Raw genomic sequence first — 72,089 nt, 5'->3', positions numbered from 1 at the left:
CTTTGTGCTTACGATTTTCAGTTTATGTTTCAGGTACTACGGTTTTCAAATGGAAGAGCTCAGTATTATTGCAGAGCACACACCACCTCGTTCCACATTTTCTTAATTTACTCTGATATGATGTGATGATTGATACATATGTCTTAACTGGTTTTTATGATGATGTCTCTAGAATACTGGTTTTATCAATTTAAAAATGAAATTTTTGGGTCTTATTTCTTGGGACGTTACAAGTTGGTATCAGATCCTTGGTTTGAGGGATTCGGGCACACTCTCAAGTGTGAATGAAGTCAAACTGAGGATTTGGTAATTTTTCTTAAAAGGAAAACGGGTTTTAAAAAGATTTTTGAAAAAGGAAAGAAATTTCTAAAATGGATTTTGTAAAGATAAAAGTGGTGTGATGCGTGCAATCGGTCAAGCTCAAGTAAGTGATTCCCAAGAATACCCATACATGTTTGTTATGATTATATGCTATGGGAATTGCATGCTAGGATAAGGCTAGGGATACTTTTACGAATTGCATGATAGATTGGCCAGATATGTGATGCATTGTAGCCTAAGGAACATTGGATGCTATGCGAGATTGGGAATACGTATTGGTATAAGTAATTGCTAAGTGTATTCTTTGAAAATTATATACGGTTAGGACAAGGGCGGATGCAGAATTTCACAGTAGGGGTTGCACGGGAAAATCAGGGGTTGCACGATAGTAGAAAAAATAAAATTATCGAAAAATTTCGAAATTTTTTCCACTGCGGCCGGAAAAGTCAGGGGTTGCCGGTGCCACCCTGTACCCCCTAAATCCGCCCCTGGGTTAGGATCATATAGTCGTAGAATGATTGATTTGGCCTTATTTCATGTTCTGTGTATAATTTGCATGCATAAGGCAACCAACAAAGAGAGTGGGAGTTCCTAGCATGAGTTGTTGTATTTGGGATGGGATGTTCTTTGGTTATACTATGGCTACCGTATGAATGTTGCTTGCTTTGTGCTTTCTAGAACTCTTAGGTGATGGGAGTTAGCTACTAATTGAATATGTTAAGTCACATGTGACAAAGGTTGAATAATCTATGAGTGATGGATTTGACCCTATTGCGCAACTCTTGTCTGAGTCCAACCGTTGTAGGGATGAGTCTTTTACTTGAAGGATTATCTGAGCTATGTTTCATGTGATTGTGTACACAAAGTAACGAACTGACATTATGAGGAGTTCTTCAACAGCTGATAGCAGGGTGAGGTCGGGAACTTAGGAAAGTCTTGGAAGTGCTTCAGTAGGTCTTGTTGTGCTGTTTAGCGAGTGCTTGGAGTACTAGTTTGAGAAAGTGACTTAGAGGATCTCGGATGATTATTGAGGAAAGTATGGGTAGGTGTGGAAGGTAGTATTGGGACCATACTACTAAAAGCACAGGATCTATACTCGAATCGGGGAGAGTCTTGGAGAATCTAGGAATCCTATTGGATGAGGATTTTTGGGTATGTTATGATCTTTTGCATGTTGTTTTTCCATATGGTGTTGTGCACTCGGGAAGGAGGTTCGGGTTCAGAGTTAAGCTCAGGGGCAGGTATTGAGCTAATCGATGAGCACATGCGGGAGTTCATCTCCTTGGAGATTACCCGCGACATTTTGGAATGGTCTCCTGTGATCTTTGGTTCAGTCAAGGAAGGGATTTTAGATCTCTTGGATGGTCGCCTCAGGGCCTTTCAGACCGAGATTGTAGCAGGGCGGTTGGGGGCTCATATGGAGCCCAAGGCTTGTAGCAGGAAGGAGGATCCTATTGTTAGTTCTTTTCATTTGGGATCGGATGTGGGTTATGCACCATGTTTTTGTTGGATAAGGTGTCTAAGTCCATAACTATTTCTGGTATGTACTTGACCCGACCCGACATGGTCCATTTGGGTTGCATGGCACCATGCAATTGGATAAACTAAAATGAGAGAAATAACACTTATGGTTTATTAATATATTATAAGTTCTAATATATTAATAATATTATTTAATTAGTTTGATCAAGAATTAATTTAGAATTAATTAAGTGATCAAAAGATAACTAATTAAATATATGGGTAGATTATGTAAATCTTCCATATCTTATATAGTGGCCTAAGAGGCTCCATGGATTATCAAGTTGGGTTCCACCCATAGGATACTCCATGGATGCTCCATGGAGTTAACCCATGGATCATGAAATGAAGAGTCATGTTACATTAGGGTTTGCCTAATGCAACACACTATATAAACAAAGGTGTTCTCCCCAAAATCGGTGACACTAAGAAACAAGAGGGCTAGAGCCGATTTTGCAAGTGTAAGATTCTCTCAAAGTTTACTCCTTTGCATTTGGTGTTGTGTGAAGCATTTGAGGCATCACACTTGGGGTGCTAGGCTCACAAGGTTTCAAGGATCATAATCAACAACAAGGTATGTTATTCTATCTTCCATTCAAGTTAAAAATGTTCCCCATGTATGCTAGATAGGAATATAACCTTGGAATTCAACTTTGCATGATAATTAGACAAACATAGATCCAAGGTTATTAGGGTTGCATGTACACTTAGGAAGTGTTAGAATGCTCAAAACCCATCAGTGGTATCAGAGCCTAGGCTTGTTTGTTGATTTTTTGTGCAAACTGCTTGAAAAAAAAAAATCGATTTTCTATTTTCTGCTCGTATGAACTCGCCGAGTCCATGGGGGGACGCGACGAGTCCATGAACAAATGCAAGCTACTCGTCGAATCTGTTCTTGCACTCGACGAGTAGAGGCTGCAGTTTTCAGAATTTCGACATTTGTTGCTGGAAATGGACTAGAAACATTACCCTAAACTGTTTTGGTGTTTTAAAACTTGTTTTAGATGGTGTAATGTTTATGCTAATCCATTTACAATGGCAATTATCAAAATTACAAGTTTTTAAGTGTAATTTTTGATTCTTGAAAGTGTTCATATTCATGTTCTTGAACTTATGAAGATTAGATGATCATAGGAATTGTTTGTAACCTTCATGGTAGTTTAATTCATGATCATAATGTGTTTTAATGGAGTCCATAACTTGTCCTCATGTTATGGAAAACCAAAAGTCTCACTTTTATTAAAGCCATTAAAAGAACACAAGAGTTATAAAATGAAGAGTCTTCATTTTTATTACTCAATTAATTCATAAGTTATAAGAAATGAAAAGTTTTGGAAGTTTACAAAAACTTGCCCTCAAGTTTTGGAACAAGTAAAGTCTTGATTAAAACTTTAGTTCCAACCCTTAGAATTTTAAAAGTTAAAATTCAACCCTTATACTTTATAATATTATAAGTTACTAATATATATATGTATAAGATCAAGTCGTCTTACCGCTAGTACGCCTCATTCACGAAGTCGGTCTATAAGGGGGGGTATAAGGTTGTTGCCTAAAAAATGGCAACTTAATGGGTGTCCACTCTCACCCACCGCTTCCTTGATCGGTGGAGGGTCGTTAGCCGAACGGGTAGGACAAGGACTTATAAATTCTCATTAAAAGTATGATGAATATTATAAAGTAACTAAATGCTTTTATTAAATTCCCAATCTTAGTTACTTTAGGAAAAATGTGAATAAGGTGCTAATCCATGAAATTACACTTTACACTTTGTTTAAGTCGTTGGTGGAGCGTGTGTGGTTAACCAGCACACTAACTTGGACTTAACAAGGTAGGTAAAGGGTGACTTAAAGTTTATTATAGGTCGGTGGAGCTTGTGTGGTTAACCGGCACATCGATTGAGTAATAAACATTGAGTGTACCAAGTGATTTGCATGGTTACTTCACACCTCGTTTTGTGATCCTCGGTATCCCAGTCAGAAAAGTTGGAGGGCATACTCGAGATTGAAACATGCCTTTGAAAAGTTCATTGAATCTCAAAAGAATCTAGGAATTTCTAAGAACCAATTAAAAACCTAATATCTATATTTCGTTTTTCATGGTGGAAATTGGTGAATCGTCATTCACCTACCTTTCAAATATGTTATAGCTTGGATTACGGCATACCTCTTCTAAGTTATAATATATTGTGATTGGATCCTAGCCTTAATATTACATTTGGGTGTTTTATTAAGGACAATCTTAATATCTAAACTAATCTTGTTCTCTTCTTTCAGATGTCTTCAAACAATGCTGCTTCTGGCTCTAATCCTAATGGCTCCTTTACCCTTATGAACTTGTGTGGAAAAGTCATTTTTGATGGATCCAACTTCAATGAATGGATCAGAAACATCAGGATGATTACCCGCTACGAGGACAAAGAATATGTCCTTGACAAGGAGCATAAGGAGATTGATGAGACCACTGCAACTCCCCAGGAGATCGCTGACTTCCGGGCACATGAAAGGGATGCTACAAAAGTGGCATGCATCATGTTGGCCACCATGACAGCGGAACTCCAAAAGTCCTATGAGGACTTCTACCCTTTTGAAATGCACCAAGATCTGATGGAAAGATATCATCAAAGTGCACGACAAGAGAGTTATGAAATCATATGCTCTATCATAACAACCATGATGAAGGACGGGGAATCCGTCACGAGCCACATGCAGAAAATGCAAAGGTATGTGGATCGGTTGCTGAAGCTTAATGTGAACTTCCCTGAGGAGCTTGCAATAGATATCATTTTGCACTCCTTACCATCGTGCTATGATCAATTTCGCATGACATATCACATGAATAAGGAAGAGGTCACACTCAGCAAACTTCAGGGACTCCTCAAGACCGCAGAAACAGGTCTTAAGGGTAAGTCGGTTGTTAACACTCCTACTCCAATCTCCGCCCCGGTTTTGGCAATCGGGAAAGGTCGAGGGAAGAAGAGGAGGAGCTCTTCGAAGGGTACCAATGCTAGGACCCTTGATGGCTCTTCTTCAAGTGGAACCAAGAAAGGTTTCGTCACTCCTTCTTCTGACCCAAAAGAGGTTGAATGCTTCTATTGCCATGAAAAGTCACATTGGAAGCGGAACTGCCCAAGGTACCAGCAAGATGTGAAGGATGGGAAAGTTAAACCCAACCATGCAGGTATTTACACTATCTTATCTAGTAACTCACCCCATTCTAACTCTTGGGTCCTTGATACTGGTTGTGGTATTCATATCTATTCTGATTTGCAGGGACTAAGAAGAAGTGAGAATGTGGAGCATGGAAGAATAAACTTAATCATGGGGAATAGGAAAGCTTTACCTGTCACCAAGATTGGAGTTTATACTTTATCGCTAAGTAGTGGGTTTAGTTTAGATTTGAATAAATGTTGTTATTCGCCAGAAATGGCAAGAAATATTATTTCCTTTCATGCATTGTATAAACAAGGTTTCACCTTTTCATTTGATAATGAAGTTGGTTCAATTAATGCTTTCTTTAATAATGTTCTTTATTTTAAAGCATTACCTTGTGATGGTGTGTATGAAACTGTATCTGTGGTTGATAACTTAGGAAATAATGTATTGTGTATTGATTCTGTTAATGATAATAACTTAGATAAAGCATCATTATGGCATTGTCGTCTTGGACATATAAGCAAGAAACGCATAGGCCAACTCCAAAAGGATGGAGTCTTGGAGTCATTTGACCTAAAGTCAGATGATAGTTGCGAATCATGCTTACTTGGAAAAATGACAAAGTCACCCTTCACAGGTTCTTGTGAGAGGGGTGAAGGTTTGTTGGATCTCATACACACGGATGTGTGTGGGCCCTTCAAACATGCCACAAGGGATGCTAATCGTTATTATTTGACTTTTACTGATGATTACAGTAGATATGGATATGTCTACTTAATCAAGCATAAGTCAGAGACTTTTGAGAGGTTTAAAGAGTTTAAACAGGAAGTCGAGAATCAATTGGGCAGGAACATTAAGATGCTTCGATCCGATCGAGGTGGTGAGTATCTTAGTTCAGAGTTCCTCGACTATCTTAGGGAATGTGGGATTGTCTCACAATTGACACCTCCCAGGACACCGCAGTTGAATGGTGTAGCTGAGAGGCGTAATTGAACCTTGTTGGATATGGTTCGTTCCATGATGAGTCGAGCTTCGCTACCAATCTCATTTTGGGGGTATGCCTTAGAGACTGCCGCCCATATCCTTAATCTAGTCCCCACAAAGAAAGTTGCCAAAACTCCTCATGAGATGTGGACTGGTAAAGTACCCAAACTAGACCACATTAAGATTTGGGGTTGCGAGGCTTTCGTGAGACGCGAGACTCATGATAAGCTCGAACCTCGAAGTGAGAGGTGTATTTGCATCGGCTACCCACAGATCTCCTTTGGTTACCTCTTCTACAGACCTGGTGAGATTGTGGTCTTTGTAGCTAGGAGGGCTTTCTTTCGAGAGAGAGAGTTCATAAGCCAAGGAGACAGTGGGAGGCAAGTTGACCTTGAAGAAATTCAAGAGTCAAGTGGTGAAGGAACTTCAAACCCTAGCACTCAACTTGAGGAGGAAACTCCTGTTGAGCCAATTGACAAGTCTGTACCTCTGAGGCGTTCCACAAGGGTTAGGAATGCACCTGAGCATTACTATGGATTCCATATTACTACGGAAGGTGATACACTTATCAGTGATGAGACACTGATAGGTCTGGATGAACCTAACAGTTACGCGGAAGCCATGGAAGGCCCTGAGTCAGCCAAGTGGAAAGAGTCAATGGACAGCGAGATACAGTCCATGTATGACAATCAAGTTTGGAACTTGGTTGAGAATGTACCAGGTCGTAAGACTATAGGGTGCAAATGGATCTTCAAGAAAAAGACCGACATGGATGGTAATGTACACACTTATAAGGCACGACTGGTTGCAAAGGGTTTCTCACAAACTCTGGGAGTTGATTATGATGAGACCTTTTCTCCAGTGGCCAAGATTAAGTCTATTAGGGTTCTGTTAGCCATAGCTGCATTTCATGACTATGAAATATGGCAAATGGATGTCAAAACCGCTTTCCTTAATGGAAAGTTGGCTGAGGATGTTTACATGAGTCAGCCAGAGGGTTTTGTCAATACAGAGTACCCTAATAGAGTGTGTAAGCTTGAGAAATCCATTTATGGGTTAAAGCAAGCACCTCGCAGATGGAATCTTTGCTTTGATGAGAAAGTCAAAGAATTTGGCTTTTCTAGGAGTGAAGATGAATCTTGTGTATATGTCAAGGCTAGTGGGAGTATAGTTAGCTTTTTGGTATTGTATGTGGATGACATACTAATCATAGGAAATGACATCCCAACTCTGCAGGAAGTTAAGTCCTGGCTTGGGAAGTGTTTCTCTATGAAGGACCTAGGAGAAGCTGCCTATATTCTAGGGATAAGGATCTTGAGAGACCGGAGTAAAAGACTAATTGGACTTAGTCAGAGTACCTACTTGGATAAGGTGCTGAAGAGATTCGGCATGCAGGACTCCAAGAAAGGAGAGTTACCCATCCAGAGTAACGCCAGATTGAGTAAGACACAAAGCCCTAGTACTGAGGCTGAGATAGCAGAAATGAGTCGAATACCTTATGATTCGGCTGTAGGATCGATCATGTATGTTATGACGTGTACTCGACCTGATGTAGCCTTTGCTTTGAGCATGGTTAGCAGGTATCAGGGGAACCCTGGCAAGGCACACTGGACTGCGGTAAAGAATATCATCAAGTACCTACGGAGGACTAAGGACTGGGTCCTTACCCTCGGTGGGAGTGAAGACTTGAGAGTTGTAGGGTATAGTGATGCTAGCTTTCAGACTAATAGGGATAATTTCCGCTCTCAGTCAGGCTGGGTCTTTACCTTAAACGGAGGAGCAATTTCTTGGAAGAGTTCCAAGCAAGAGACAGTGGCTGATTTAACTTGCGAATCAGAGTATATAGCAGCTAGCGAGGCAGCAAAGGAGGCGATATGGCTGAAGAACTTCATTGGAGACCTTGGAGTTGTACCAGCTATTAAAGAGCCAATGGAAATTTTCTGTGATAGTGAAAGTGCAGTTGCCTTAGCCAAGGAACCAAGGGATCACGGGAGATCCAGACACATCGACAGAAAATACCATTTCATCAGACATCGAATAGAAGAAGGACTCCTCGTGGAAAAGAGGGTATCATCGGATGAGAACCCATCAGATCCCCTCACGAAGGGACTGACTCGGGTTAAGCATCTCCAGCATGCTCGGAGCATAGGGCTGAAGGATGATATTAGATTTAGTAATTAGATAACCTTGAAATTTGTAAAGTGTAATTGACATTAGATGATGAATAAAAGGTGTTTTATTTATGAGTAAAGTGTTGCTATCTCTTGTCGATCGTTTACTATATTTCTTTTGCATGTTTTGACTTCCAGAATAATTATGTTTGGTATATCATATTATTCGAACCTCCACAGTCGGTCATATGTCGGAAGTAGGTATGAATCAAGACTGTCATGATTGGTTGCAGAGGTCTAAGTTGTTGGACATGACTACAACATTCATGAGTGCTCATAAGTTCTGAGCATTGGACTCAACCCACGCTCACTGGAATCACTTCATGGAATTTATCTCGAGTGATCGTGAGATGGTAATATCATATAAGTCTTCAAACCTAGATATATGATTTGTTACTTATGAGTTGGTTATGCATTGATTGTATGAAAACGCATTGGTTACTCGATGTTATAAAACGTGCTCTTGTGTATAATCCAATGAGTAGTAGAACAAACATATGAGTCGAAGTTTATCTATTCCTTCTTGGATTAGAAGCTGATATCTGGGCCCCTCGATGATTTTGTTTTGACCTACGTACCGGGCCCGGTCAGAACTAAGTTGATGTGTTCAATTAAGTTCTTTGTCAAACAAATCGGAAATCGGGAAACAAACTGCTGGACAATAAGTAAGACATTATTCCATGTATTTGTCCAGCTGATATCTAGAACAGAGGATTATATGATCACTTATCTTAAATGGCGTATCATCATCTTCTAAGTTCCGAGAGACCTTGAAAGAGCTACGATTGCCGATCGGTTCCTGAAGTATTGCAGTTATAGTTATTAGACTTATCCAAGTGGGAGACTGTTGGATAAGGTGTCTAAGTCCATAACTATTTCTGGTATGTACTTGAACCGACCCGACATGGTCCATTTGGGTTGCATGGCACCATGCAATTGGATAAACTAAAATGAGAGAAATAACACTTATGGTTTATTAATATATTATAAGTTCTAATATATTAATAATATTATTTAATTAGTTTGATCAAGAATTAATTTAGAATTAATTAAGTGATCAAAAGATAACTAATTAAATATATGGGTAGATTATGTAAATCTTCCATATCTTATATAGTGGGCTAAGAGGCTCCATGGATTATCAAGTTGGGTTCCACCCATAGGATGCTCCATGGAGTTAACCCATGGATCATGAAATGAAGAGTCATGTTACATTAGGGTTTGCCTAATGCAGCACACTATATAAACAAAGGTGTTCTCCCCAAAATCGGTGACACTAAGAAACAAAAGGGCTAGAGCCGATTTTGCAAGTGTAAGAATCTCTCAAAGTTTACTCCTTTACATTTGGTGTTGTGTGAAGCATTTGAGGCATCACACTTGGGGTGCTAGGCTCACAAGGTTTCAAGGATCATAATCAACAACAAGGTATGTTATTCTATCTTCCATTCAAGTTAAAAATGTTCCCCATGTATGCTAGATAGGAATATAACCTTGGAGTTCAACTTTTCATGATAATTAGACAAACATAGATCCAAGGTTATTAGGGTTGAATGTACACTTAGGAAGTGTTAGAATGCTCAAAACCCATCAGTTTTCAGGAGGGTCGATCCCACGATTGGATTGTGGCAGAGGTCTTGCGAGGAATTACCTGACATCATTAGGTGTGTCACTAATAGATTGGTCTCTAGGTTCGAGAGTCGAACATTGGTTGTTCAGGCGGTTGATGGGATGGTCGGGGTAACCCAGGAGCAGGAGATTGGTTTGGATACGAAACTGGGGAAGAGGAATCAGACTCATGGTCTGGCTCAACGATCTGAGCAGTTGGATGAAAGATGAAGGGTAACATGAGGATGAAGGGGCACATGAGGATGTGCGCATCAGGTTTAAGTGTGGCAGGTGCGGACGAAAGGGCCACTTCCTCTAATAATGCACAATGGAAGTAGAATTGTGCCATCGTTGTCATCAGTCGAGTCATATTAGGGAAAATTGCCCAAGGTTAGTGGTTGGGGTAGCTCAGGTTCCATCGCGGGTACGTCGAAATGAAAAGAAGGTCAGGATTCCAGTAGGTACTTTTGTGGGTATGTTATCTTTTGCTTTCTTATTGGTTATTTTCAGAACTACTTTAGAATTTTGCTTTGATTTGAGTAAGCATTATCTTTGGTTTGGTTCTCTGCTATCGTCTGGGTTGTATCTGTTGGATTAGTGTCTAAGCCCGTAACTATATTTGGTATGTACTTGACCCGGTTGTACATGGTCCTTTTGGGTTGCCTTCACCAAAGCAACTTGACAAGGTAATTTAAGGATAGAGAGAGGATATTATGGTTTATTAATATATTATAAGAATAATATATTAAAGGAGAAATCATATTTATTTAATTAGTATTAGTCATAATTTAATTAGGAATTAATTTGGTGACTAAAAGAGATTAATTAAATAAAGGGGCATAAACTGTCAAATGTGTGATAGTTGAGTTTTGGGCTGGGAAACCTAATGGACTAAGGGGGAACGAAACTATGATGAAGGATCATCATATTTTCGTCCAAGGCCTCATTCCAGAAGGTTCCTTGGGCTGCTTGGTGGCTAAGCTATCTATTAGGGTTTAGACTGAAACCCTAGCACTCTACAGTATAAATAAGACCCAAAGGCTTCAATTTTCGGCCACTTGTTCCCAAGAGAAATCCTAGGGCCTATTTTAGCATCATCTCTCCTCTCTCATAATTGCCTTCTTGCTTGTGTGGTGTTTGTGATCCATTAGAGGAATTACAATTGTGATTCTAAGCTCAAGAAAAGAAGATTCAAGCTACTATTGAAGAGGTAAACATCTAGATCTGATGTTATTTGTTATTTTGATATTATGTATGCTAGATTAGGGTTTGCAAGTCTTGGATTCAAAGCATGTACAATAGAGAAACCTAGATCCAAGCATTAGGGTTTGTATGAACACATAGGATTGTTCTTATGCATAAAACCCATCAGTGGTATCAGAGCCTTGATTGGTTTCTGTTGTATGTGATGCTTTAACTGTTTGCATGCTGAAAATCGATTTTTGGCTTCTGTTCGACTGGACTCGGCGAGTCACTTCATGCACTTGGCGAGTCGGCCCTACTCGGCGAGTCCATGAGTGGCTCGGCGAGTCGGATCGTCTGACAGAGGATATATCGGGATTTCTTGCTGTTTTTGCTATGGAATAGTTGCCTAATCTGTTTTTACTGATAAAATTCGAATTTTAATGATTTTGTGAGACTATCCTTGCCAAAAACAAAAGATGTTTACCAATTGATTAGATAATAAATTCCTTATTTGATTAAAATTGATTATTTGTATTAATTGGGTAACTTATCTTGCAAGAAATTGAATTAGGTCAAATATAGATAATCACTAAATTAATTGTTTGATTTATATTATTTGTTATTTGATCCCTTGTGTTTTGAAAAGTTCAAAACTTGTCCTCAAGTTTTGAAATTTAAATTTTGTGATTAAAAGTTTAATTTTGAATGATTTAAATTTCAAACCCTTAGAGTTTTACAAGTTTAAAATTCAACCCTATACTATTATATTATTACAAGATTAATTAATATATATGTATAAGAATAAGCTAGTCTTATCGCTAGTAGGCATCATTCACGAAGCCAGTCTATAAGGTGGGTATAAGGTTGCTACCTATAAAATGGCGCTTAATGGGTGTACACTCACACCTACCGCTTGCTTGACTGGTGGAGGGTCGTTAGCCGAACGGATAGGATAGGGCACTTAATTCCTCATTATAAGTATAATGGAAATATTAAAGTAACTACATTGTTTTATAAATTCCCAATCTTAGTTACTTTAGGATAAAATGTGAAAATGATGCTATTCCATGGAATTACACTTTGTACCCCTGTCAAACGTTAGTGGAGCGCGCGTGGCTAACCGGCACACTAATTTGGGATTGACATTGGTGACAATGGGTGGCTCGATGTTTATCATAGATCAATGGAGCGTGCGTGGCTAACCAGCACATTGATTAGGTGATAGAGACATTGGGTGCACCATGTTGATTCGCATGGTTATTCACAACTTGTTTGCGATCCTCGGCATCCCAGTCGCGAATTTGAAGTGCATATCGAGATTTAAACATGTCATTGAAATGTTCAATGAATCTCAAAGGAAATCTAGGAATTTTCAAATACATTTAAAACTTAATCTCTTTTCGTTTTTCATGGTGAAAATTAGTGAATCGTCATTCACTTACCTTCAAATTATTTACTTTTAGATTACAGCATCCCTTTTCTAAGTTGTAAATAATGTTGTTGGATCCTAGCCCTAATTTCTCATTTGGGTGTTTAATTAGGGATTCATTTCTAATCAAACTTTGTTTCTTTCTATTTCAGATGTCTAACGCAAACACAAACAACAACACTTCTGGGTCATTCTCGTTGATGAACCTGTGTCAAAAGGTGACATTTGATGGCTCGAACTTCAACGAGTGGATGAGATACATTCGCATGATAACTTGCTACGAGGACAAAGAATATGTCCTCGACGAGAAGCTAGAAAAGATCAACCCAGAAGAAGCTACTCCTGAAGAGATGGCCGCCTTTGAGGCCCACGAGCGTGATGCGACGAAAGTTCATTGCATCATGTTGGCCACCATGAACCTCGAACTCCAAAAGTCCTATGAGGACGTGTATCCATATGAGATGCATCAAGATTTGCTGGACAGGTACCACCAGAGCGCGAGGCAAGAGCGCTATGAGATCATCACTAACATGATCACCGCTAGGATGGGGAGTGGAGAATCCCTAACTGCTCATTTGCAAAGAATGCAAAGGTATGTTGATCGTCTTCTCAAACTTAATGTTAAGTTTGATGAGGATTTGGCTATCGACATCATCCTCCACTCCTTGCCTTCCTGCTACAACCAGTTCAGAATTACCTACCACATGAATAAGGAAGAGGTCACCCTGAGTAAAGTTCAAGGGCTCCTGAGGACAGCTGAGAGCAACCTCAAGGACAAATCTATTGCATCATCCTCTACTGTAGTTGCTCCTGTGTTGGCAATTGGCCAAGGAAAGGGAAAGAAGAGGAAGGCTCCTTCCAAGAGCCACCATAAGGTTAAGACCCAAGATGGTTCCTTTTCTAGTGGGACCAAAGCAGGTTCTGTTAAGCCCTCTTCTGACCCCAAGGAAGCAGAGTACTTGTATTGCCACAGAAGGGCCACTGGAAACGAAGCTGCCCTAAATATCTGCAGGATATTAAGGATGGGAAGATAAAGCCCACCTTTGCAGGTATGTATTTAATTAAATCTGATAACTCATCACTTGCTACTTCATGGGTCCTTGATACTGGATGTGGTTACCACATTTGTTCTGATTTGCAGGGGCTAAGAAAAAGTAGGGAAGTGGAGCATGGAAGGATAAACTTGATCATGGGAAACAAGAAGTCTTCACCAGTAACCAAGATCGGAGTTTATTCCTTAGTGTTGAGTAATGGGTTAGGGCTAGATTTAAATATTTGTTGCTATTCGCCAAATATGGCAAGGAACATCATTTCTTTTCATGGATTGTTTAGACAAGGTTTTAGATATTCGTTTGATAATAGTAATGGTTCTATTAATGCTTATTTGAATGGTGTCTTTTATTTCAATGCATTACCTTGTAATGGGATTTATGAATCTGTGTTAATTATAGATAATTTAGGAAATGATGTTTTGAATATTGATTCGTCCACAAGTTTGGACAAAGCATGCTTGTGGCATTGTCGCCTTGGCCATGTTAACAAGAAACGTATAGCCCAACTCCAAAAGGATGGAGTCTTGGAGTCATTCGACCTTAGGGACGATGACGTGTGTGAGTCTTGTTTACTTGGGAAGATGACCAAGTCACCCTTTACTGGCTCATGTGAAAGGGGTGAGGGTGTATTGGATCTCATACATACAGATGTATGTGGACCCTTTAGATCCACCACAAGGGACGCTTGTCGCTTCTACGTGACTTTTATAGATGATTATAGCAGATATGGATATATCTACTTAATCAAGCAGAAGTCAGAAACCTTTGAAAAGTTCAAAGAGTTCAAGAATGAAGTGGAGAATCAGTTGGGCAGGAAAATCAAGATGCTTCGATCTGATCGAGGAGGAGAGTACCTAAGTCTTGAGTTTCACGACTATCTAAAAGAATGCGGAATAGTTTCGCAATTGACGCCTCCTAGAACGCCACAATTAAATGGTGTGGCTGAGAGACGTAATCGAACCTTGTTGGACATGGTTCGTTCTATGATGAGTCGTGCTTCATTACCAATCTCATTATGGGGGTATGCCTTAGAGACTGCCGCCCATATCCTTAACTTAGTTCCCACTAAGAAGGTTGCCAAAACACCTCACGAGATGTGGACAGGGAAAGCTCCCTCGTTAGCACATATCAAGGTTTGGGGTTGTGAAGCTTTCGTAAGACGAGAGACTCACGACAAGCTAGAACCTCGTAGTGAGAAGTGCTATTTCATCGGCTATCCACAGAAGTCTTTTGGCTATCTCTTCTATAGACCAAGTGACAATGTTGTCTTTGTTGCTAGGAGAGGGGTTTTCAGAGAAAGAGAACTCATAAGTCAAGGAGACAGTGGGAGTCAGATTGACCTTGAAGAGCTTCAAGAGTCAGGAGAAGAAGGAACCTCTGACACTAGCATGCAACCTGAGGAGGAAACTCCTGTTGAACCAATTGACCAGTCCTTACCTCTTAGACGTTCGAATAGAGTTAGTGTTCCACCCCAGTTTTATGGTTTCCATATTACTACTGACGGGGATACGTTTATTAGTGATAGTACACTAATGAATCTGGATGAACCTAATAGCTATAAGGAAGCCATGGCAGGCCCAGAGTCTGCTAAATGGAAAGAGGCAATGGACAGCGAGATTCAGTCCATGTATGACAACCAAGTTTGGAATTTGGTTGATACTGTTCCAGGTCGTAAGACAGTCGGGTGCAAGTGGATCTTCAAGAAGAAGACATACATGGATGGGAAAGTGCACACTTATAAAGCGCGATTGGTCGCGAAGAGCTTTACTCAAACTCCTGGAGTTGACTATGATGAGACCTTCTCACCAGTTGCTAAAATAAATTCTATTAGGGTAATGCTCGCAATAGCTGCGTTTCATGATTATGAAATTTGGCAGATGGACGTAAAAACCGCTTTCCTAAATGGGAAGTTGGCTGAGGATGTTTACATGAATCAGCCAGAGGGTTTTGTCAATGCGAAGCATCCCAATAGGGTGTGCAAGCTTGAAAAATCCATTTATGGATTAAAGCAAGCATCTCGCAGATGGAATCTTTGTTTTGACGAGAAGGTCAAAGAGTTTAGCTTTCTACGAAGCGAAGATGAGTCATGTGAGTATATCAAGGCCAGTGGGAGTATAGTGAGCTTCCTCGTATTGTATGTCGATGACATACTGCTCATAGGAAACGACATTCCAACCTTGCAGGAGGTCAAGTCCTGGCTTGGGAAGTGTTTCGCTATGAAGGACCTCGGAGAGGCTTCGTATATTCTGGGAATAAGGATAGTGAGAGACAGAAGTAAGAGACTGATAGGACTCAGTCAGGATACATATTTGGAAAAGGTACTAAAACGTTTTAGTATGGAAAATTCCAAGAAAGGGGAGTTGCCAATTCAATGCAATACCAAACTGAGTAAGACTCAGAGCCCGAGTACAGAGGCAGAGATAGCTGATATGAGCCGAGTACCTTACGTTTCTGCAGTTGGCTCGATTATGTACGCTATGACCTGTACTCGCCCTGATGTGGCCTTCGCTTTGAGCATGGTCAGCAGATATCAAGGGAACCCTGGTAGGGCGCATTGGATTGCTGTCAAGAATATTCTTAAGTACCTACGAAGGACCAAGGAATGGTTTCTAGTCCTCGGTGGGAGTGATGACTTAAGGGTGCGAGGGTACAGTGACGCTAGTTTTCAGACGGATCGGGATAATTACCGATCGCAGTCAGGCTGGGTCTTTACCCTGAATGGAGGAGCAGTGACTTGGAAAAGTTCCAAGCAAGAGACCGTAGCTGATTCAACGTGCGAATCAGAGTACATTGCGGCAAGCGAAGCATCAAAGGAGGCTATATGGTTGAAGAACTTCATAGGAGACCTTGGAGTTATGCCATCCATAAAGGAGCCCATGGAAATTTTCTGTGATAATGAAGGAGCGGTTGCCTTAACCAAGGAACCAAGGGATCATGGCAGATCTCGACATATCGACAGGAAATACCATTTCATTAGACATCGGGTAGAAGTGGGACTCCTCGTTGTGAAGAGGGTATCGTCAGAAGATAACCCAGCAGATCCCCTTACGAAGGGACTGAGTAGGGTAAAGCATTTGAAGCACGCTAGGAGCGTTGGGCTAAAGGACGATATTAGTTTAGATTAGATAGGTAGGAAATTTGTAATGGATAATTTTGTATTCAACATTTTGATGATTAAATAAAGGTGTGTTATTTATAAGAAGGTTACTATCTTGTGTTGATAATTTATCTGTTATTTCCAAATTTTGCATGTTTTGACTTCCTGAATAATAAGATTGTTCGAACAGTCCACAATCGCTCATATGTTGGAAGTAGATATGAAAGAAGATTGTCATAAATTTGTTTGTAGACTGTCTGAAAGGTTTTAGACATAGCAAAGGTTTGCTACGAAGTTTATGAGTGCTTATGAAATATGTTTTGAGCATTGGAATAAACCTGCACTTGCTAGTATCACTTCTTGAATGTTATCATAAGTGATCGCAAGATGATAATATCATATAATCTTAAAACCTAGAGATATGGTTATTGTTTGCTAGTTGATTATATATTGATAATACGAAAATGCATCACTAACTTGATGTTATAAAACGTATTATTGTGTGTAAACTTAGCTAATAGATAATAAAAGCATATAAGTCGAAGTTTATCTGTTCCTTTTATTCTAAGAGGATAAAAGCGATATCTTGGCCACTCGATGATTTGGTTTGACTTATGTGCCGGGCCTGGTCAGGATGAGGTTGATGTGTTCAACTGAATTCTATGTCAAACGAATCAGAGATCGAGAAACAAAATTTTGGACAATAAGTATTGTCAGCATGATATCTAGAATAGAGGATTATACGATCCCTTATCTGAAGGACAGGATTTTGATCAGAGTTGACAGAAGCGTATAAGAGCTACGATTGCTAATCGGATTCTGAAGTCGTATGTGAGATATAGTTACTAGACTTATCCAAGTGGGAGACTGTTGGATTAGTCTCTAAGCCCGTAACTATATTTGGTATGTACTTGACCCGGTTGTGCATGGTCCTTTTGGGTTGCCTTCACCAAAGCAACTTGACAAGGTAATTTAAGGATAGAGAGAGGATATTATGGTTTATTAATATATTATAAGAATAATATATTAAAGGATAAATCATATTTATTTAATTAGTATTCGTCATAAATTAATTAGGAATTAATTTGGTGACTAAAAGAGATTAATTAAATAAAGGGGCATAAACTGTCAAATGTGTGATAGTTGAGTTTTGGGCTGGGAAACCTAATGGACTAAGGGGGAACGAAATTATGATGAAGGATCATCATATTTTCGTCCTAGGCCTCATTCCAGAAGGTTCCTTGGGTTGCTTGGTGGCTAAGCTATCCATTAGGGTTTAGACTGAAACCCTTGCACCCTACAGTATAAATAAGACCCAAAGGCTTCAATTTTCGGCCACTTGTTCCCAAGAGAAATCCTAGGGCCGATTTTTGCATCATCTCTCCTCTCTCATAATTGCCTTCTTGCTTGTGTGGTGTTTGTGATCCATTAGAGGAATTACAATTGTGATTCTAAGCTCAAGAAAAGAAGATTCAAGCTACTATTGAAGAGGTAAACATCTAGATCTGATGTTATTTGTTATTTTGATATTATGTATGCTAGATTAGGGTTTGCAAGTCTTGGATTCAAAGCATGTACAATAGAGAAACCTAGATCCAAGCATTAGGGTTTGTATGAACACATAGGATTGTTCTTATGTATAAAACCCATCAGTATCATCAAGGGTTGCTATATGCCATTATGTGTACCAAGAGTCTTTAGTGAGTCGTATCTTCCTGAGCGGGTTTCAGTTTGTTCGGTTGTTGTTCCGATGCGTTGGTGGGATCAATTCGGGGGGTATTGTGTGGAAGGTTTATGGTTGGATTAACTGCTTAGTCCTCTAATGTAGTCAGAGTCCAGTCGTGTTAGCATCTGTTCTGGTATGATCAGCAGTTTTCCGTGGAAGAACCTTTTAGTTCAATCACTACCATTGCTAGGGAAGGAGAGGTGCAAGAATATGGTGGTGGCAGTCACATTAGTTGTTGGGTTTTTGGAAGTGCCATGGGATTTTATTATCGCAAGGTGATAGCTTCATTTTATTTACTTCTTTTTATAGTTTATTTTAGCACATTTCATTCGCATTTTAGTTAGTTTTCGTGCATATTTTTTCTTTTTGTTATTTTATGACCATTTCGGCTACTTTCTAGTTTCCTGAGCATAATTGCATATTTTTTTGGAGACTAGCAGAGCGGAATCTTTGGGAGGCGATTGGACTTGGAGGAAAATGAGGATTTTGGGCTTGATAGCTATGGAGGTGATTCATGGAGTGAGCTTGTCAATTACTTGAAGGCTTGGAAGATTTGAACTTTAAATTTGCAAGGTGCGGGAGAATTTTCGAGTGTGCGGAGATCGATGATCGGGCGTTTGCGGAAGCTATGAGTGATTTGGAGAAGGCAAATTGGGCTCAAGTTGAAGAAAACTTGAAGAAAAATAGCCTAGAAGCTAATTGGACTCGAACTGGGCCAATGGACTAGCTGTGCTGGCCCAACTGTTGAAGAAGCCCAAAAATCCGTCACACTCACGCGGCCCGCGCAAGGTTTCCATGCGGCCCGCGTGGATTCCTGCAGGGGCATTTTAGGGATTTTGTTTGGAGCTCTATATTGGGAAGGTTGGTGTGCCACTTTAGCCTTATCTTGGACATCCGACTTTGGCACATTCTCTCTAGAGTTTAGAAGAATTTTGAAGGCCAAGAACACCTCAAGAACATCATCTTTTCATCTCTTGATTCTTGTTAAATGTTGGGTACAATATTGACTAACTTTGTTTTCTTAGGTTTAGCCATGCTTGGCTAGACAAATTTTGGTTGACTTTGGTGAAATCCTTTGACTTTTTGGTTGAATGTTGAAGACTCCATGAACTTGTGTTTGAATCTTTATGAGAATGTTTTGTGTGTTAACATCTTATCACTACTTGTATGTTTTTATTCATGAGTTTAAATGTGTTTGTGGTGATTAGTTGGCTAATTTCTTGATTAAGTAAAAGATCTTCAAATTGGCAAGCAACAAGTGATTTTTGTGTTAGTTTTACTTCACACAATCATAAAAACATTTTCTCCAACATGGTAGTGAAATCATTTGACTCCTCTTGGATTTGGTGACTTTTTGATTCTTAATGCTAGTTGACTTTCACTAATTACATGCTTAATGGGAATTGTGACTTTGACTAAGGAAATTGTTATGAGCTTCTCTAACCATTTCAATAACTAAGAAAAGTCTAGGTAATCTCAAGCTTCTTGGATTACTATAGCCAAATTAAGGAATTAAAACAAGTATTGTACCATTGGATTCTAATGATATGTTCATCAAAAGTCAAAGTGAGGAAACCTTAAGTCAACCATCTTTCCTTTATTGATTTTACATCAAATTCTTATTTTGTTGAATTCTTCATTTAAATCTAGTTTTATTACAAGTATTTTAAAAGACCAAAACCCCTATTTTTATTTTTATTGTTATTTTACAAGTATTTTTCAAAGAGATTTTCATTGAGTAACAAATTGAACCAATCTTCGTGGATTCGACCCCTTTACCACTATACACTATTTTAGTGTAAAAGATTTAGGGTTATTTATTTTGTTGGCCTTGACAACCAACACAAGGATTATAGATGGTTAGAATTTGGGGATTCATTTGAGGATGGAAGTTGGGGTGAAGATTCTCCAGTTCCAAGCAAGGGTTATGGTATTAAGTCACCAGCTTAAAGGACTTAAGGAATTGGAGCGGTGTCATGGTAGGTGGTTGTGAGTACCGGATTTGCAAAGAGTTCGGGGAGTATTCTTCTGGATTCTAGGAGTTGGGCGATCATCGGGTTTGGCTAGTAATGGAACGCTAGTATCGGTAAGCACAAGTCGTAGTAGGTTCATGTATATGAAGATAGATGGGTTAGGAATCCATCAAGCCTTGTGGGATAGGAGAGCTTCGACGAGTCCAAGTGGGAGAGTATCGATCAGAATTTCCGGGAGTTGGATCGGGTGTGAAACTAGGGTAAGTTTCGCATCCCAGTCAGGAGGAGAGACGACCCTAGTGGCCGTCGGGATTGAAGTCGTGTAAGTTGGGAGTTCAGGAAACTTCCAACAACTGGCCGACGTCTTCTTTATATCAGTATTGTGGATGGATCCAGGTTGAGGATTGTGTAGAGCCTCACTGCCTGTTCTTGTATGATGAAGGCTTTGGGGTTCGAAGCATGACCCGAACACCTGATTGGATGCAGGTTACGACTCATGATGAGTGGGGTTATGATGGTTGGGTTGGTTAGAAGTGTTTTAAGACTGCAAGGGGATCGCAACATTCACCAGTTTGGAGTAGACTATTGTTGAGGTGGTCATGAGTACAAGGGGGGGTCAGTTTGTGCCTTGGGCATAACAGTCTGTATTTTCGAAGACCATCTCTCTGTTTTATGTTAAGGACCATTGGGGTCCGAGGCGGAGTCGGACCGTGTAGCTTTAGATGGGTGGAACCCGTGGGCGAGGCCAGTGTGGTTATGGAAATGTAGGTGGAACTTGATAAGAGACCGTTGGGTCGAGGTGGTTGATTTTGGTTTACATGATTGATTATGTGGTCAGTGAGTGGCGTAGAGGGATGTTTAGGCTAGGATATCCTTATCTTTTGGGCTCTTGGGGACCAGGTGCAAGACTGGTAGTCTCAGTGATGGTTTGGGAATCTCTATATCCCGGTTTGGTGAGGGGTTGCCATGAATCAGAATGTTTCGGGTGAAATGCAAGTATAGATCCTTGGATCTCGGGTTATGAGTTGGGTATCGAGGTGGTTCTTGGTGGGAACTCGCGTTGGGAATCGTGCATGTTTATGTGCAAGGTCTTCATTTTAGTAGGTTATGAATTAAGGTATATGTATGCCAAGGGTATCAGTTGAAGGGTCCAGGGTTAAAGGGATGGTTTCAGTTTTGACGATAGATCAGGCTCTTGTGATTGTGTTTTGGATTGGTTCTATCTGAATGGGGTTTCGGAGTTTCAGCAGCGGTATGTTGGTTTGGTAGATAAAGGAAGCAATATCTTGTTCAGCACTAGAAGAATTATCTCCCAGTTTGTCTTGCGTTGATCATTATATTCATGGAATTGTTAACATCAGGATGAGCCTTACTCGAGAAATATCTAATCCCTTTTGTTAGATGAAAGGTTGTAGGCAGCAAAGTATGGCATGTGACTCTGTTTTCTAGTGGGAACCTCAGGTAATCATAAGTTTGGGGAGACAAGTGGAATGGATTTAGCAATGGTTCAGTATGGACGGTCTCTCAGGGAGTCAGAAAAATTCGAGACCCCAGATTTCAGGTTGAGTAGATGTGGCTATTCTATATGGGTTTGTTTTAAGCTGGGAAAGAATTCGTTCATCTTCGGGTTCGGAGAGCATTGCTAGGGTTGGCTTTGGTCGCCTTTGGGAAGGCTTTGGTATGCTCGGGGTTGTGTTTGTGTTGCTCGGGATGTTTGGCGTTCCTGGGATGGTAAGGATTGATTTCGAGGGCGAAATGTAATTTAAGTGGGGGAGAGTTGTAACGCCCTGTCTTGAATCATTTCCTATTTCAGGGTGGTGATCAGAGATTAGGTATTAGAAGGCTTAGGACTTTTCAGGAATTGATATTTGGACCCATTTGGATGTGGGTATCGTAATTTAGATGATTCGGGTGTTCGGTTTGGGTTTTGGGAGCCAAGGGTATTTTGGTAAAGTGTCACCTCGGGCTACTATGGAAATTGGGATTTTGTTCGGGAAATTGTAAGGCAAGTATGAGTTGATAAAAGCGTAGAGCTTCTCGTTACCTTTTCATGGATATAAGGATCGTCAAAATCGGATTTATAATGAAGAAGTTATGGCCTTCGGAGTATTATAGGGTTTAAGGGTAACCATAGTACACGGGGCGTACATGGGGAGTACGCAGGGCGTACTAGTGCAAAGTTTAGTATGTGGGGCGTACACTGGTGTACGCTTAGCGTACCAAGAGGAATGATCGCAAGACCGAGGCCTTGTACGTTGGGCGTATGAGGAGTACGATGGGCGTACGAGGGTTTAATGAAACCCTAGTTTTGAGATGTTCCACCCTATTTAAACTCATTTAGTCCCTAGGGTTGGCCTCCTTACCAGCCTCCATACCTCCATACCTCCTAAACCCTAAATTTCGACCCTTAGTCTCCATTGTTGTATCTTTGAGATCTTTAATAAGTTGGTGCTTATTTTGTGCTTTTTGAAGAGATTGAAGGTTGTTGAAGTATCATCATTTGGAGTGGGGCTTGTAGATCCAGAGGTTTCCCATCTTTTGCAACCCATTGAAGGTAAAAAGCTCATATATTGTCATCTCTTTGATTAGATCTATTCATGTCATGGTTTTATGCTCTTTGTCCCTTTTTGGTTGGTCTTGGTGGGTTGAGACCGTTTTAGAAGCTAAGTCTTGTAGATCTGGATCTTTGGAGGGTTTATTAAGCTTAAAAGTGCATAATATATGGTGTTTAAGATCTCATGCATACACTAAGTCATCTAAGTCCTTTTTATCTTTAAGAGCTTCATTAAACCATGCATGCAAATAAAGTTGGCAACTTTATGTGATTAACCACCTTAAGGAAGTCAAATCTCAGCTTGGGTCGTGGTCTTAATTGATTAAGATCTAAAATTGGGAAGTTGGCCAAGTTGGTGAGTACACAGGGCGTACAAGCATGTACGCTGCACGTAGAAGCCATTAAACCTGTACGCTGAGCGTACAGGCTGAGTACACCCCGCGTACTCAACAGAGTGGGTTTTGTTGCTTTGGGCTTCGGTTTTGGGCTAGAGTGGGCTTGGCTACCTTGGGCCATGTTGGGCCATCTGAATTTAAGTATTTTTGGACTAAGAATATTGATGGACCTTGGTTTAAGGCCCATAAAAGGGTTTGGGCCTAATTTGGAAAATTAGGCCTTATTTGGGCCTTGGGTGTTTATTTGGAATTTGGGCCTTTGGATTGGTGGTTGGGGCCTAGGATTTGGGCCAAGTTGGGCAAAGGGTAAAGAGGTCTTTTACCCTAATTTGGACTCTTAGATGTGAGTCAGGACCTAATTATTAATTTGATGTTATTCTGGTAATTGATAGCGCAAGATTTTTACGGATCTACAGTCAAAGATTATACATGGGTTTCAGCTGTCTGAGGTGAGTTTTCTCACAGTATCCATGGAGTGAAGGCACCAATGTCGACCCATTACTTTGTTATGTAGAATGCTAGTTGTCTTTGTGATACTTGCATGGAAGACCACGGGGGTAGCCCGTCGCATTTGCATGAAAGACCATGGGGGTAGCCCAAGGCACTTGGATGTTAGACCATGGGGGTAGCCCATGGCATTTCAAGGAAAGACCATCTGGGTAGCCCATGGCACTTGGATGTCAGACCGTGGGGATATCCCATGACATTTCAGGGAAAAGACCATGGGGGTAGCCCATGGCAAATGTATGTATTGTATGTGGTATTTTGGGGAACTCACTAATCTCTGTGCTTACGATTTTCAGTTTATGTTTCAGGTACTTCGGTTTTTAAATGGAAGATTTCGGTATTATCGCAGAGCACACACCACCTCATTCCACATTTTCTTGACTTGCTCTGATATGATGTGATGATTGATACATGCCTTAATTGGATTTTTATGATGATGTCTGTGGAATACTGGTTTTATCAATTTAAAAATGAAATTTTTGGGTCTTATATTTTGGGACATTACAATATATATATATATATATATATATATATATATATATATATATATATATATATATATATATATATATATATATATATTACTAAAGTTCGTAACATTCTAAGAAAGTATAGGGTGCTTCGAGTTTCAAAGACCACTAATTGAGTCTATGAACTTAAATTACTTATTATAATAACAATTACTACCAAACTATTGTTGCAACTTCTAATGTGCAAGCTTGCAAACTCAATTCATCTATTTTGGTTGTGACTCACAACATAATTAATATATGAAAATACCTAAGATAAAATTTCAAAGGGTTTATTTACATCAAATATGCAAAACGTTTTGTAACCTTTAAAGCTAGAAATAACTACTTATGGATCAAAATTTCTCTAAAACAGTGAAAAGACACAAATACTATAACGTGATAGCTAAAAACGATCTTAAAACTCATTTCAAATCATTACTTGTGACACCAACAAATATTACCATATTAGATCAAATTCAAGAGAAAAGTTTTAGGCTTAGGCCCAAATAATGATCCAGTTGTTTTTCATGATTCGACCCTCTACCCCACGTTTAAATCATACAATGCTCTCAATGTATGCAAAATTAAAAACAAAGAAGATAGAATGTAACGTCCCATTTTCACAACCAAAAATTTTTATTTTTATTAAGATAAAACTTCCAAATTTATAAATCCATTATTAAGAAAAAACATTAATTCTCAATTACAACTATTAAAATCAGAGTATTATAATGAACATGAACTCCTCAATGTTGTTGATGTGTGTGTACAGACCCGCCTTCGCCTTCCCATAAACACCGATGATACCTGAAACAATAAACAACTGCATAAGTATAAAGATTAGTGAGTTTCCCCCCAAATACCCCAAACAAATAATCATACAAGCGTGCATAACGACCACTCATCGGGCCTTCGGCCTGACTGGACCGCCTCACATGCCTTCAATCTATTTGGGCCGGAATACCATGGTTTATTGGCCTACCGCCTCAACCCAACCGCTCCTCCCGAGCCTCCGTGCCTACGGCTTACAACCGGCCCGCACCGGATATCTTGGCTTACAGCACAAAGCAGGACCGCCTCAACCCAAGACAAACACGACATGTCGACAAATAAACAATCAGGATCAAGTAGGCACATAATACATGCAAACAACAATCATACAACTCACTACCGCCTACTGGTCCTCTCACAACATACAACCCTGCTACCAGCTAACCTCCATAGGATGTGTAACCATAAGTAAGCAGAGGTGAGATAGCCACCCGGATAGATGATCCTACTATAGAGCCACAACCAAACAAGGAATGGGCAAGAAAGCCTAGACCAATAGTTCTCAGGCTATCCTACATAACCACAGACAGTCCCTAAGGGCACTCCATAGATGATAACCAGCAAGCACAAATAACATAAAATTCTACAGCTTATTACAACAAAGAAACATACTCGATACCAGAATACAGATCACTACATCATAGCAACATACCCGATACCAGAACACAGATCTAACATATCACTACACCAAAGCAACATAACCGATACCAGAAAACAGATCTAACATATCACTACAGCTTAGCAACATACTAAATATCAACAATCCAAGGAATACATAACCGTATATAACCATAGGTGAGATAGACACCCGAACAGGTGATCCTACGCTGGAATACCCAGGGTTTGTTGGCGTATCTCCTCAACCCAACCGCTCTTCCCGAGCCTTCGTGCCTTCGGCGTACAGTCAGCCCGCACCGGGTACCTTGGCCTACAACACAAAGCAGGATCGCCTCAACCCAAACCAAACACGAAATGTCGACATATAAACAATCAGGATCAAGTAGATGTTGGATTAGGTGTCTAAGCCCATAATTATATTTGGTATGTAGTTGATTTGATTATGAGCATGGTCCTTTTGGGTTGCCTTCAGTCATGCAACTTTATACGATGACAAGTGGAGAGAGAGTAGGATTTATTATATGAATAATAAATTGGTACTCAGAATAATTTTATTAATATATTACAAGATTAATATATTATTTTGAAATCATATTATTAATTGGTAATTAATCATAAATGAATTTGATATTAATTTTGTGATTAAAAGGAACTGATTGATAATGGAGGGGCTGTTTTACAAAGTTGTGAAACTGGGCTATGGACTCTTTTTAGATGGGGTGGACGAAATCTATAGGAGACCCTATAGAATTTCTTCCAAGGCCTCTAGAGTAGGAGTCCATGAGTTGCTTGTGGCCTAAGCAAGGAATTAGGGTTTCCTCCAGAAACCCTAGCAGCCCACATAGCTATATAAACCCCCAATTCATGAGGATTTTGGCCCTATGCATTCCAGAGAGAATCCATGGCCGATTTCCTGTCTCTCCAGTCATCCTTGTTGCATTGTGTGTTTTTGAATCCATTAGAGGTGCAACACTTGGGGCACTAAAGCTTTCAAGGTCAAGATCTTCAAGGATTGTTCTTGTTATTGCTACATAACAAGTGAGGTAATCATCAAACCCTATTTTATATGTCAATTTCGAAATTGCATATGCTAGTTTAGGGTTCTATACTTTGGTATTCAATTTGCACGTTCAATTGAGAAAAACTTAGATCCAAATCTATTAGGGTTGCATGTGCACCATAGGAATGATGTAATGCTCATAACCTATCAGTGGTATCAGATCCTAGGTCATTTTTCAATTGAATATGATGCAATAGTGATCTGGCCAAAGTATAAGAAATTTGATTTTTGTTGTCTGACTGATGAACTCGACGAGTCCATGTATGGACTCGACGAGTTGGGTGAACTCGACGAGTCCAAGCCCTGACTCGACGAGTTGACTCGTCTGTTCCCTAAAATTTCGATTTTCAGATCCGATTTTGACTAGGGTAACTACCAAAATTCGTTTTTACTGCCAAAATTTGAATTTCTTGAATGGTAATATAATATCCTTATCAAAATAATAAATTTGGTTAAATTTAGATAATGATATGATTATTTTGATTTAAAATTTAACCTAGTAATTTTGAATAGTTTCAAATTGCACCCTCTAAGTTTTGGAATTTAAAATTTAATTAAAAGTTTAAATTTGAAATATGAAATTCTAAAACCATAGTATTTTAAATGTTTAAAATACACCCTTTTGGTTTCACAATTTAAATTTAGAATTAAAATTTTTAATTTTGGAAATTTAAATGAAAGACACAAAAAGATATCATTATGGTTTTATTAATAATTTAATTAAAAGATTAATTAAAAGACAATTAATAATTCCATGATATGGTTTAAAATTAATTAAATTAAAAGTCTAATTTATTAAGGATTAACCCACCTAGTATTTTAAAAGTTTAAAATACACCCTTATACTATTATATAATTAAAAGTTTAACTTATATATATGTATAAGTAAAAGTTCGTCTTACCGTTAGTAGGCCTCATTCACGAAGATGGTCTATAAGGGGTGTTTAAGGAAGCGGCATGTAAAATGAACACCATTGGGTATCCACTCTTACCCACCGCACTCTTGACTAGTGGAGAGTCGTTAGCCGAACGGGTAGGATACGACACAACTCTCATTAATAAATATAATGAAAATACAAAGTAACTAAACCTTTTATAAATTCTCAATCTTAGTTACCTTAGGGAAACGTGTATTTGATGCTAACCCATGAAATTGCACATTGCACCTTATTGGTCAGTTAGTGGAGCGTGTGTGGTTAACCGGCACACTAATATGAAATAATGAAGGATGGCAATGGGTTTCTCGTAAATTATTGTTGATCAATGGAGCGTGTGTGGTTAACCTGCACATTGATTAGGCGATAAATGACATCGAGAGTACCAAGATAATTTGCATGGTTATTCACACCTTGTTTGTGATCATCGGTATCCCAGTCACAAACTTGAAGGGTATAATCGAGATTAAACATGTCATTGAAAAGTTCAATGAATCTCAAAGATCTAATAATTTCACTTAAAACCTAATTCATTTAAAATTTTATTTTCGTGGTGGAATTGGTAAATCGTCATTTATCTATCTTCAAATAATTTACAATTGGATTACGACATCCCTATTCCGAATTGTGAATTATTGTGTTGGGTCTTAGCCTTAATATTTCATTTGGGTGTTATATTAAGGATTAAATCAACTAACTTGAATTTCTCCCCTTTTGTAGATGTCTAGTTCAGACAACTATGGTCTTCCTCATCCTATTGGAAAAAGCTTTCCTTCCGAAGATGATGTTCCATTTGTCGATCAAGGTGAAAGATCATTCCCTTCTTCGTGCAATGGTGGAAATGGAAATCATACTTCACTTCCTCCACCTCCTCCCGTGATTCTCCCTGACCCACGTTTTCGTCGACTTCAAAAGTTCAAGGTCACTCAAGCCCTTTTGGCATGCAAACACCAAGATGGAAATTATGTATGTGCACATGTTCTAAACATGAGGTTGCACCTTGACAGATTGGGAATGTTGGGTGTCATTTTCCCTAGGAAGCTAGTTGTTAACTTGGTTCTTTAGTTACTTCCCGAGTCATATAGCCAGTTTGTTAATGACTACTATATGACAGATCACGACATGACCCTCATAGATCTGACATATTTGCTAATTGTTGCTGAATCATAAATGATTTGGCGCACTGGTAAAGAAAATTTGAATGGAAGATCTGCCTCCCAAACTTCCATGGACATTTACAATGGCAACATTAGAAGTCCAGAAAAGTTTTCTCTTCCCAATGGAAAGGGATTGGCCAAGGTCAAACCGTTTGACCAAATGGTAAAGAGAAAGGATGAGTCTGAGATAGTCCCATGTACCATACCGAAAGAGTCTGTTTGTTTCTATTGCTAAGAGAAGGGGCATTGGATGCGAAGCTGCTGTATCTACCTGAAAGATCGCAAGGATAGTAAAGTCAAACTGTATGACTCTGCTTCAGGTTTACCCACTATCTAACTCTATTAAGTTCCTATTTGTAGATTCTTAATACATGATGTGATAAGATTGCATTTTGATGTTTTATAGGATCGAAGAAAAGGAAGGAAGCTTAAAAGAAGAGTAGGCTAATTCTGATCGTGAAAAGATGGATTTCGATCGCATGGTTCGGTGATCAGAATTTTGTGCTGCAGCTTAGCAGTTATGGTAGATTGCTTAGGAATATTAAGTAACATAGTTTTCTTATGTACTTGCATTCTAAGGACAAGTTTTCCGCACGTTATCAATAAAATGAATTGTTTTGTTTTATTTTATGTTTCCTTGCAATGGCATTTATGAAAATTGGTGTTAATATTGATGGGTTTTGAGCACTACATCAATCCTATGGTGTACATGCAAACCCTAAAGCTTTTGGATCTAGTTTGTCTAATGAACATGCAATAACCATCCAAAGCTTATGAACCCTAAATCTAGCATACAAATTTCGAAATTATCATATAAGATCAGATCTAGATGATTACCTTTACAAGAATGGCTTGAATCTTCTTGTCTTGGAGCTTAGAGTCACAAATGTCACTCCTCTAGTGGCTTACAAACACCACAAGCAATAGAATGACTTATGAGAGGGAGGAGGAGCACCAAAACCACTAAGATCCCTTAGGGATTACTTCCACACGTTTTTGGGGCCTTATGGGTTCCTTATATAGTTAGGCTATTAGGGTTTTGAACTAGAAAACCCTAATCTGACTGCTTAGGCTCTAAGCAGCCCATGGAATCCCTCCTTAGAAGCCTTGGACGAATTCTAATGGGTTTCCCCACAGATTTCGTCCGCTCCAACTTCTATGGAGTCCATTGGCCCAATTTATGCAATTATCTTATAATTACAATATCAGTCACCTTTATTTAATTAATCTCTTTTAGCCACAAAATTAATTCTTATTAATTCTTGACTAATATAATTAAACAATATGATTTCTCCTTTAATATATTATTCATATAATATATTAATAAATCATAATAACCTCTCTCTCTCCATAAATCATCCTATCAAGTTGCTTTGGTGAAGGCAACCCAAAAGGACCATGCACAACCGGGTCAAGTACATACCAAATATAGTTACGGGCTTAGACACTAATCCAAAAAATATGGCTATTGTTGGCAATATGGAAAATGGATTTGATTCTTAGAAATATCGATTGTGGTAGTGTCATAATTTATCAAGTGAGAAGAGTTCTCATCACCCAAGTTTCAATTGGACAAAAACTTGGAATCATGCGACTTGAGTTGTGTGATGTATGAGAATCTTGATCTTTGGGAAATTAATGCTAATTCCTTGTTCACATTTGTATGTGAGTCAAGTGAAAGACTAAAGGATCCAGTACACATTGATGTGGACTGATCAGATCCACCACAAAGGACGATAAAGTCTATTCGTCATGATTTACTGTTGGTTCAGTAAATATGGTTATACTTACAAGATTAAGAATAATTCTAATACCTTGAAAAGTTTCAAAGTATAAGCAGAACGAATAAGAAGAGTCAATTAGGCAGAAAGATAAAATTTTCTCCAATCTGAAAGAAAAGGAGAATACTTTAGTATCGTATTTTATGATCATCCTAATGATTATGGAACCATGTCACGATTGATCCTCTATGGACACCTTAGTGCATTTAAATGACTAAGAAGAGGAATCGGAAATTGTCGAAATGGTAAATCAAAAGGATAAGTCGTACTTCGTTCCAAAATCGAGTTTAAAGATGTGATCTAGTTGCTCCAAGTTCTACCTTGAGTAACATGTTCTAAGTAGGTTTATAAAACCTCATAAAATATGGAGTAGAAAAGTTTTCTAACTCTTTCACATTTGATCGAAATTGTTAGTTGTGATGTTTTGTTAAAACAAAGACCAACTAAGAGCAATTATATGAAGTGTTGCCTTGATAAGAACCCGCACTAACTGTTGAATATTTGGTTGTCAAGTAATGTTCCTTGACAGAGAATCTTATATGTGAAGAGGTCAGTGGGAGTCTTGATGATCTTGAAAAGTTTCTGGAACTAATCAAGAATAAACCTTTTAGTAATCACTAGCACACGACTTGAGGTTGATAACCTATCGTGTTGAAATATTCTTGTTTTTGTGCCTGTTCCAATTAAGTTGACTATACTTGTGAGTTCTATGAGTTCTCATTTGATTGCAAAAGGCAAAGCACCTTGATCTGTGAAAGTACATTGATGTGTATGGGTGAGCTGCTTAGCAACTTGGAAGCAATGGTAGGTCCTTGTGCTGCCAAATGGCAAGAAATTAAGATTAGGAAAGTTCAGTCTATATGAGTTTGGATTTGTCCTAAACCTTGTCATGTGATAGTGGTTGGGAATGAAGAATTCACATGGATAGGAACACATACACCATAAAATCTAAGTGGCAAGAGGTTTCTCTTTACTTCATGAAAATAACTGTGAGGAAACGCTTTCACAACGTAGATTTTGAGAAGATAACAGTTGTGTTATTTGTGTTCTCAAATTCGATTATGATTACGACATCCCTCTTCATAGTTTGAATTGTGAGAAATGTCAAATAGTTTGAACATTCAGGACTTATTGTAATAAGTTTTGGAAGAGTTTAGACACACACGTGAGCTATCTAAGGAAAGGTGTGTGAGCTTGATAAATCTAGATAAAGACTTATCAAAGCACCACGTATCAGAAATCTGAACTTTGGTAAGAAAGTCAATAAGTATTGATTTCTAGAAGTCCAGCTGATTTTTTGGATACACATTGAAGCTAGTGGGAGCATAATTGTTATGCTAGTGAGAAGATAATTATTATGCTAGTGTAAGCATAATTATTATAATGAGTGTTACAAGGTAGCAATGCTATTTATAGGAAACAAGTTTTCAATTTGCAAAGTTGCAAAGTTTGGGAATTGTTTCGCTATAGAAAGTTTTAAGAGATAGGAACTCATACTTCATTTCTAATCTAAAAGTTTAGATTGAAATTTTAATGGAACTTAGTCATGGATATATATGAATGTAATGTTGAAATGTTTCAACATTAGAAATTCTATATATGGAAATATTATAGCGAGAAACCAATAAAGTGTCATGTCTCTATGTAAGAGTTTATGAATCGAATCCCATATGCTTCGGGTATAGGCTCGATTGCATATTCTATAATATTCACGTGTTCTGACTTTTCCAAATGCCTAGGGTGTTAAGAGGGAAAAAGGACCAGAACAGGTTATGAGTAAAGTCATTAAACAACTGTCAAGGACAGTTGGAATTTTAGTACTGGATGGACTATATTGACATAATTATGAATAGATACGATTCTATTAAGAATGCGTTGTCATATCGCAAATATGGAAATGTTTCCGTAAAGGGAAATGGATATTAAGAATCTATGTGTAAGTTAGAAACTTTATGCACGAAGGATGTTCAAAGGAATGTACTTTAAATTAGCTTCCATGGAATTGTATTGTAACAAATCTCCAAAAAAATGCTTTGTAATATCATTGGCAAAGTCTCTGTGACTTTGGTGCTTTGACATTGCAAAAGGATCATTGCATGATAGTTTAGAATCTAACACATTCTAGTACTGGAATTTTTTTTTGGTATTCTTACACTTGTGATAAGGATTTGGAATTGTGAAATGAGCATCATTGGAAATGTGTTCAATTGATCTATTTCACAAAGAAAAGACCATAGGTAAACATAGTGTGCATGCTTAGAGCATGGGATAACTATTGTTTTAATTCAAGTATTTAGTTGATTGATCGAAACATTATACAATGAGTAAGGTCTAATTAATATGGTGATTAAATAATAAGTGTTTTAATTATATTCAAAAGTTTGAGATCATATTGGATTAGGTTATTCTTGTGTTTCACTTCGCATGTTTTACTTCCCGGATAATAAGATTATTCAAACATCCACAGTCGATCATACTTTGGAATTAAGCAATGAGGTAAGACCGTCATGAATCTGACTGCAGATTGAGTAAGTGCTTAGACATAGAAAAAGTTTGTTGCAGTGTTCATGAGTACTCCTGAAATAAGAGTTTGAGTATTGGATTAAACCCACACTCATCTGAATCACCTCATGGATTTTATCACGAGTGATTGTGAGACGATAATATCTTATATTCTTGAAACAGAGACATATAGTTGTTGTTTACAAGTCGGTTGCACATTGATATTGCGTAAACGCATCAGTAACTTGATGTTATAAAACGTGTTGTTGTGTGTGATTTGATGAGTAAATAGTACAAGAATATGAGTTGAAGTTTATCCGTTCCTTTTACCCTTAATAGGATAAAAGCGATATTTGTGGGCCCCTCGATGATTTAGTGATGACACCCTAAGCGCTTGGCCGAGCATGGACTGATTTGATTTGTTCAATTAGTCAGTCGTCATAAATCAAAAATTAGGAAACAAAACTTGGACAGAGAGACTGATTATAATCCATGTCTCATGTCCATAGGATATCTTGCAGAACAGAAGAATATTTGATCCCTTATCTAAAGGACGCGTTACTGATATGATCAGAGTTCGACAACGGATTTTGAAAGCTACGATTGCTAATAAGATTTTGAAGTCATACTTGCAATAATAGTTATTAGACTTATCCAAGTGGGAGATTGTTGGATTAGGTATCTAATCCAATAACTATATTTGGTATGTACTTGATTTGATTATGAGCATTGTGCTTTTGGGTTGCCTTCACTCATGCAACTTGATAGGATGACAAGTGGAGAGAGAGAGAGAGAGAGAGAGAGAGAGAGTAGGATTTATTATATAAATAATAATTTGGTACTCATAATGATTTTATTAATATATTACAAGATTAATATATTATTTGGAAATTATATTATTAATTGGTAATTAATCAGAAATTAATTTGATATTAATTTTGTGATTAAAAGGAACTGGTTGATAATTGAGGGGATGTTTTACAAAGTTGTGAAACTGGGCTATGGACTCTTTTTAGATGGGGTGGACGAAATCTATAGGAGACCCTATAGAATTTCGTCCACGGCAGGGGCGGAGCTAGAATTTTAGATTAGCGGGGGCTTAGACGTACATCGTAATATATATATATATATATATATATATATATATATATATATATATATATATATATATATATATATATATATATATAATAAACCATTTGAGTGAGATATATGTCTATATTGTATGTGAGTTTATAGTCTTACATCATAAAGAGATATTGTAATATGGAAAGTAATAATACATATTGCAATGTTATTTGTATAGTTATAACTTTGATGTTTTCTGAAAAAGTTAAGTAATAAATAATGAATAATATATAACAAAACATTAATATTCAATAACATTAATTACATTTTAATACATACAAAAAGAGATGAAGCATACAATTGATGTTGGGCTTTGAAAGAGATGGAGCATATAGTTGATGGTGGGCTTTGGCCTTTGAGTGGTAATATACTAATGTCTATGGTGTTAAGGGGCACAACACCCACTAGCCCCCCTACTGGCTCCGCCCATGGTCCAAGGCCTCTGGAGTTGGAGTCCATGAGTTGCTTGTGGCCTAAGCAAGGAATTAGGGTTTCCTCCAGAAACCTAGTAGCCCACACAGCTATATAAACCCCCAATTCATGAGGATTTCGACCCTATGCATTCCAGAGAGAAACCCTGGCCGATTTCCTGTCTCTCTAGTCATCCTTGTTGCATTATGAACTACTAGAAAAACAACCTTTTACGAAGCGAAAAGTGTGTCGTAAAACGCTCAGACGACGTGCAAATGCGTGTCAAGGAAGGCCCTGTCATAACGAGAGACGGCACGCTTTTGTGCGTCGTCTATTTACGACGCGCATTTACGACGCACATTTATGACACGCATTTACGACGCGCAGTTATGACACGCAATGCGTATCAAGGAAGGCCCTGTCATAAAGGAAGACGACACACATTTGTGTGTCGTAACCTTACTACACGCGTGTTTATGACACACAATGCGTATCAAGGAAGCCCCTGTCATAAATGAAGATGACACGCATTTGCGTGTCATAAACTTCAATAACCATTTTCGATATGCATTTACGACGCGTCTTTACGATACTCATTTACAAATAATACAAAAATATGTAAAGAAATCAATTTCATCCAATAACATCATGTCAAAAAACTATAATACATTGATATTAAGGGGATCTAATTGTACATTGTTATTAAGAGGTTTTCCCTAACTATATAACCTAATACTATATTGCTATTAAGGGACACCTTCTGCAATGTAATGCTATACAAACTAAAAAGATATACACAAAGATGATAAATTTCAAATTCCAACTAAGTAGAGTTGCATCTTGCCTTTCATAATTCCTTAAGACTAATGAACCCCTGCTTCGATAATTCTTGTGACCCGATCAAATAAAAGTCAAAATATTAATATGCTAATATAATTATTAGAGGAATCAAATATGGAATGTTAGTTGTAAAAGATGAAATTACCCTTTTCTCCATCCAAAGAATGTGGGACCGCACTTGACAATATGATATTTGATCCATGTGATGTTCCGGGTTCCATTAAAACCTGTTCTGCATTGAAAATATGTGCACAAGTATGTATCGATAGTAGATAACTTTGTGGTGTTCCGGGTTCCATTAAGAAATGTAGTCAGATTGTTAGAAGTTAGAAGTTATTCAAGTGGATAAAATTTACCAATAGTAGACGTGTTTCCCACCGGCCAACCACCAAAAGGGTGAGTGGATGTTTCTTACACCAATGAACCATACAAGGAAAGCTCCCTGGCTACAACACTTCTTAAGGGATTCCTGCAACCACATGTTTTATACAAACCTAATTAAGCAAATGTATAATGTAGAGATTTAAGTTGAAATAACACAACTGTTATACTATAAAAAATAAAAAGATAAGAAAGAAAGAAAGGGAAAATTGAACATAAAAGGAACATACAACTGTCCTGCTGTCCAACTTTCTCCTGCATCATAATTGAAGTCGAAATAAGACATTTCTTGTTCCAAACTATATGAAAAAAAGTCAAAAACAGCAAGAGTACCTGAAGTTGAGGTAGATCAGATCGCAGTAAATTTAGTTGGTTTTGGCAAAGAAGCCAAAGTCACACAGTGACTCATGCATCTGTCCTGCTGTCCCCTAAAAAAACTGCCACAACCAGCAACAAACCACCAAAAAATACATCATCAGAAAAAAAAAATGAAAGTAGCATTTAGCCCAAAATATACATCAAGAAATTACAAGATACACCCACCAGTGTGTCGCCTGTAAACACAGCAGGGTCCTCTTCTTCTATAGTAGTGTTTAATAGCTGAAAACATTAAAAAATGATTATTACTAATGTATCAAGATTCTATAATATATAGTAGTGTTTAATAGCAATAAAGATACATGATCAAAATTAATTACCTGATGGAGACATACACTTGAATACAAAAAGTGTAAGAATAACCTCAACAGAGAAAGACCCACGATCAACAAAATCACCATTAAACAAATATGGATTTTCATCAGAGGGAAGACCATTGAGTGCAAAGATGTTTAGCAAATCAAAAAACTGCATTCGTATAAAGTGGTTCATCAGAAAAGAAAAAAAGATACAAAATGGTACTTTTTCTCTCATTTTCTCAAACATTTTTTAGAAATTGTTTACCTGACCATGCACATCACCACAAACTGTGAAGTGTTTTCCATATGGAACTTTTACATCAAAAAGAGAAGGCAAATCCATTAGAATGTCCTTTGTTTGCATGACAATCTGAAAAGCATACCAGCAACAATAACATTAAAACTAAGAGAAGATAGAGTATGATATTGAATTGATAGCAATCAAAAATTAAATATTTTGATAAGAAGTATATATGTAATATGTATACCGTTTATGTTAGGATTTCTGATTCTTGAAGTCATCCATCATTTTCTTCATGATTTATGATTTTTGAAGTCATCCATCATTAAACATTTAAGAATGTATTTAATGTCGAGGTGTTTCATTGGATTTGTTTCTACATATCTTTGTTACTATTGAAACATATTTAAATTCAACAAAGATGATTTAGCTACGAACCTGATCCATTCCCCTTTTCCACTTCCATATATATGCGGTTGGTTGACTTTTGAAGCCTGAACAATAGAATTAGAATCTTAAAGGAGAGAACAATAACCAAAGCCCAAAATCAATAGTACAATGAAAAAAAATTGCCTTGTGATATATTTATTTTTTGAATCCCAGTGCTGACTTGCAGTGTTCATGAGATTGTTGATTGCTTTAAGCTTTTTTGATGCAGCAAATTACATATGCTCATGGTATGCTTTTCAGTGTTCATGAGAAAAACAGAGGCCAGAGCAGATCTAACATGCTGAGAAGAATCTGAAGACAACTTCTACATATCACATATCATTATGAGAAAAAATTAGATAACCAAATTTTTTTAAGTTTTTTTTTATGAAAAGAAAGACCTTGACACATGGTAGAATATGCTGAATTGCAAGTTCTGAACTACAAATACGGGAGAATTTAGTGACTTTTCCAGCAGCTGTAATACGTGCTTCTACTTCATTGTCTCTAAGTAGCCGAACATATGCTGGAACCAAATTCATTCTATATTCATGATTCACAACAACATATATATTCAGCAAATGATTATCTAAAATGGATTTTGTAGATTCAAAATATATTTATTAAAATGAAAAATATAGTTACTTGGTAGGTTCAGGTCCCACAGGAGCAGCAAATTTGCCCATCACAATAACAAGCACAAGCACAAACACAAACACCCCATCACAATAACACCTTATATAAACACCAAAAAAAAAGAATATCAAAACCTTATATAAACACTTTATATAAAATGGCTACTTACTAATTCCTTGAGGAGCAAAAACTTTAAAAGAGGCCTCAATGGCTTCTTTATGTTTATCTTCATCAGGTGCGATTGTTTTTGCTTGTATTAGTTCCTAAAGAGCAAATATGTTACAAACTTACAATACTGAAAGGGTAACTTGGTAATTTGGAGTAAACCTTGAAAGTCAAAAACTAACTTTTTAAGTTCAGGCCATGGATTGTTTAGGCGAAGATCATCAAGAAAATGGGTGTCATTGAAATGCCATTAGCAGCTCCTCGCTCACGTTGGGGCTTTATTTATTTAATTATTTAATTATTTAATTATTTAATTATTTATTTATTTATTTATATATAGCTCAAACAGATTAATATGGGTGGCAGTGGCAGCTCCACAAGCTCAAACATATTAAAGTGTATGAGGGATCTTTGTAGATATAACAGTAGAACATTTCCAGAAGGATCTTTATAACTTGATGATATATCAAAGAAAACGGTCAAAAAAGTGTCTTTATCAAGTCCACATAGCTTCCATGATGTGGTGTTCCCTTGACCTATCATTCTACAAATGCACATGATAACCATTTTGTAGATATAACAATAGAACATATCATTAGTATACAAAACAATGATTCCCCAAACCGAATTTGGAGAAAAAAAACTAAATATATTCTGACCAGTACAATTGCAAATATGCACCATGGAATCCTTCATCAAATGTTTTGGATTCACCAAGTTGGGCAACTTCAAACTTGAGATAATCAGGCTTCTCCATTGTTTTGTAATATTTTCCTGCAAATTAAATGATAATCAACCAAACAATTTTTCAAACACAGAAACATATAATTACAGAAAAAGAACTTGGGAGAATCTGCAAAAAGATTTGTTACAAAGTATGATGATCGGAGAATAATAATAAACATCAAATTAGTTGGAATTAGGGCTCCACCTGGAACTCTGGGTCGAAAAGCAACATTGTTTCTTGAGCCTGGAGTATCTCCATACATGCTAAAAAAACAGTTCAGCACAGAGTCGGTTTAAGCAAACCTCAAACCACAATCTCCTGTTAAACTCAATCAGACATGATAATCTGTAGCTACCTCCATAATTTGGGTCACCTATTCCAACCTGCTCACTTATGTGGACCTGCAAATACACATTACAAAACAGTTAATCACCAAAATGTAACAAATTACAAAACTAAAAAAATAATAACAACTAAAACTACAAGAAACAGTTACACAAATTGATAAGAAAGAATCAAACAAAAAACCGCTCCTACGTAAATTTAGAACTGTAGCACCCCGTGATGATAGTTCCATTGATGGAAAGAAAAACTTGCAAGCATCATACATTAAAAATCATTTCAAACTCAGATAATAAGGCAAACAGATGGCACACCAGCTATTATACTAATGATCATTTCAATTTTATTTGAATCAGCCTTGACTTTGAAATCATATAAGAAGAAAAATATGTAAATTAATAGTATGTATGTATTCCATAATTATTATTCAGAAATTTGGTTTATATCAATTGAAAAAGGTAAGATAATAACTTCATGATGGCTTACAGTGTTAATGAGATCAATGATAACGGGAAGTTTTTGGTGAGCCAACTTTAAATTTTCAACCATCTTCTGCCATGGCCATGCTGATGAAGATGTTGTATCTTTGGAAGAGCTAACAACAATGTCATCTTTTTTTTGTTTCTTGTTTGGGCCTTCCCTTTCTACAGCCGAAGCAAAGTGTATTCTCCAAATTCGATTCATTCTGTTATCATCATAACTTAAATCGCTGCAAACATCACACTAATAAGATCAGAAAATGGATTAAAGATTACCAACTTGGAAGTACATATGCTGTCAATAAAGGAAAAAAATAGTTGCAATCTATATTAACTGAGAAACTTTTTTTTCAAAAACTTGGATCAGATTTAGATATAATTCATTATCAGAATGCTCGTCAAATTTTTTTTAGCTTGAATCTATCTCAAGTAGCTGATAAGTTATTAATAAATTCCTGAATCTAGCAGCAGAAGTGGTGATGCTTTCTTTTCCTATTCTTTATTAATGGCTATGTTTCAATGATGTGTTGTACATAACTGTTTGAGATACTCATATTATATTTGTAATTCCCCTTTCCAGGCCAAAAAAGATGGATTTCAAGATGTTTTTTTGTGTCATTTGACACTACATTTGGAAGTTGCAATTCTTTTTCTAACCAGAATCTTATCGTGGGAAGCAAAGAGTTGTACTATATCACACCCTTTGTTCATTGAGGACTTTTATGAAACAGGTATGTCCTTCTAGACCAGTACCTTAGATATGTCTGATATGTCTGATCATAGAAGATAGAATGGCAAGGAGAAGACAGTAATCATAACTGAACAGTCAACATCAATTTATGGAAAAAAATCACCTGCAAGACTGGTGCTTGAAGGCACATGAGAGTCAACAATATTTTTTTCCAACGTCATCTGCCCCCAACCTTAAATATATATTGACAAAATATCATGTTAGAAACAGATTGTTGGTATCCTTTCTACAACATAAATAGCCAAAAAAAATTATATACAAACTGATAAAGATTAATGAACAATTTAGTAAATCACTAAATTGCCACCTTATCCAAGGATGTGCAAGGTCCTATGATTCCCTGAACAGGATCTGCATATTTGTCCAGATCTTTATGTGAACGAACAGGATTTGAGAGATCTTTGGAGATAATCTGAAAGAAGATTGAAGGGGGATGGAGGGTTGGGTTTAATGGGAAGTAGAAATGATTCAATGGAAAAAAGGATATCAAAATGGATTACTGAACCAGGGCCTTCTGTGCAGGAACCTCTGATTAGTGCCACCATACGAGCAATTGTTCCAGGAAAGCAAGCTCCAAGCAGACCTGCTGCAAATGTGACTCCAGTACACCTTAATGAACGATTTGTTTTTGAAGAGACAAACTGATAGTCTACGACATCAGATATTGAGAATGAAACACAGATTTCGGTGAAGCTAATGGATGATTTTGATGTAGACGATTGCCATTCAGATGATGATGGAATAGATCATAGTCAAAAGGAGGCCCAACGTTCTCTGGAATTACCTGTTGCTAAAGAGCTAGAACCATTTAATTTTGAAGAAACAAACAGTCGTTGGATTTTGAGATTGAACTACCTATCTAGGGCTTAACTTACATGATACTTGAATCGTACCTATCTAGGGCTTTATTATTTCATAGATGGCGATAGAGAGAAGTCGTAAAACCTTTAATCTCCTTGTAAGTCCAACATAGGCACAATGTAACGAGCCCTAAATTATAGTCCTGTGAGCATGAGGATCCGTAAATGGTTGGCTCTTAAACAAACGCTTGTACACTTGAGCAGTCATCACGGTCTCGGTGAGGTGAGGTGAGCTCGAGGTCGCCGGCAGGAAGAGGTAAGCGGAGGTTGTCGGAGCTCAAGGTCGCCGGAGAAGTCGTAAAACGAAGTCTTATACACACAAGCCATTGTCTCGAAATTAGGTTTTTGCTCCCATCGACAGTCACAGAGCGCCGGAATCTGATTGTTATCGGAATGTTATATAAGGATTTTGCAAGGTTTTGTGAGGATGGGGTGAGAGAGCTACAAATGGTGATGGTGGATGAAGTGTTGGTCGATAAGGCCGGTACATCGTCGTCGTGTAGGCCTGAAGAGTCAATGTGGGTTGGAGGTAGTGGAGGTGGGTGAGGGGCGGAGACGAATGAGAAGAGATATTAGAGAACAGATCGAAACGAATGTAGGAGAAGAAAGAGGGGTTTAAAATTTTTGGGGGTTTCATTTTCCCTCTAAGAAGAGAGACGCGTGTTTCTTAAAAAAAATATAAAACGACAATCACAGAGGACGCACAAGTGCCCTCCGTGTTTTTAATTTTTTTTACACAAGAAACTAATTTAAGGGCACGCAATAATGCGTGACCTAAATCTTTAAATTTTTTGAAGAGATGACACTTTTTAATGTCACTTTCTTTTGCTTAACATAAATCACTGAGTGTCGTGGTTTGCGCGTCGTAAAAGGGTCTTTTTCTTGTAGTGATGTGTTTGTGACTCCATTAGAGGTGCAACACTTGGGGCACTAAAGCTTTCAAGGTCAAGATCTTCAAGGATTGTTCCTGTTATTGCTACATAACAAGTGAGGTAATCATAAAACCCTATTTTATATGTCAATTTTGAAATTGTATATGCTATTTTAGGGTTCTATGCTTTGGTATTCAATTTGCATGTTCAATTGAGAAAAACTTAGATCCAAAGCTATTCGGGTTGCATATGCACCATAGGAATGATGTAATGCTCATAACCCATCAATAGACACATAATACAGGCAAACAATAATCATACAACTCACTACTACCTACTAGTCCTCTCACATCATACAGTCCCACTACCAGCTAACCTCCATAGAATGCATAACCATAAGTAACCAGAGGTGAGATAGCCACCCGGACAGATGATCCTACTCTAGAGCCACAACCAAAAAAGGAACAAGCAAGAGAGCCTAGGCCAAGAGTTCTCAGGCTATCCTACATGACCACAAACAGTCCCTAAGGGCACTCCATAGATGATAACCAGCAAGCACATATAACATACGATTCTATAGATTATTACAGCAAAGCAACATACTCAATACCAGGAGACAAATCCAATAGATCACTACAACATAGCAACATACTCGATACCAGAACATAGATCTAACAAATTACTACAGCGTAGCAACATACTCGATACCAGAAATCAGATCTAACAGATCACTACAGCATAGCAACATACTCAATACCCGAATACAGATCTAAAAGATCACTACAGCATAACAACATACTAAATAATAACAATCCAAGGAATGCATGGTCGTATATACTCAGAGGTGAGATAGTCACCCAGACAGGTGATCTTACTCTAGAACCACAACCAAACAAGGAACAGGTAAGAGGGATTAGATCAAGAGTCCTCAGTTTATCCTACATGACTATATACAGTCCCTAGGGGATCCCTCCACTAGAAGATAACCAAAACTAGTGGGTTGGCATTGGTGCATTCGACCCACGGGTACAATGAGGCGAAACTCACCTCGATATGCGTGTAGGAAACCACCGTAGCAACAAAGGACTCTACCAGCTTCAACTCACTTCCAATTACTACAGGAAGATACTTGAGTCAATCCCCGATCACAGGTCATAATCACTTGCAATAGTGACTATTTCACATGAAATGACGATTAGGGTTTCACATAAAATGATGATTAGGGTTAAGTAAGAATACTTAATGTAACACCCGGAATCCAGAAGGCTAAATAAGGAAAAGAAATCTTCAATCAAGAGGGAAACTCGTTGAGTTCAAGGGTGAGAACTTGACGAGTAGGAATATTTTGGCACACAGGAATTTAAAGACCAACTCGACGAGTTGGACGAGGTTTGGAAAACCCTAAATCCAGGATTTTTCACATTATTTAAACAACTTATGCCTCTTATGTTGGCCTCATTTCCAGCCCCCAAGTCCTAAACCCTAATCTCGAAACCCTAGAAGCATAGTTGAGTGTTTGTGAGCTTTGTTGAGCATTTTGTGGGTGTTTTGAAGCTCTTGGAAGGAAAGGAAGTTTGGAGGAACAAGAAGCAGTTACTAGATCTAGAACCTCTACCTCATTCTCAACAATTTTCTGGTAAAAAGCTTGAACCTTGCTCTATGGTTAGTTAGATCTTCATTTAGTGCCTTTTTGCTTGTTTTGGTCCAAAGGAGATGATTATTGAGGAGTTGGACGTCCCAAGTGAAGAACACTTCAGATCTAGGACCTTGAGAGGCTCTCATGGCATACAGGTGCTAGCTTTGTGGCCCTAGAAGTCCCATGCAACCTCTAAGCTCTTGTTTTGGCCTTTTAAGCCCCAAATGGCCATGCATGTGGGAAAAGTTTAGGACTTTACGTGATATCCTGGTTCTTATGGTCCAGATCATGACCTCATGACCTCATGGTCTACCTTGTAGTTTTGGGGGTTTTGGATTAAGACTTTGACCCTTTTTGGGCTAGGGTTTGAGCTTGTTCTCTTTAGGAAGGGATTAATGGGTAAAGTTGGAAACTTTACCCTTCTAAAAGGTATCTCCAGTCTAGATCTAGAGTATTGGGTTCGGATCTAAAGAATAAAGGCTTAATGCACTAAGAAGGAGTAAGCAGACTGAAGAACTCGACGAGTTCATAAAGGAAATCGGCGAGTTGATGTGAGTATGACTCGATTCTGTTGATAAGGAAGAACTCGACGAGTTCACAGAAGAACTCGACGAGTTGGATCACGAAATCACAATTTTGTGATTTATGGGAACTCGCCGAGTTGAAAGAATAACTCGACGAGTTGAGTCAACTTGAAGCGTTGACTTTGACTTTGACTTGGATGTTTAATTTGACCTTGACTTGAATTTGACCAAGGTTGACCCCTTTAGGGTTATGAAGTACGGAATGGGTTCTAAAGGGTAGTTTCATGTAAGGGTTTAGGCCTAATTTGGAAAATTGGGCCATTGATGGGCTTTCATGGATTTAATAGTTTGAGCCTTTATGGGGCGGGGGTGAAACGGTCATTTCACCCCAAGTACGGATTATGGATCATGGTTTGGAACCCAATTTCTAATTGGGTGATATTTTGACATTGATAGCCCAGGGAGTTTCTAGGACATTAACTAAGGATTTCATGCAATGGACTTCAACAGTGTAAGGTGAGTTACCTTCCCGGTAGCAGTGGGTCTAAGGCACCAAGGCCGTCCCACTAGTAGGAATTTGTAGTTAGATGATTGTCTTTGTGATAATTATCTAGTATGCCACTATCTGTTATGATTTATGTGTTAGTATGCTATGGTATTATGGGATAGTGGTAAGGGTGAAATAGACCCCACATTCGGTCAATAAGACCGAAGGGGTAGGTCGGGCACCTAGGTATGCCTGACAGTAGGATTATGTATGCTAATATGTGGTAGTGGTAGGGGTGAAATAGTCCCCGTAACCGGTTGAAAGAGACCGATGGGGTAGGCCAGCACCCAGATATGTTAGGCGGTTACCGGTTGAAAGAGACCGAAGGGGTAGGCCAACACTCAGATATGCTAGGCGGTTACCGATTGAAAGAGACCGAAGAGGTAGGGCAGCACCTATATGCTAGTTGGTTACCGGTTGAAAGAGACCGAAGGGGTAGGCCAGCACACAGATATGCTAGGCGGTTACCGGTTTAAAGAGACCGAAGAGGTAGGCCAGCACCCAGATATGCTAGGCAATATCTGATTATGTGGTATGATGGGGGAACTGACTAAGCTTCATGCTTACGGTTTTCAGTTTTGGTTTTAGGTACTACTTTTTCAAAAGGAAAGGAGCCGACATGATAGCAGCGCATCACACTATGATTTTCCGTGTGACAAGATCTTTGGGAGTTGTACTCTGATATTATCTTTTATGACATGTTTTGGTAATTAATATACTGGTTTGATTATGAAATGGCATGTCACTACTAATCTTTTCAGACTACTGGTTTTTATGATTACTCAATTAAAAATGAAATTTTTTCACGAATTTTCAGATGTTACACTTAACCCATTAAGGACTTACTGGTTTTTATGATTACTCAATTAAAAATGAAATTTTTTGTCACGAATTTTTGGATGTTACACTTAACCCTTTAAGGACTTAATCACCTAAGGGTAGGGTTGATTAAGGTTTGACTTAGTCATTCTCGGGTGTAATAATAATCCAATCAATAGCCCAAATACGCGCCCGATCATTGTCCAAAACAGAGCTCCCCGATTCTAGGGTTTTCCATATAAAATCATAACTAAGGTTAATGTTCCACACCTAACCCCTTAAGGACTTAATTCATTAAGTCCAATGCTACATTAAGTTAATTGTAGGACATTATTAAGTATTATTTAAAGTTCAATTATCGGTTTTAACGCGGGTCCCGACAAACTCCAAAACTAGGGTTTTCTAAACCCTAATTAGGGTTTCTAACCCCAAACACGTGCCACTCGGGCTAAAGTTAGATGATTAGGGAAAAAATTAATATGTAATAAGTCGGGCACCACCCACTGCCACCTCGGGCAGTGGTGGTCGACGGCGGTCTGTGGCGGCAACCACCCACACACGGCGGCGGTGGCGGTTTCGAGTGATAAATCTAACAATCTAAGTACACATAAAAGTTCCTACATCATTCATACACACACTAGCACAAAAAATAATACCAAAATACCCCAATACAACCACCATAAGGGTGGCAGACGGCGACAGGAGGTAGCAGCCACCACCTCACGGTGGTGATGGTGGGGTTTTCTTTATTTTTCGGGCCAAGAAATGCTCATACAACCTCACATCATTAAACAGGAACACACATCATATTAAACACACAGATCACATTACACTTACACAGCCACCTCACATGGTGGTTGGTGGTGGTTGAAAAGGGCAGCAAGGGCGGCGACCACCATGGTTGGCTGTCATGGTGGTTCTTCATGTTTTCCGGCCAACAAAACGCAACCACACCCACTTCACGGCTTGCAGCAGCAACACACACACACATACACACGAACATGAGTTCCAACATTGAAACACGCACCCAAACTCACCCACCCTTGTGGTGCATGCGGCAGTCGGAGCAACGGTTGGCAAAACGTGACAGCCGCTCGGAGCAGCGGCGGTGGCGACAACACAGCAGCAGAAAAGAGACGGAGAGAGAGACATGCACGACCTATAAACGGGAACAGCAACAACAACAATCACGGGCTTTGCTTCTTCCGATCGCCCACTGTCATGACGGCCTTCGTATTCAACGGCAGCGGAAACAGTAACGACGGTGCTCGATTCGGTGGTTCACGACAGCGACTAGGAGGTGGCCGCTGTAACACACATAAAAATCATGCCCAATTGAAAACTTTTTAAACAATCCAAAAACCATTAGTTATTACAAAACTTGTTTTCAAAAGGTATAATATCAGAGTATCCGAGAACATACACATAAATATGAGGAGCTGTACGATCATGCCTTCGCCTTGCGGCGATCCCCTGATGTACCTGAAACAATAAACTGAAACTGTAAGCCCGAAAGCTTAGTGAGTTCCCCCAAAATACCCATACCCACAATAATGCACATATAATCGTAAACAACATACTATGGGTCCAATCAACCATCGGGTTGGAATACCCCAGGCCCTCAACCAACAAGTTGAAATGCCAACACACTATGGGTCCAATCAACCATCAGGTTGGAATACCCCATGCCCACAACCAACAGGTTGGAATGCCCACATACTATGAGTCCAATCATCCTCGGGATGGAATACTCACGGCCCACAACCAACAGGTTGGAATGCCCAGGTCTATTGGCTTTCGTACAAAGCAAATAAGCCTCAACTGCCAAACAAACATGTGCACATATAACAGATAATCACATAATAGTCTACAGACAATACTTGATCTAAAGGATCATACTACATAGCACATAGCATCATCCTATCTACCAGGATGCCGATCTAACAGATCATACTAACATAACATAACCAGATAACAATCCAAAGGGCCGGCCTTGGTGCCTTAGACCCTTGAGTATAGTGAGCAAAACTCACCTCATAATGTCGCACTGAAAATGATAGGCTCAAACTATCGACTCACCAACACGAACTCCGCCACCTATAGTTACCATAAAACCCTTTTTCCATAAATCTCCAAATTACCAAAATACCCCCAGAGGTCAACTGGTTAATCCTTGGTCAAAGTCAAAGTCCACAGTCAAAGTCAACAGTCCATGTTGACCCGACTCGTCGAGTGTAGATCACCAACTCGTCGAGTCCTTCCTGAACTCGAGAAGTCGTGAAATCCTTGGTTGACTCGTCGAGTTCCCCTATAACTCGCCGAGTTCATGCGTGTCCAAAGGTTGGGGAAAAACCCTAGCTGACTCGCCGAGCCCAAGGCAATCTTCATCGGACTCGCCGAGTTGTTCATCCAACTCGTCGAGTACAGGACCATCTTCATGTGGCTCGCCGAGTTGACTATGCAACTCGCTGAGTCCCCTCATACCTTCATCCATACAGGTACTTTTTAAGCCATGCAACGACTCCATATTGCAGATCCAAGCTTCTAAGGCATGTTTATGACGTAAAGTTGCAAACTTTACGTGCATGCAAGGCCCTAGAGACTCTAAATGACCAATCTAAGCTTCTAGTGGAGCTTTACACCTAGAAGAGTCTCATTCTTGCAAGATCTGGAAACTTTATGGACTTAGAGACCCAAGAGAGTTCAGATCTAAGGTTGCAACCTCAGATCTGAGCTCAAACACAAGAAAGGCTTCCTAATAAGCTAGAAAAGCCTTAAAATCCACCCAAAATAGATCTAGAATGAGAAGGGGGGTTAGGAGAACGGCTTAATACCTTCCAATAAAGATGCCAACTAAGGTAGATTTATGGTTCCACACGTTCCTTGCTCCTAGTCACTTGATCTTTAAGCTTCTTCCCACCAAAAATCCTCTTCCCAAGCTTAAGAACACAAATGGAGTACACTCACACGAACTAGGATTTAAGGGTGTCAAGTAAATGTAAAGGGGAGGCTGGGGAAGGCCAATGATCCTTTAAATAGGGTGCAATACCCCGGGATTTAGGGTTTCATCTGCCAGCTCCTACTCGTCGAGTCCCTTCTTGGACTCGGCGAGTAGGTCACTAAAACACGTGGACCAACCCGCTGCTACTCGACGAGTAGGGAAACCAACTCGTCGAGTAGACCTTGAAATCAAAGAATTTCTTATATAAATCAATACCTGAGAATAGGGGTGTTACAATTCTCCCCCACTTGAACTAGACTTCATCCTCGAAGTCTGCCGCGGCGAACAGCTCCGGGTAGTGCTCCCGCATCTCTGCCTCTGGCTCCCACGTCCACTCGGACCCCCTCCGATGTTCCCACTGCACCTTTACCAAAGGTATCTCTTTGTTCCGCAGAACCTTCCTCTTCCTCTCTAATATGGCCACGGGCCTCTCCACATAATTCAGGCGCTCATCGACCTGAATGTCGTCCAGTGATACCACCGCCTCCTGGTCCATAACGCACTTTCGCAATTTCGAAACGTGGAAAGTGCTGTGAATCCGACTAAACTCCTCCGGAAGCTCTAACCTGTATGCCACTTTGCCAATCCTTGCAATGATCCTGAACGGTCCGAAAATTACACTTTAACCCCCAATATCCAGAAAATATAACTTTTAACACCCCAAGGTGTACACCCCGCTAATTTAATACGACTTTAAGGCTAAAATAAAAATATAAAAATACATCTTGGGGTTTTAGGGTTTATGATTTATTTATTTATTTATTTGTTATTATCATTACTTATTTATTTTAATCGGGGTGTTACATAGAAAAAGGAACAGGCTCTCTTAGTATAGTAGTGGCGATATCGAATTTTGAACTTGAGGAATCGCAACTATTGAAAAGCTGATTTCTATGCTGAAAATTGTCATTTGAATCCTTGCAGGCAAACACAACTTGAAACTACGAACATATTCTGCCCTTTGAGAAATACGTGTTGCGTGTATAAGACACACACGTCGTGCAAAACGGTGATTGGCTAATGATTGCATCAGGGAGCAAGAATGTGTCGCATGTAGTTAGAGAATGCGTCGCGTATAGCGATCTGAAGGTTTCTTTTGTGCAAATAGGAGTAAGACGCGTCACACATAGCAACTAGACGTGTCGCGTAATATTTGATGAGCTTTTTTATTCGCAAAATAAAACCAACTTGACTCATGTTAATCATGCACGCGTATTTTCTCTCCAATAAGCTTCTTCCTTCTACTCCTAGTTGGAAAGTTACCCTGCACGTCTTTAACGACAAAGTCCTTTCTAAAAATCCACCAAAGTGCTCGAACACCTCATGATTTTTAACATGCAAAATAAATTGATGGACTTTTCAATCTTCAAAAGCTAAATTTTTCGCAAAAAATCTAAACAAGCCAAAAGGGCAATTATATGGTAAACAAATATCTAACCAAACAATGTTTGAAATAAAACACATCAAACATAAAAAGAAAATACGAAGTCTAAGCAAACCAAACCAAATCAAAATAAAGGATAGCAAAATGAAAGCCAAATCACTCATCATCAGATAAGTCATGAACTCTTGATGGTCTCGCTCCTGGATGTCCAGCTGGATTAGGGGAAAATGGATATGGTGTCGTGAACGGTGAACCCCTCGCAATCAAAGAATGAAGAAATGAATCTCAAACCCATTGCATATTACTCCCCAACGAATCAATCTGTCTCTGCATCGTATCTATCCTTGCTAAATAATTAAAAAACCTAATTTTTTTTTTATATGTAGATAATATTGTTATAATAAATATATTTTTAATTTAAAAAAGCAAGATTCTATAAAACGGCTTGGAAAGAAATATGATCGTCATTTATAGAAAACGGTTAGATTTATTTCCAATTAAGACAGCCTGGAAAGAACGAAGGAGGTCGTTTATAAAAAAATGACCGTTATAAAAATGTTCCTTTTATGGAAATAACTTATATATCAAGGGCTATTCTGCAATTCATCCTCTATAAAGAGAGAATTAGATCGTTGACGTATAACACATTACTACTTCGCAAACCCTAGGTGAAATTTCCATTATCGGCGTCTCTTTATGTTCTAACTCATGCTTTCCTTCGTGATTTCTTGGTATAGTTTTGCTTAATTTCTGAATCTTGTTTTGTAGTCCAGTTGTTTTCGTGTTTCTTTGTGATTTCTCTTTTATTCGGTTAAATTCAATGAATTTTATTAATTTAGCTACGGATTTATTGAATCCTGTTTGATTTGATGAATTGATTTCAATCTTTACCTACCGTAGTTTCGGAATCGTAATTGTAGCACGGGAATTTCTGTTGATTCCTTTTGTTTATGTTATTATTCATGCTTCCGTTCATAGATCTGGCCATAGTTGACTAAGCTTTTCATAGATCTGGCCTTATAGTTGACTTTATCTTCTAATTAACTAGCAGTGAGGATTCTATGTGTAATTTCTTCCTCACTTTTTTCTTTCTCTCTCTTAATTTAGAGAGGATTTGATGAACAATTTTCGGCTCTCACTGAGATTAGTTTATCGTTTTGGTATAGTCAATAGTAAGTAATGGCTGCAATCCTTTTGTGTTTCTGAAAACGGTGAGAGTTTATATCGGTGTATGAATTTGGAGAAGAGGGAAAGGATGATCTGTAAGTAATGTGTGGAATGGGTGGTTTGGAAAGAACGGAATTAAACTTCTCCTCTTTCCAATTCCACCCATGCCGCTTATTACTTGTGGATTCTTCCCTTTCCCTTGACCTTCTCTTGGATTTCTCTGTTTCATCACAAGAAACGATGCCCACTTGATTTGGTTCAAGTTTCGCGATCTTGAAGAAGGTATTCATCATTTCCTTATTCATTATTTTCAAAATCATTTTCTTACATGATTTCATACAGTGGATTCAAGGTTGAAGCTTTTGACTTCAATCCAGATTTGAGACAGGATTTCCTCCTTTGATTGTTATTAATAAGAATATGATATGATGTTGATTCATCCATTTTTGGGATTTTGCAAATCAAATCAGGAATCTGAGGAGGGAAGGGGAAGTGTTCAAGAAGAAAGGTTTGCAATGTGAATAATCCACATCTTGATAAATCTTGTGCTACTTTTGTTCACAATTGCTTTAAGAGGATGCAAGACTATTTTTATTAGCAAACGGGTCACAACCCATTTTTTCATTAAAAATAATACTTTCACTCTAATTCATATACATTACCAACCACTATCTAATTTTAATCATTTATCAGTAACCTAACACACTCACACATACCCACCCCCACCAAATTGAACCGAAGGTGCGTCGGGATGATCTTTTGATGATGTTCTTATCGGATGATGGATTATATTGATTGTTTATATGGATGGGTTGGATAGGACTCTGCTATTCAGAAATAGACAAAACTATTTCAACATAGGAAAAACTTTGAGCTTTCTCTTTGAGATTCAACTCAAGTCTTAAGACACTCAAAAAAATTCTGTTTATTCCTGAATGTGCAAAGGTCATATTTCAACATAGGAAAAACTTTAAGCTTTCTCTTTGAGATTCAACTCAAGTCTTAGACACTCAAAAAACTTCTGTTTATTCCTGAATGTGCAAAGGTCATATTTATAGGCTTAAGAAAGCCGGTTACATAATTGAATGATGACAAACATATTTACAATATAGCCCCCTAGACTATTGAGTGTTACACATTTTATCTCACATCTTACAAACTATACGTCATATTCGATAGATGACATATAACCTATCGAAACAGATTGACATATAACATATGGACACATGACACTTATTCTACCGATAACGACAAATACCAACTAATACAGATGATATACAAATTATAAAATATATACTTCCACAACGAAAAGACGCGTGTCTTCAATAATGTCTTTAATAATAATGGCTTTATACGTCATTGCTTATGTCATTCCTTAAGAATGACGCATGCAATGACACATTACTCTATTATTATTGAAAACATTATTGAAGATACGCGTCTTTTCGTTGTGGAATAATGTATTTTATAATTTGTATTTTATTTGTATTAGTTGGTATTTGTCGTTATCGGTAGAATAAGTGTCGTGTGTCGATATGTTATATGTCATCTATCGAATATGACATATAGTTTGTAAAATGTGAGATAAAGTGTGTAACCCTCAATAGTGTAGGGGTTATATTGTAAATATGTTTGCCGTATTGCAATCATACGATTGCAATTCAATTATGTAATCGGCTCTCTTGAGCCTATAAATAGGGCATTTGTCCATATGAAATAAACAAGAGTTTTTTGAGTGTCTAAAACTTAAGTTGAATCTCAAAGTTATTCCTCTATTGAAATAGTTTGTCTATTTCTGATCAGATCAGTAGGCAGAGTTAACCTAGAAACCAAACGATTATGATATTTAGGTTTAGAACTCACCCTTACCTAATCCCTTATAAATTTGAAGACAAAAACTTAAAAAGCAAAAATATCCGGAAAAAAATCAAGTCGAATAAAAGAGGATACTACCCTTTGTCATTAGCAAACGGTTACAACCCACTTTTTTATTAAAAATAATACTTTCACTCTAATTCATATACATTACCAGCCACTATGAATAGGTTAGTTCAAAAAATAGAAAAAAAAAAACAAAAATATCCGGAAAAAAATCGAGTCAAATAAAAGAGGATACTACCCTTTGTCATTAAAACCACCCTTAAGCATGTAAGGGGATATTAGTGAATTTGATCGAAATCACTAAGGAGGAAAACCAACTATTATTTTTGTTCACATTTGATCCTTTTTTTATATTTACCATTGAACTTGTTTTTGATGTTTACAAACACCATTATGATCGGCTATTATAAGATTAGCCAGTAAAGTTGAATTTTCCGACTAATATATAAATTTTTCGGCGAATTTATGAATTTTCTGGCGAATGACTTTATGAATGCCTTAAACTTGTTTTTCATATTTGCAAAAATTTGAACATCATTAAAACATCAGATCGACCTCCATTCCAGCAAAATACTAGCATATGGCTACATGGAAAACATACAAAAAATCGGTGGGGTTCCAAATTGAAAATCTAGAAATCAAAGCCCTAGAAATTAAAAATCAAAGTTGAAGAACAATTTCTGAAGAGAAATTTAAATATCCTCCTACCCACATTAAATGTTGACAAGTGGACTAAAATATTATCAATTTCATTAAATGTGTCACTAAGGTGCTGTTTGTTTTTTTTGAAGCAAAAATCCATAAAGTTTACGGACCACCTCTGCAACCCTCTGCAGTAGAAGAGGTGGACCAAACGACTGCAGACTGTAATAAGAAGCGTGTTTGTTTTTTTAACATCTTCATGTTGATGCATATATTAAAAATTAAAATAAACTAATTTTATAATCCGAAAATAGTTTTTTAATACCGAAAATTTAATAATGTATGACATTTCGGCAATAATTTATAATATTTCAACAAAAAATATGATATTTTAGTAAAAAAAAATAAAGATATTTTAGCATAAAATAATGATATTTCATCAACAAATTATTATTATTCAATATAAAAAAAATCAACAATAATAAACAAAAAAAAAACGAAAAAAAATGTGAAATAAGATTTCAGGAATATATAATCAATATTTTAGCAAGAAAAAAAGAAGAAGAGGTTGGAAGGGGTAGGAAGAGACAAAACAAGTGCTGCGCCAAGAAGAACACGCACAAATGTTTTTTAATTCGAAGACTTCTGAAAACAAACAGTTGCGAGATGAAAAGTGTTGCACCTGTGCTGCGCCGCGCAACAATAAGAGGTCTGAAGAGGTTTTTTCCAAAAAAACAAACAGCACCTAAATGTGGCACATGTCAACATTTGATATGGTAGGAAGATAAGTAAGAATAAAATGTAAGAGGATATTTAATTTCTCATTTCTGAAACCCTAGGTTCGTGTATCTAGAACGATTTCTGAAAATTGAAAACCCTAGGTTCGTGTATCTTGTTCTTGGATCGAAAATCTGAAAATCGGTGGGGACAATTCTTGATTCTCTTTTTGTGTACCTCCGATTCTCAAAGATGATGAACAACTTGAACTCAAAGCTGCCATGGAAGTTGTTTCAAGGGTCTCGTTGTTCATCATCTTTAACATCTAAGAACCACAACAATCAGACCACCCTTTTCAGCCTTCACCATATTTGAACACCCTCGATCTTATACCACCTCACAACACAAAAACCCATTTCAGCCCAATCGCACCTCCACCTTCACCTAAGAACCACCACCTCGCCACCTTTATATCACCACCCTACCGAGAACAAACCCTCATCAACTCTACCGATTTTTTAGAGAGAAAGGAAGAAGATAGAAACTTGAGTTGCCTTTGTTTGTCTTAGAATCCGACTGAATCAAAAGGAAATGAGAACATATAGTGCACAAGTTTAATTTGGGTTTTTAATAACTATGGGGCTAAATTTAATTTCAAGTGGACTTAAGTTTCATCGAAATTGAATGGTTCATCATATTCGTTCATCAAAAATCATTTTAGAAATCGTTCATCAGAAAACGTTTTGGAAACCGGAAAATTTATGTTTTGCAGGAGAGTCGGCGGAGATGACAAAGTCGTCGGAAACCTTCAATAGCAGGTTGCAATGGCTTTGTGAATACTTACAACAAGTTAAATGGTAAATAGTATAAAAAAAACTAAATGTGAACAAAAACGAAAGTTCATTACCCTGATAGGTCGTTTTCCCATTATAGTATCATAAGAAGCTTTAACATATACAAATAAATTAGGAAGAACTAGCTTAACATTTTTTAATTATAACATTGCTCCTAACCAACAATATGAAGAAATGGAAAGGGAAGCGATAAATAATTTTGTTAACATAGAAATAAATCATAAAGAAGAAAAAAAATATTTTCAAAAGAACTAAATATGAAATTAAGTAAAGAACTTTTGCAATTAGAAGATGATATGTTTTTAAACAAACAGATCAATGAATATGAATATCTCAAATATAATAATTTTGGAAATATTGTTTTAGCATAATACGAGGTGGTTGATACTTTTTATTACAATGGTTTTTGTTTCAAGAACACCTTATACTGTTCCATTAGAAAATTCTAACTATAATATATCAAGAGTAGTAGAAGAATCATTAGAACAACCAATAATGTTTCAATCAGTATATTTTAAATCTTAAAAGTTACAACACATGATCCTTAAAATTGGACAAATGTTAAAGATGTATGAAAAAATTACTTTAACTGAAAATTGGACAAATGTTAAAGATGTATGGAAAAATGCTTTAATTGAAAATTATTATAGATATTTTCAAGACTTTGAAGGGGAGGAAATGTATTAATATTTAGAGACATTTCTAAGAGAAATTGTGAAAACATTATGAGAACATATAAGTTGAAACAACCAGAAAAATATATAATAAGCTTGGAAATTTAGGTATCAATATGGGAAGGGTATAATATACTAAGATAGTACAACTAGAAGAATATATACGCTTAGAAGTTAAGGTACCGAAGTTTCTGTAATTTGTACTCAATCATCACAAAGACAGTCACATTATTTTCTAAATTTATTTTAAACTAGTGAAAAGATCCATACGTGTATTTTTCTTATTATTTAGATTTGTTTTTTACTCTAATGAAATAGAAGATGTTTTAAGGAATGATTTTCTTTAACTCTTTGATGATTTTCATTTAAACTTACATTTTCAACTTAATTTACTCTAATAGTATTTAAAGTGCAGTAGTGTTTAAACTTACAATTTCAGCATAATTGAGCATTCATCAAAACTAGTAAAGAACCCGCAGCTACGCCGCTTTTGGGGTAATATGGAAAAAATCGGCCAACTTTAAAAAATATGTGCTGAAATTGTAAATCACCATAAATAGAGGAGAAAGTCGACAACCCCTAAAATTAGATGTCAAAAGTGTACAACGAAAAGAAGGGACATTGGTGGAGAAAATCCAAAAATGTTGTGGCAATAATGTTAAAGTTGTCAAAGTTGGGAAAATATGGTGGCAAAATTTTAAAGGAAGTTTTCTGTGTTTTTTATGTCAAAATGTAAAAGTTTTGACTACAATGACGAAAAGTGTCAAATTCATTAAAGATTTGTGGCAAAAACACCAAAATGTAAAACCTTTGACTGCAATGACTAAAAGTGTCAAAGTCATTAAAGATTTGTGGCAAAAACCTTAAGGCACAAAAACTTAATTAAAAGGCAAAAATGTAAAATTTTTGACTTTAGGGACTAAAAGTGTCAAATTCAATAAACTTTTGTGGCAAAAACCTAAAGCCTAAAAAGGTACTATTCCTAAGCTCCTTTGGATTTAATATATATATATATATATATATATATATATATATATATATATAATATCGCCTCTCAAAAGGCTTGCCTACATAAAAAAAACTTCATATCTAAGTAATTTAATTTATAAACAACGTTGTTTTTAAAGGGTTTACTGTCAATAATAAAACCTCTTTCATTCCTTCCCCCTTTTTCTTTTAGTAGAACTCATATATTCAATCCTCTCCATTTCTGATTCTTTTCTCAATTCTAACCACCAATAACCCTCCTTCTCCCTCTCCTTCTCTAGCTCTAAAATCATGTATGTTACCTTCACAAGTTGGATACAATACGGAAGTGTCACATGGAGCAGGAAATACGCCATCTACTTTTAAACTCGTAAATTTCACTGCACAATATTGAAATTAACACCTTGATATTTGTTAGTCATCCGTAAATGGAAGCGAGTGTATTATTATCAATGGGCCGGGATCAAGAAATCATTATAACTATCATCTTCAATGGGCCAGACATCTACAATTTTGGTTTGCTTGTGATTCCAATCAGTATCTAACTTTCATATCCATCTTCGTTGTTGGCCGAATGATATCTCCGTTCTTTCTTGGCCCCCCGATTACAATCTACACTTAAAATGAAATTGATAGAAAATATTACTTTTATACATGTTGAGTCCTAATACAGACTAAGCCAACTAAATATAGATCATATATATAGGACACAACAAAAATAATACACCAGGTAGTAGTGTTGCTTATAAGGCTGATCTTATCATCGTATGGCCTTAGTCAGGGGTCTTATGAATAAAACTCCTTACATCAATTCACAGTTCACACCTTCACTTTATTTGCCACTTCTGAATATGTATTTAGGTTGTTTGCAAGTTTGGTGACTCTTTTAGCTAGTTGATAAGTGTATGATTCTTATTTTAACCAACATATATTTCATATATAATGTAACCATGCTTTTCATAATGAAACCATGCTTTCTTCCCTTTTCTGATAATGAAATTAAGAATCCAAAAGGATGACATAAATTTACATCCACACCAAGTTTTTCATTTTCCACCTATCTGAGAACTTAATTTTGCACTTGCAATACAAGTGAATAAATAACCAATATAAGTTATTAATTTGTATGGTAAACCTTCACTGAGATCTTAAGTTTACCTATGCAGGGAGAAATACAGCTTAGTTTTGACTTTGGGGTTATTTCGTTGACAACATGTTTTGTAATGAAACCCACAATTATAATCCTTCACCACATCCAACCACCGACGCTGCCTCATATTCAGATTCGGCTGATCCATCAAATACCTTAGGATCTTGTGATCCGTGTAAATAGTACAACGGACCCCATAGAGGTAATGTCGTCAAATCTTGAGGGCGAAAACCACAGCCCCCAGCTCCAAATCATGTGTCAGATAATTTGCCTCACGAGGCTTCAACTGCCTCGAAGCGTAAGCAATAACGCGACCCCTCTACATCAAAACCGAACCCAATCTCGTGATAGACGCATTACAATAAAACACCAAATCCTCAACACCCTCCGACAGGGTCAGAATCGGTTCCTCGCGCAATCTCTGTCTCAGGGTCTCGAACGCTGCTTTTTGCTCAGGCCCCCAACGAAAAGTGGCAGTCTTCTTCGTTAGTCAAGTCAGAGGAACCGCTATCCTGGACAAATCCTGAATGAATCTCCGGTAATAACCTGCCAACCCTAGGAAATCCGAATCTCAGATGGACATCTCAGAACCTCCCACTTCATCACGGCCTCGACCTTGGCCGGATCGACCAAAATACCATTATGGTTGACAAGTTCCCCCGAAGAAATGCACTTTGCGCCACTAGAACTCACACTTTGAGAACTTTGCATACAATCTCTCCCTCATCAGGGTCTCTAACACCTCCCTCAATTGCTCCTCATGTAGCTCTTGGGTCTTGGAATAGACCAAGATGTCGTCGATCAATACAATCACAGACCGATCCAACATCGGTCGACACACGCGGTTCATGATATCCATGAACGCAGCTGGAGCATTGGTGAGCCCAAAGAGAATCACCACAAACTCGTAATGACCATAACGAGTCCGGAAGGTCGTCTTATGCATATCACCCTCTCTGAACCTCATATGATGAAAACCCAAACAAAGATCGGTCTTGGAAAACCAAGATAAACCCTGGAGCTGGTCAAACAAATCATTAATACTCGGGAGTGGATAATGGTTCTTCGGTGTTAGCTTATTCAGCTCCCGGTAGTGAATACACATCCGATGAGACCTATCCTTCTTCTTCACAAATAGGATCGACGTTCCCCAAGGAGAACTACTCAGTCGAATGAACCCCTTGTCAAACAGCTCCTGCAGTTTTGTAGACAACTCATGCATCTCTGGTGGAGCTAACTGATATGGTGATTTGGCTATCGGAGCCGCACCAGGAATCAAGTCAATCCGGAACTTCACCTGCCTCTCCGAAGGCACTCCAGGCCTTACCCTACTCCCAGGTATCCATAACATAGGCGACGAAACCGGAACAACCCTGATGAAGATAGCGTCTGGACCTAGCGGCTGAGCATATGACCGGTCCGTGATGAGCGCCCTCTCCATGGACCACCAACTCTCCCCCACTTAGGGTCCGAACACGCACCATCTGACGCTCGCAATCAATCACCGCCCCATTAGGGCTCAACGAATCCATCCCCACTATAACCTTGTTCCCGCACAAAGGAATGGTAACCAAGTGGATCAGATTGATCGTTGAACATCTCTAAAACACAATCTCGATGAACCCCCAATGACCAAACCGATAGATCATCCACAATCTCAACCTCTAATGGACAATCCATCTCCCCCGGAGCTCCGACAAACCTCTTGTTGAGCACAAGAGATACGAAAGATCGGGCAGCCCCCGAATCAAACAATATCAAAGCAGAGATACCATTCACAATGAACGATCCTAGAAAAACACACAAATATAAGCAGAGAAATCAACATAAATAAATAGTTAAGGAGAAGAGACATACTCATCACCACATCTGGTGCAACACGTGCCTCCTTGGCAGTCAGCTGAAAAGCCCTCCTCCTCACAACAGGCACATCCGCCTTGCCCTGGTGGTCATCAGTAATCCATAGGGTCGCTGGAGCAGGTGCTACTACTGGTCCTCCTGATGCTAAACTCGGGCAATTGGACTTCTTGTGGCCCTTATGATTACAATGGAAGCATCAGATCTGATGTATGGGTGGTGGTGATAACAAGAGTGCAATCCTAGCTAAAGTACACCGTCTTGTTGCACTTGTAGCAGCCCAAACCACCCGCCCTGCAAACCCATCATGCAACTTGCCGCATTTTCCACAGTGACTCCAAACTTGCTGGCCCTTCGACCTAGAGTCGAAACCCATGGGTTTATTCGTAAATACCCCAACCGTCTGCTCATGCTCTGCCTTCCTCTTACCTATGTGCTCCAAATTAATCTCTCACTCCCGCGCCCTGGATATTATGTCATCCAAAGTCGGGCAGGAAGAAAAACTAACGAACTCCATGATGTTGGATCTCAGCATATCATGATATCGGGTCTTCCTCATCTCCTCATCAGCCACATACCGGGGTACTAACAAAGCCATCTCCCTGAACTTAGCGGAGATCTCTGTCACAGTCTCAGTCGTCTGCTTCATGGCAAGAAACTCCCTAGCTAACTGTTGCACCTCAACAGCTGGTGCGAACTCAGCTTAAAACCGGGTCACAAAATCTGGCCAGGTCATGGCCTTAATGGTTGGGGCTCTCAAAGCATAGCCGACCTCCTCCTACCAATCTCGGGCTCGCTCCCTCAAACATCCTACGGCGAACCTCACCTTCAACCTCTCGGGGCAGAAGCTTGTCATCTGAGCACACTCAATGTCAACTATCAATTGTCTGGCTGTGATAGGGTCTTTCACCCTAAAGAAATTTGGTGCCCTGCCTCCCCTAAAATCCTTGAAGGAGAGAGTGCAGTCCCCAGACTGGCTAGCCACCAGATCAGCCATGAAGATTCGAAGGAGATCCTCCACCAGCTCGATGATACCCTCCTTGATCGACCCGAACATCACCGGGGTCGCATCAAGGATTCCTCTAGTAACCTTAGATGCAATTAACTCGCGTAGCCTCTTATCAATTGGTTCGGTGCTTGTGCCCGAACCAGATCCAGATCCTGAACCCCCTGCTCCATGATGTGTCACCGCCATACTGAAACATAACCACATAAACAATTAGCAAACACACGAGAAGGTTCACACTCTTGAGTTCCCTAGATTCATTTTGGTCTTCCTGGTCTCGGGTATAAATCTTGTGCTTTCAGTAGTACGGGCCTAATACTACCTTCCACACCTATTTACCCCCTCAAGGACTACCCCTACTCCTCCAAGTCGCTCTCCCCAACTAGTACATTCCTCATACTATAAGGTGTCCTACACACCAAAACATCTCCTAGAGACTTCCTAGTACTCCCTTCCTCACCCCTCTCTGCTATCAACTGCAAAAGGAACTTCCACTAATACTACCTAACCACTACATAAACACAACTACATACTACCAATACTAGATAATTTTTCGAATGACAGGTCCTACATTACAATGGTTGGACTCAAATAAGAGCTGCGCAATAAAGTTAAACCTATCCTTCTAAAATTATCTAATCACAGATAGGCACATAAATGCATCTATCCAAGCATTCTATCATGCAATTCTGAGCAGATCCTTAGCCCCTAATCTATCACGCAATTCTCATATCATAACATAAAATGTATAACATATATGGGTATTTTGGGAAGACTTACTTGAGCTCGGCTGATTACACGCATCACATCCTTTTTCTTTTATTAAAATTCTCTGATTAAAAATGTTTCTTTTTATGGAAAATTTACCAAACCTTCGATTTGAGTCCAGGAACACCCAAGAGTATGCCTGAATCCCTCAAACCAAGGCTCCGATACCAACTTGTAACATCCCAAAAATACAGATAAAATTTCATTTTTAAATTCATTCAAAACATACGATACTCATATCAAAACAGTCAAAAGTGTATCATAGCAACATGTTATCAGAGTACAAATTCCCAAAATATCAAAATGTAGAAATTGTAGGGTGATACGGTGCGATCAGGCCGAGCCCTTCCCCTTCGATCTGGAAGTACCTAAAAGATAAACTGAAAACTGTAAGCACAAAGCTTAGTGAGTTCCCCCAAAATACCTCATACCATACAAACATTCAGCCAAGCATATATGGGTGCTTGAAATCCCCTTCGGTCTATTTCAACCGGATATTGTCAAGCATATATAGGTGCTTGCAGTCCCCTTCGGTCTATTTCAATCGGATACTGTCAAGCATATATGGGTGCTTGTTATCACCTTCGGTATATTGCAACCGGATATTGTGTCTATTTCACCCTTACCACTACCATATAATAACAAAACAAAGAATCACAGAGTCATCAAGTAAACACAGGCATAACCGACAATTGTCACGAAGTCAACCATCATACTACTGTAGGGTTTTATGTACTATAGCACTCCTATGGTGCACATACAACCCTAATGCTTTGGATCTAAGTTTTCTCTAGTTATACATGCAACAAAAATATCCAAAGCATGAAACCTATAACTAGCTTACAACTTGATATTTGAAACATAAAACAAGTTAGACGATTACCTCTTTGTTGTAGCTTGTAGAGTTTTGGCCTTTCAAGAGCTTATCACCTCAAGTGTGATGCCTCAAATGGTTCACAAAACACCATGAGCAAGAGTAAAACAAATAAGAGAGAGGTTGGAGCACACAAAATCGGCTATACTCATGTTATGACACTTGTGTATCGATTTTGGGCTTAAGGGAATACATATATTGTGTAGAATTCCAATAGTCATATGTAAACCATAATTCTTACACTTAGGCTTATTATCCAATAACTCATATGGACTAACTCTTCATGGACTCTCACATAAACTTAGTCCATCATGGATCAATAGCCCAAACCATATCTATCATTGATTTAGATAATCAGTCCCCGTTAATTTAATTAGTCTATTTTGATCACTAAATTAATTCCAAATTAATTCTTGATAATACTAATTTAAATAATATGATTTCTCAATTAATATATTATACTTATAATATATTAATAAATCACAAATAACCTCTTTCTCAAATATCCATCCTATCAAATTGCTCTAGTGAATGCAACCCAAAATGGACCATGCTACTCTCGGGTAAAGTATATACCAATTATAGTTATGGGCTTAGATACCTAATCCAACAGTCTCCCACTTGGATAAGTCTAACAACTATAACTGCAAGTACGACTTCAAAACCCGACTAGCAATTGTAACTCTTAAAAGTCGCGGTCGAACTTTAACGCGTCCTATAGATAAGGGATCATATATTCCTCCATTTTAGATATCGTATGGACATGAGACATGGATTATAATCATTCTCCCTGTCCATGTGTTGTTTCCTGATTTCCGATTTATGACGATTGATTAATTGAACAAATCAAATCAATCCATGCTTGGCCAAACGCTTAGAGTATCATCACTAAATCATCGAGGGCCCCACAGATATCGCTTTTATCCCTCTTAGGGTAAAAGGAACGGATAAACTTCGACTCATATGCTTGCCCAATTTACTCATCAAATCATACACAACAATACGTTTTATAACACCAAGTTACTCGTGCGTTTACACATCATCAATGTGCAACCGACTTGTAAACTACAACTCATATGTCTCTACTTCAAGAATATAAGATATTATCGTCTCATAATCACTCGTGATAAAATTCATGAAGTGATTCAGATGAGCGTGGGTTTAATCCAATACTCAAATCTTATTACATGAGTACTCATTAACACTGCAACAAACTTGTGCTATGTCTAAGCACTTAGACAATCTACAGTCGGATTCATGACAGTCTTACCTCATTACTTGCTTGCAAAGTATGATTGACTGTGGATGTTTAAATAACCTAGTTATTCAGGAAGTAAAACATGCGAAGCGAAACACAAGAATAATTGAATCCAATATGGTCTCAAAACTTTTGAATATAAATAAAAACACTTATTCTTTAATCACCATATTTATTACACATTATTCAATGTATAATGTTTCAACTAATCAACTTAATACTTGAATTAAAACAATAGTTATCCCATGCTCCAAGCATGCACACTATGTTTACCTATGGTCCTTACTTTGTGAAACATTTCCAAATTTTCCATGTGACAATCCTATCTATTCATAATCATGTCAATATGGTCCATCCATTACTATACTTCCAATTGTCCATAAGCAACCAATCTTTGGCGAACCTTGGATTGTCCTTAACAATTGTTGAACAACTTTGGTCATATACGATTCTGGTCCATTTTCCTTCTTAATGCTTTCGACATTTGGAAAATTCAGAACACACAAATATTATAGCATATGCAATCGATCATATACCCGAAGCATATGGGACACAATTCATAATGTCTTACATAAAGACATGATACTTTACCAGTTTCTCGCTATAACATTTCCATATATAGAATTTCCTTCTGTTGAATCATTTCATCATTACATTCATATATGTTCATGACTAAATTCTATTAAAATATCAATCTAAGCTTTTAGATTTGAAATGAAGTATGAGCTCCTCTCCCTTAATTATAGCAAAACAGTTTTTCAAACTGTGCAACTTTGCAAACTTTTTGTTTTCTATAATTAGCATTGCTAACTCGCAATACTTAACGTAATAATTGTGCTCCCACTAGCATAATAATTATATTCTTATAAGCATAACACTTATGCTCCCACTAGCTCTGACATGTATCCAGAAATCAACCGGACTTCTAGAAATCAATACTTATTGACTTTCTTACCGAAGTTCAGATTTCTGATACAAGATGCTTCGATAAGACTTTATCTAGGCTTCTCAAACTCATACACCTTTCCTTAGACAGCTCATATGTGTGTCTAAACTATTTCAGAACTCATAGCAGTAAGTTCTGAATGTTCAGACTATTTGTCATTTCTCACAATTCGAACTATGAAGAGAGATGTCGCAATCATGCTCGAATTTGAGAACGCAATTAACACAACTTCCAACTCTTTGAAATCTACTTAGTGAAAGCGTTTCCTCACAATCATTTTCATGAAGCGGAGAGAAACCTTTGCCACTTAGATTATAATGGTGTATGTGTTCCTATCCATGTGAATTTGTCATAACCATAATCACAAGACAAGGTTTGTGACAAATCCAAACTCATATGGATTGAACCTGTTTAATCTAAATTTATTGCCATCTGGTAGCACAAGGGTCCTACCACTGCTTCCAAGTTGTTGAGCAACTCACCCCTACGGATCAATGTACTTTCCATTTATCAAAGGCGCTTTGACTTTTGCATTCAAATGAGAACTCATAGAACTCACATGCATAGTCAACTTAACTGGAATAGACACGGAAACAAGAATATGTCAACACGATAGGTTATAACCTCAAGTCGTGTGCTAGTGATAACTAAAGGTTTATTCTTGATTAGTTCCTGAAACTATTCAAGACAATTAAGACTCCCACTGACCTTTTGGCATATAAGATTCTCTGTCAAGGAACATTTCTTGACAAACAAATATTCAAGAGTTAGTGCAGGTTCTTATCAAGAAAAAAAACACTTCATGTAATTGGTCTTATTCGATCTTTGTTTTATCCATAACATTACAACTACCAATTTCAAATGTGCAAGAGCAAGAAACATTTCTACTCCACATTTCATGAGGTGTCATAAACCTACTTAGAACATGTCACTCAAGGTGCAACTTGGAGTAATTAAAGAATGGCTCTAAGTCTTTGACTTTGGAACAAAGTATGACTCACCTTTTTGATTTAACCATTTCAACAATTCTTGATTCCTCTTCTTAGTCATGAAAATGCACTAAGGTGTTCTTAGAGGATCAATTGAGACATGGGTCCATAATCATTAGGATGATCATAAAACACGATACTAAAGTACTTTCCTTTCCTTTCAGATTGGAGAAACCTTTTATCTTTCTGCCTAATTTGATTCTTCTTATTCGTTACATTATACTTTGAAACTTTTCAAGGTATTAGAATTACATTTAAACTTTTAAGCATAACCATATTTACTGAACTTTCAATAAATCATGACGAATATACTTTATCATCCTTTGTGGTGGACCTGACCAGTACACATCAATGTTTACTAGATCCTTTCATCTTTCACTTGACTTACATACATATGTAAACAGGGAATTAGTCTTAATTTCCCAAGTACCAAGATTTTCATACATCATACGATTCCAGGTTTCTATCCAATTGAAACTTGGGCGATGAGAATCTTTCCTTACTTAGAAAATTACGACACTACCACAGTTGATATAACTAAGAATCAAACATTTTCAATATTGCTATTAATAGAAACATATAAACAACAATTTTCACAAATGTCATTGCAAGGAAATATAAAATAAAATCAAAATTTCTTTATTTATAAAAGTGCGGAAAACCTTGTCCTTACAATGCAAATACAAATGAAAACTATGTTGCTTTTTATTCCTAAGCAATCTATCATAACTCCTAAGCAGCAGCTCAAAAATCTGATCATCGAACCATGCGATCGAAATCCATGTCTTCACGATCAGAATCAGCTTACTCTTCTTTCAAGCTTCCCTTATCTTCTTTGATCCTACAAAACATCAAAATGCAATCTTATCACATCATGTATTAAGAATCTATAAGCAAGGAACTTAATAGAGTTAGATAGTGAACTTACCTGAAGTAGAACCATACAATTTGATTTTACCATCTCTTAGATCTCTTAGTTAGTCAGGGCAGCTTCGCAACCAATGCCCTTTCTCTTGGCAATAGAAACAAGCAGACTCTCTCGGAATGGTACACGGGACAATCACAGACTTAGCCTTTCTCTTTACCATTTGGTCAAACGGTTTGACCTTGGTCAATCCTTTTCCATTGGGAAGAGAAAGATTTTCTGGACTTCCAATGTCGCCATTGTCAATGTCCATGGAAGTTTGGGAAGTAGATCTTCCAATGAATTCTGCTTTACTAGTGCGCCAAATCATTGCTGATTCAGCAGCAATTAGCAGATATGTTAGATCGATAAGGGTCACGTCGTGATCTGTCACATAGTAGTCTTTAACAAACTCACTATATGACTTAGGAAGTTAATGAAGAACCAAGTCAACAACCAGCTTCCTTGGGAACATGACACGCAACACATTCCCAGCCTGTCAATATGTAGCTTCATGTCCAAGACGTGAGCACATACAGACTTTCCATCTTCATGTTTGCTTGCCAATAGGGTTTGAGTGACCTTGAACTTTTCAAGTCTTCGAACATATGGTCAGGGAGAACTATTAGATGAGGTGGAGGAAGTGAAGTATGATTTCCATTTTCATGATCGAAACGTGGAACATCATCTCCATGAGGAAAACTATTTCCAAAAGATTTGGGAAGACCATAGTTGTCAGAACTAGACATCTACAGGGGAGAGAAATTTAAGTGAGTTGATTTAGATTTAGTCCTTAATCTAACACCCAAATGAAATATTAATGCTAGGACCCAACAAAACAATTTACAATTCGGAAGAGGGATGCCGTAATCCAATTGCAAACTATTTGTCGGTAGGTAAATGACGATTACCAATTCCACCATGAAAACGAAATTTTAATGAATTAGGTTTTTAAATGAAACTCCTAGATCTTTTGAGATTAATTGAATTTTTCAATGGCATGTTTAATGTCGATTATGCCCTTCAAGTTTGTGACTGGGATACCGAGGATCACAAACAAGGTGTGAATAACCATGCAAATTAGCTTGGTACTCTCGATGTCATTAATCACCTAATCAATGTGCTGGTTAACCACACACGCTCCATTGATCAATGATAATTCACGAGCTACCCATTGCCATCCTTCATTAGTCCAAATTAGTGTGCCAGTTAACCACACACGCTCCACTAACTGACTAATAAGGTGCAATGTGCAATTTCATGGGTTAGCATCAAATTCACATTTTTCCTAAGTAACTAAGACTGGGAATTTATAAAACATTTAGTTACTTTATATTTCATTATACTTTTAATGAGGATTTAAATGTCCCATCAAACTCGTTCGGCTAACGACTGTAACACCCAGATTCAGAAGGTCAAGAAAGGAAAGAAACCCCCCCCCCCCAAGTCAAGAGGTCTACTAGTCGAGTCCAGGGAGGAACTCGACGAGTAGGAGCGCGTTTGGGGTCGCGGGTTTAGTGACCTACTCGGCGAGTCGGTAGACCGACTCGACGAGTTGGTCAGAGTTTGGGAAACCCTAAATTCAGGTCTTGTACCCTATTTAAAGAACATTATAACACTCCCTCAGCCTCCTTACTACCCTCTCAAGTTCATAACGAAACCCTAGCACCTTCCATGAGTTTGTGAGCCATTTGTGAGCATTCTTGAGTGTTTGGAGCTTGAAGAAGAAGGTGAAGCCTTGGGGATACAAGAAGAGACTAATAGATCCAGAAACCTCTTGCATCCTTCTCCATTTTCTGGTAAGAAAGCTTAAACCTTGATCACTAGGAATCTAGATCTCTTCTTTGACACTTTTGGGGGTTTTTGGTCCAAGAACCCTAACATGAGAAGAATGGACGTCCCAAGGGCTTGTGTTTTCAGATCTAGCACCATTAAGGGATGTTATGGAATAAAGGTGCAAACTTTATGCCATAGGAGTCCCCATGCAGGCATAAGAAGAGTTCTTTTGGCCTTTTTAGCTCAAAAGGCCATATGTGAAGGTAAAAGGCAGGAGCTTTGTAAGGTTATGAGGTGGTTGGGTCCAGATCTAGGCTTTGGATGCTTTAAGACCCACTAAAATCGTCTGAATAGAATTGGACTTAGAGGGACTCGACGATTCACTCATAGGACTCGGCGAGTCAGACCGTTTTCTTGCCCAAAACCCTTCTGTTGTGGGTATGAGTTGAGTTGGAGGAGGACTCAGCCGTTTGGGTTTATTATGGACTTAAAGATCATGGAACTCGGCAAGTGTATGAACAAACTCGGCGAGTTCAAGGCAATGTCCCAACCCTATAAAGACGGACTCGACGAGTTCAAGGAGAACTCGGCGAGCCATAGACTGGACACATTCATACGGATGAAGATGGACTCGACGAGTTCAAGAACGAACTCGCGAGTCGGTTGAAGATGGTCCCGATGCTATGATTGAAAGAGAACTTGTCGAGTTCTTGTTAGACCCGACGAGTAGAATCAGGATTGAAGCATTTCGAAAGGATAGGGACTCGACGAGTTGGCGGACCAACTCGGCGAGTCGAGTCAACTCGGAGCGTTGACTTTGACCATTGACCGTTGACTTGACTTGGACCAATTTTGACCTAGTTTGACCTTTGAGGGCATGGTGGCCTAATAGTTATTTTGGGTATGGATAGTTCGGGGAGCCAGAGGGTCAACAATTCACGAGTTTCCAGATAGCAGTCAGAAGTATTCAACTAGTCGTCAGCAGTGCGAGGTGAGTCTCCTCACTGTGTGTATGGGTCTACGGCCACAATGCCAGCCCATTTAGTTTATGTATGGTAGGAAGACCCGGGGGTTAGCCCTAGGCACTATGTATGAAAGACCAGGAGGTAGCTCCGGGCACCCAACATGTTATTAAGTATGGTAAGAAGACCCGGGGGTTAGACCTAGGCACTATGTATGAAAGACCAGGAGATAGCTCCTGGCACATAGTATGTTATTATGTATAACAGGAAGACTCGGGGGTTAGCCCTAGGCAATATGTATGAAAGACCATGAGGTGGCTCCTGGCACACTGTATGCTCATTAGCTAAGTATAGCAGTATGTATGCTAGTTGTCTTTGTGATACTTGCATGGAAGACCAGGTGGCGGATCTTGGCACTTGTCTGTAAGACCCATGGGGTGGCCCCCGGCTTGGAAAGAAATACCACGTGGCGGCCCGTGGCATAACAGTAAGACTATGTGCGGCACATAACACCTTATTTGATATATGATTGATATGTATGGCTCACAGTATGTATGGCATGTATGGACCAGTTGATATGTATGGTATGTGGTATTTGGGGAACTCACTAAGCTTCGTGCTTACGACTTTCAACTTTTGTTTCAGGTACACATGTTTTCAAAGGAAGGAGATCGAGACGATCGCAGCGCATCACACTATGATTTTCGCATTTTATGATCTTTGGGATTAGAACTCTGATATTTGTTTTAATGGGATGTTTTCAATGTCTGGAACAAAGTTATTAAATGTTTTACTTATATTAAAAATGAAATTTTTAGTCTCGAAATTTGGGATGTTACAACGACCCTCCACTGGTCAAGGGTGCGGTAGGTAAGAATGGATACCCAATGACGGTGTAACGCCCCGTTCCTGGTACGCATTTTTAATTATTATTCTTCTTGTTTTAGAAGCTACTCGGCGAGTCAGTAGCCCTAACTCGTCGAGTAGCAGCGGGTCTGCACGTGGATTGAGCGTGGCGACTCGACGAGTCTATTATTCCCGACTCGGCGAGTCCGCCAGTCTGGATGAAACCCTAATTCTAAGGGTTTGTACCCTATTTAAACACCCTTATAGCCCCCATCCCATCCCCCAACACCTCTAGAACGTTCCCCCTAGAAACCCTAACCCTCAATTGGTAATTTTGAGTGATTCCATCCTATTTTGAGTGATTTTGTGCTTTCTTGAAGTGGTAGAGAAGAAGGAAGGAGACAAGGTTCAAAGGAGAAGAAGTGGATCCAAAAGCTAGCCCTCTTTTGCTACACTTTCTGGTAATCAAGCTTAACACTTGACTTATAGTTCTATAGATCTCCTTTTTGTCACTTTTATGGAGTTTTGGGTCCAACAAGCTTAATCCTTAAGACCTGGTCGTCCCAAGTCGATTCACCTTCAGATCTAGGTTCTGGAATCGAGCACATGGCATGAGAATGCAAGCTTTATGGCCATCATAGCCCATGCACCCCTTTAGACCTCATTTTTTGGGTCCTTTAAGCATATACTCCCATGCATGCATGTAAAGTTCGTAACTTTACGTGCTAGATCGATCTTAGAAGCCCAGATATACCTTTTGGATGAGTGTTGTACGACAGAAATCGAAATATAAGGAATGGACATTATCGACTCGGCGAGTCGTTCTTAGGACTCCGCGAGTCCAGAGTATTGAGTCCCCTTTCTGTTGTGGTTCAAAGGAACCCAGTCGAGTATTAACAAGGTCGGACAAGTCCTGAGGAGTGCTTAGATGTATTAAGATATAGCCATAATCTAGGAATCATGGGACTCGACGAGTACAAGAACACACTCGGCGAGTCTAAGACATTCTCCTTACCCGCAAGAACAGACTCGACGAGTTGTTCATACAACTCGGTGAGTGGTAGACTGGACGTGTTCATACGATGAAGGAGAACTCGACGAGTTGTTCATACAACTCGGCGAATCAGATGAAGGATGACTCGATGTTATCATAGAATGAGAACTCGTCGCGTCTTTGCTAAACTCGACGAGTAGAGTCAGGTTGAGAAATAGAAGAAAGGATAGTGACTCGGTGAGTTGGTGGCCCAACTCGGCGATTCGGGTCAACTAGAAGCTGACTTTGACCAGGATGTTGACTTTGGCCAGGCGTAAAATAGTCACCTTACCCTAAGATTAGTAATCAGTGTTTGACTAAGTGTCTTTATGGGAATTGTAGCCGGAGAGTTACCGGAGCAGCAGCCAGACATTTCCCGCCCAGCACTCCAGCAGTCAGCTTTATGAGGAAAGTTTCCTTCCAGTAGGAACGGGTCTACGGCCACAATGCTGGCCCGCTTAGTTAGCAGTAGTTCCGTACTGCGGTCCGATATCGGGGTGGTCCCGAGAAGTAGTTCAGTATGCTTGATATCTTTGTGATGAATGCATGTCTATGTGTTATGAGTTCTGGACTGCAGTCCAATCCAGTATGCAGTATATGTGTTCGTGTTATCGGTTATGATTATGTTATGCTATGTTTTGTTAGTTCCAGACTTCGGTCCGATGCAGTGGGCGAGGCCCTAGTTAGTTCCAGACTTCGGTCTGATGCAGGGGGCAAGGCCCTAGTTAGTTCCGGGCTTCGGTCTGATGCAGGGGGTAATGCCCTAGTCAGTTCCGGACTTCGGTCCGATGCAGGGGGCAAGGCCCTATTCAGTTCTGGACTTCGGTCCGATGCAGAGGGCAAGGCCCTGGTCAGTTCCGGACTTCGGTCCGATGCAGTG

General features: G+C 38.4%; 2 long non-coding RNA genes across 3 annotated transcripts; both read right to left on the bottom strand.

The window, feature by feature from the left end:
• Window positions 1-35,408: 35,408 nt before the first annotated feature.
• On the bottom strand, window positions 35,409-36,604 carry LOC145162574 (uncharacterized). Of its 2 annotated transcripts, none has more exons than XR_013739186.1 (7): window positions 36,527-36,604; window positions 36,372-36,428; window positions 36,162-36,265; window positions 36,059-36,083; window positions 35,804-35,916; window positions 35,593-35,679; window positions 35,409-35,495 (listed from the first exon to the last, which is right to left on the bottom strand). It is a non-coding gene; the product is annotated as an uncharacterized LOC145162574 (long non-coding RNA). The 2 variants fall into 2 exon arrangements; XR_013739185.1 differs by having other exon boundaries at window positions 35,593-35,674.
• A 1,232-nt stretch (window positions 36,605-37,836) lies between these two features.
• On the bottom strand, window positions 37,837-38,297 carry LOC145163186 (uncharacterized). Its single transcript, XR_013739630.1, has 3 exons — window positions 38,159-38,297; window positions 37,981-38,074; window positions 37,837-37,910 (listed from the first exon to the last, which is right to left on the bottom strand). It is a non-coding gene; the product is annotated as an uncharacterized LOC145163186 (long non-coding RNA).
• Window positions 38,298-72,089: the final 33,792 nt, after the last annotated feature.

This window comes from Lactuca virosa, chromosome 3, assembly GCF_052849685.1.
Source record: "Lactuca virosa cultivar CGN04683 chromosome 3, Lactuca_virosa_CGN04683_v6, whole genome shotgun sequence".
NCBI lineage: Eukaryota > Viridiplantae > Streptophyta > Magnoliopsida > Asterales > Asteraceae > Lactuca > Lactuca virosa.
Note: the sequence above shows the minus strand (reverse complement) of the source record. Positions and strands in the feature narration are given on the sequence as shown.